This window comes from Elgaria multicarinata, chromosome 11 (genome assembly GCF_023053635.1).
Source record: "Elgaria multicarinata webbii isolate HBS135686 ecotype San Diego chromosome 11, rElgMul1.1.pri, whole genome shotgun sequence".
Classification (NCBI taxonomy): Eukaryota; Metazoa; Chordata; class Lepidosauria; order Squamata; family Anguidae; genus Elgaria; species Elgaria multicarinata.
This window is the reverse complement of record NC_086181.1, coordinates 25138123-25210211: the sequence shown is the minus strand read 5'-3', so window position 1 is coordinate 25210211 and position 72089 is coordinate 25138123. Positions and strand designations below refer to the sequence as shown.

At 41.9% G+C, this 72089-nt stretch overlaps 2 protein-coding genes and 1 pseudogene across 2 annotated transcripts; all 3 read left to right on the top strand.

Moving 5' to 3' along the window:
• Nucleotides 1–24842: 24842 nt before the first annotated feature.
• LOC134405550 (vomeronasal type-2 receptor 26-like) lies at nucleotides 24843–33805 on the top strand. Its single transcript, XM_063136793.1, has 5 exons — nucleotides 24843–24986; nucleotides 25921–26769; nucleotides 28192–28413; nucleotides 30600–30726; nucleotides 32904–33805. Exons 1-5 carry the CDS (start codon nucleotides 24843–24845, stop codon nucleotides 33803–33805), a joined length of 2244 nt encoding a protein of 747 aa, XP_062992863.1.
• Nucleotides 33806–44012: 10207 nt separating this feature from the next.
• On the top strand, nucleotides 44013–52119 carry LOC134405549 (vomeronasal type-2 receptor 26-like; annotated as a pseudogene).
• A 5359-nt stretch (nucleotides 52120–57478) lies between these two features.
• Nucleotides 57479–69214, top strand: LOC134405548 (vomeronasal type-2 receptor 26-like). The gene is made up of 6 exons (XM_063136792.1): nucleotides 57479–57696; nucleotides 58957–59248; nucleotides 59894–60754; nucleotides 63513–63740; nucleotides 64757–64883; nucleotides 68313–69214. Exons 1-6 carry the CDS (start codon nucleotides 57479–57481, stop codon nucleotides 69212–69214), a joined length of 2628 nt encoding a protein of 875 aa, XP_062992862.1.
• The last annotated feature ends 2875 nt before the right edge of the window (nucleotides 69215–72089 follow it).

Genomic DNA, 72089 nt, shown 5'->3' with positions numbered 1-72089 from the left:
GAATAAACTTTAAATAACCTCTTCTCAAGTAAATATCCCTCCACATCCAGCTAAGTGGAATAGAAAATTCAGAAAATGCACAAAAATGCTTTCTTCTGCAATTGCACAGGGAATCTGAATTCAGGAAATTGTCTTCCTTTTAATTAGCGAAAGGACTGTAATTAAAGTCACTGCTTGTCAAAGTCCCTTGTGGAACTGCAGTTCCAATAATAAAAAATAACAGCCTGTTAAGAATGGGACACATATACTAGGGGTGTGATCCGCTCTGATTAGGAGCGTAGAAGCAGTAGCGGATTGGCCTGCTCCGCCTTACCCAGAGGCGGAGTAGGAGCGGACTGCGGACCCCCTAGAAGCAAGGCGAAGAGAAGCACCCATTTTTCGGAGCTCCTAGTTCAGGCGGAGCGCTCCGGTCGCCATCTTGAAAACATTTCGCCATAGGATTGCATTGCAGCAAATAATCGCGCATAACTAGGTTGTTTTTGAAGCTATCGTTCTAGAAATTATTGTGCTCAGAGAGTCGTGGATGGGGGTCATTTTGAGACCACTCTCACCTCTCTGTGTTGTCTGGGTCGCGTGCTATATTTTTGTGAAAATCGGGTCAACCGCGTGGCTCAAACGGCGTTTTCGGCTTTTCGCCCATAGGATTGCATTGAGGGAAAGAATCGGGGATAACTGGGGGGGGGGGTTAAGCTATCATTCTGAAAATTCTTGTGCTCAGAGAGTCGTGGATGGGGGTCATTTTGAGACCACTCTCACCTCTCTGCGTTGCCTGTGTTGCGTGCTATATTTTTGTGAAAATCGGGTCAACCGTGCGGCTCAAAAGGCGTTTTCGGCTTTTCGCCCATAGGATTGCATTGAGGGAAAGAATCGGGGATAACTGGGGGGGGGTTTAAGCTATCATTCTGAAAATTCTTGTGCACAGAGAGTCGTGGATGGGGGTCATTTTGAGACCACTCTCACCTCTCTGCGTTGTCTGGGTCGCGTGCTATATTTTTGTGAAAATCGGGTCAACCGCGTGGCTCAAACGGCGTTTTCGGCTTTTCGCCCATAGGATTGCATTGAGGGAAAGAATCGGGGATAACTGGGGGGGGGGGGTTAAGCTATCATTCTGAAAATTCTTGTGCTCAGAGAGTCGTGGATGGGGGTCATTTTGAGACCACTCTCACCTCTCTGCGTTGCCTGTGTTGCGTGCTATATTTTTGTGAAAATCGGGTCAACCGTGCGGCTCAAAAGGCGTTTTCGGCTTTTCGCCCATAGGATTGCATTGAGGGAAAGAATCGGGGATAACTGGGGGGGGGTTTAAGCTATCATTCTGAAAATTCTTGTGCACAGAGAGTCGTGGATGGGGGTCATTTTGAGACTACTCTCAACTTTCTGCATCGTACGGGTCGCGCGCTAGAAGTTTTTAAAAAATCGGCGGGAAAAATACCTTTTTCAAAGGGCTGAGGGGCAGAGTCAGCTCCCGGTCATGATGATCCCAAAGTTGGAGGAGGGCATAGGCAAAACGGGTAACTTGGGATTCTGGGAAACTTCTCTTTCTTCATCTGAACGGGCTTTTCCCCGTGTTTTTTAACACAGTAGCCCCACCAAATGCACAAACACAACCTGAAATCATATACTAAGCCAAGAATAAGAGATAGAAACACAGCACTGCTCCCCACCCTAACCTTGGTGAACAACTGAATAGATGTGGTGCAAGGTGATGAGCTCCCCTAGGGCATCTCATTGTGGACGTGCCCCCACTCTCTCCTGCACTGGAAGGCCATTAGAGCCTTCCAAAGAGAGTAAAACGGTGGAGCAATGCCTATCATGAGTTGAAGTGAATGGTCACTTTTCAGTGGTGGAGCAATGCCTGTTATGAGTTGAAGTGAGCGTTTTACTTCTTCTCAGAGCTGTTGGTGGCTGTCTTGAACTGGCAGCTACTTCCCCCTCCCCCGGGCACGTCCCCCTATTGCTGGTAAAAGACAGATATAGCCTTTTTAAAAAAATTCTTCTTGCTGTTTATTGAGCAACACTGCTGCTTTTAATTCCACCCCTCCTTTGTTTATTGATTGATTTATTCCATTTTATATGCATTACTGGCTTATCCTTGGCTCACTTCCTTATGCCCCCAGAAATGCCAGCTGCATGCCTGCCTGCCTTCCCTCCCTCCTCCCCTGCCCACCTCGCAGGGATGTTGTGTGTGGGGTGCCCGATTTTCAAAAATTCCCCAAAAATCAGGGGATGATGGGATTGCTTTGAAACTTAGCGTGCGTGTGTATATCCCCATGAGGTGTCATGGTGCCAAACATGAGGTTTCTAACTTGAACAGAAAAAAAGTTGTATAATTTTTTAGCTTTCAATGCAAGCCTATAGGGGGGGAAACGGAGCTCCGGATCCGGATCCGGAGCTCCGAGCGGAGCGGAGCGGAAGTGGGCAGAGCGGGGGCGGGGCGGAGCGGCCCGATCCGGAAAATGGCGGATCTGCAAGTGAAGCGGAGCGGGGGGTCCGTGCACACCCCTAACATATACCCTCTAACAATTGGAGCTAAAGATGGGGACTAGGAAAAAGAAAGAATCTACCAGTCTGATCACTTATACTTTATATTTTGAACACATTCAAGTCAGGCCATTGTAATCATGGACTTGGTGAACTCTCAAACTAGTGTTTTGGATGAAGAAAGTGAAATCTCCATATAAAGTAAAAAAAAATTGTACTCAGTACAATGGTATTAGTGGTCTTTCTGATATTACTGCTTCCTCACATTACATGCAAGGCTCGCATTGTCAAATGCAGCATCAGCGACCCTCACCCTCCACTTCAGAAGTACCATCTATCAGGAAACCTCCTTATTGGTGGCATTGTTTCTCAGAGTTTCATCATCTCCACATCAACACCCTTCACTGCTGGACCATCACAAGTATTGTTTGAAGATCTTACGTATGGTGCTCATTTTAACTTTGTTTGCATTCCCTTTTTTAATTTCTAGGTTTCTCCAGTCTAAGCAGCTGCAGCCCGTAATGATAGATTGGGCTTGTTCAGAAGACAACTTAAACCCTGCTGGTTAAGGCTTTTTTGTTAGTCAGCAGGGTTAAGGTGTCTTGTGTGGTGCATCTTACGAAATCCTGCTCACTTACTAACCACAGTTGGACTGTCTGCAGCAGGATTAGTGGTTCTAACCGTGGCTTAAAGTGTTGTGTGTGACAGCATGGCTTGTGGTTAGTAGAGAACCACAGTTTCACTAACCACAGAGCCTGAAGTGTTGTAGGAAAAGGCCCATTACAATGGGCTGAAGGGGGTGTTGGTGGAAATGAACATAGTTAAGTCTATGCTAGAGAACAAAAAAGAAACCTGCTTGATCCCATATGGTTAAATCATGTATGTGTTCCCCCTGATAAAGAAGAGAATTTCAAATGGCATTCTCCCAATTTGAATTGCCACCCAGGAGCTATTTCCACCTAGCAGAAAATGTACTGATATAATAGAAGCCACTCCCGGTCACTGGAACAAAGTATATTTGAATATACCTCCTCTACTATGGGCCCTATTACTTAAAACAAATGAACAACCAGAGGAGATTCTGATCAAGGATTTTCTGTGCCACATCATCTTTGGGCTTAGAATCATAGAATAGTAGAGTTGGAAGAGGCCTATAAGGCCATCGAGTCCAACCCCCCACTCAATGCAGGAATCCGCCTTAAAGCATACCTGACAGATGGTTGTCCAGCTGCCTTTTGAATACCTCTAGTGTGGGAGAGCCCACGACCTTCCTAGGTAATTGGTTCCATTGTCAAACTGCTCTAACAGTCAGGAAGTTTTTCCTGATGTCCAGCCGGAATCTGGCTTCCTGTAATTTGAGCCTATTATTCTGTGTCCTGCACTCTGGGATGATCGAGAAGAGATCCTGGCCCTCCTCTGTGTGACAACATTTTAAGTATTTGAAGAGTGCTATCATGTCTCCCCTCAATCTTCTCTTCTCCAGGCTAAACATGCCCAGTAGTTTCAGTCTCTCTTCATAGGGTTTTGTTTCCAGACCTCTGATCCTCCCTCATCTTCCATTTACAAATCTCTGCATCATGCTCTATGTTCCTCTGTGGTGAATCTATTTCATTATGTACCTCCTCTCTCAATTAATACTTTAACCATGCTGTCCATTCCTCCTAATATTTCTGTGACTTGGCTCCAGATATAGCAGTCTATTTGTTTCATCTTATTTACTTTGCAGAAACTGTTTAGTAGGGATGTGCTCCGCTCCGATTAGGAGCGTAGAAGCAGTAGCGGATTGGCCTGCTCCGCCTTACCCAGAGGCGGAGTAGTAGCGGACCGCGGACCCCCTAGAAGCAAGGCGAAGAGAAGCGCCCATTTTTCGGAGTTCCGAGTTCAGGCGGAGCGCTCCGGTCGCCATCTTGAAAACATTTCACCATAGGATTGCAATGCGGCAAATAACCGCGCATAACTAAGTTGTTTTTGAAGCTATCATTCTGAAAATTCTTGTGCACAGAGAGTCGTGGATGGGGGTCATTTTGAGACCACTCTCAACTTTCTGCATCGTACGGGTCGCGGGCTATATTTTTGTGAAAATCGGGTCAACCGCGCGGCTCAAACGGCGTTTTCGGCTTTTCGCCCATAGGATTGCATTGAGGGAAAGAATCGGGGATAACTGGGGGGGGGTTTAAGCTATCATTCTGAAAATTCTTGTGCACAGAGAGTCGTGGATGGGGGTCATTTTGAAACCACTCTCAACTTTCTGCATCGTACGGGTCGCGGGCTAGAAGTTTTTAAAAAATCGGCGGGAAAAATACCTTTTTCAAAGGGCTGAGGGGCAGAGTCAGCTCCCGGTCATGATGATCCCAAAGTTGGAGGAGGGCATAGGCAAAACAGGTAACTTGGGATTCTGGGAAACTTCTCTTTCTTCATCTGAACGGGCTTTTCCCCGTGTTTTTTAACACAGTAGCCCCACCAAATGCACAAACACAACCTGAAATCATATACTAAGCCAAGAATAAGAGATAGAAACACAGCACTGCTCCCCACCCTAACCTTGGTGAACAACTGAATAGATGTGGTGCAAGGGGATGAGCTCCCCTAGGGCATCTCATCGTGGACGTGCCCCCACTCTCTCCTGCACTGGAAGGCCATTAGAGCCTTCCAAAGAGAGTAAAACGGTGGAGCAATGCCTATCATGAGTTGAAGTGAATGGTCACTTTTCAGTGGTAGAGCAATGCCTGTTATGAGTTGAAGTGAGCGTTTTACTTCTTCTCAGAGCTGTTGGTGGCTGTCAGTGTCTTGAACTGGCAGCTACTTCCCCCTCCCCCGGGCACGTCCCCCTATTGCTGGTAAAAGACAGATATAGCCTTTTTTAAAAAATTCTTCTTGCTGTTTATTGAGCAACACTGCTGCTTTTAATTCCACCCCTCCTTTGTTTATTTATTGATTTATTCCATTTTATATGCATTACTGGCTTATCCTTGGCTCACTTCCTTATGCCCCCAGAAATGCCAGCTGCATGCCTGCCTGCCTTCCCTCCCTCCTCCCCTGCCCACCTCGCAGGGATGTTGTGTGTGGGGTGCCCGATTTTCAAAAATTCCCCAAAAATCAGGGGATGATGGGATTGCTTTGAAACTTGGCGTGCGTGTGTATATCCCCATGAGGTGTCATGGTGCCAAACATGAGGTTTCTAACTTGAACAGAAAAAAAGTTGTATAATTTTTTAGCTTTCAATGCAAGCCTATGGGGGGCGGAAACGGAGCTCCGGATCCGGATCCGGAGCTCCGGGCGGAGTGGAGCGGAAGTGGGCGGAGCGGGGGCAGGGCGGAGCGGCCCGATCCGGAAAATGGTGGATCTGCAAGTGAAGCGGAGCGGGGGGTCCGTGCACACCCCTACTGTTTAGCTTATAAGAGCTACCACAACAGCTGTCATGTATTCCTGTTGCTTGATAACAAACTGTATCAGTCCTTCCTTGCTCTTATTTTAATTTCTTGAAAAGCTGTGTTACATTCAAGGGGCTTTCATAGGATATCTGTTGGCAAATGACTGTCATTTGCAATATAAATATTTTTGGTATGGATGTCTGCACTACAGGATTAGAACAGCAATAGAAAAAAGTATATTCAATTAATGAAAACCCTTTCGGTTTAACATGGTGTATTAAGGGCTATCCATTTTTACAGCTGTTAAGGGATAATCCCTTAACTAGGGATGCCACAGGAGTTTGGGAAGGGGTTGGAGTACAGCAGACATTCCCCCACTTAGTCTCCTGGACTCTAGTCCACAGACTTCCGCACTTGCCAAACTTGGTATGCGCTAAGTTGGGCAGTGTAGCAGTGATTGTGTGCGAGAGAGAGAAAGATAGAAAGAGAGTTTCTCACATTTTAAGTAATCAAACAGATTTTGTGTAAACCAAATTCTTGCTGGATTTATTGTCTTTAATTGTTTTTGTTTTTTGTTTTTTGTAATTATGTTTTTATTGCTTTTAACATTTTAACTGCTTTTCTGTGTTTTTTGTTGTAAGCTGCCTTATAAGCTGTCCTGAAAAGTGTCCAAGAAATGTTATAAATTAATAAAAAGGCTCACTTATTTATTTATTTACAATATTTATATCCTGCTCCCCATTGAAAATTTCAGAGCGGTGTACAAGATAAAATAAAATAAAAAACAGAATAAAACACATTAAAATAGATTTTAAAAGAAGCAACATGTACAGTGACCCACAGCTGGTCATCAAGAAAAGGCTTCCTGGAATAATACCGTTTTCCGGAGGCGCTTAAAGGAATACTCCTATTAGAGGATGGGTCTATGTGGAACCACCAGAAGCATGCCCTTGAATGACCTCAGTGACTGGGCAGGTTGGTAGGGGAGAAGGCGCTCTCTCAGGTATCCTGGTCCCAAGTTGTTTAGGGCTTCGTACACAAGTACAAGAACTTTAAACCTGGCCCAGTAGTGAATAGGCAGCCAGTGCAGTTCCCTCAGCAGAGGAGTTACATGCCGGAAAAGGGCAACTTGAGGCAACAGCCAAGCTGCAGCATTTTGCACTAGCTCCAGCTTCTGGAGCTTTAACCCAATTGCAGTAACCCAATCTTGAGGTTATCAATGCCTGTACCACCTTGGCCAAGCTATCCCTGTCCAGCAGAGGCCATAGCTCACGAACTAGTCGAAGCTGGTAAAAGGTACTCCAAGCGCCGCCGCCACTTGAGCCTCCAGCAACAGAGATGGATCTAAGAGTTATAATTATTTCTCTTCTATCTCCTCTTCAATCTTTAGCTCATATATGGCTCTGATCCAGTGATGAATGACAAAACCCCAGGACTTTCCTTCTACCAGATGGCCCCTCAGGAAACCCTTCAGTACACAGGGATTCTCTCTTTGCTTCTCCATTTCAGGTGGACATGGATTGGGGTCATTGTTACAGATAATGACAACGGAGAAAGATTTGTGCAAACTGCACTTCCTCAGTTTTCTCAGAGCAGTGTTTGTTTTGCCTTCATAGAAAGAATCCCTAAACTCACTTTTGTCACAGAATTGATGGAATTAATAAAACAGGGGACAAACATACACAATAAAGTGATGGGTGGCAAAGCCAATGTATTAGTGGCCTATGGAGAATATTATTCCATGGCATATTTTAGATGGCTTCCACTTTTAACTGTGAAGAATACGGCAATAGGCAAAGTGTGGATAACTGACAGCCTTGCTTCTTAAAAGATTGGTTGACCAGTCAAATTGGCAGCTGCTGCTTCCCCCTCCCCTGGGCACGTCCCCCTATTGCTGGTAAAAGACAGATATAGCCTTTTTTAAAAAAGTTCTTCTTGTTGTTTATTCAGCAACACTGCTGCTTTTAATTCCACCCCTCCTTTGTTTATTTATTTATTTATTCCATTTTATATGCATTACTGGCTTATCCTTGGCTCACTTCCTTATGCCCCCAGAAATGTCTGCTGCCTGCCTGCCTGCCTTCCCTCTCTCCTCCCCTGCCCGCCTTGCAGGGATGTTGTGTGTGTCTGGCTTTGACTCAGGGGAGAAGTCCTTCCTGCGCTCACTTGGAGTTTTGGAAGTTCCAAATCCATTTTTCAAGTGTGGAAGAAGATTCATACTCCTCAATTCATGGCATGTTGGGATTTCCTTTGAAATGGCCCCATTGAGATGTCTGCAGGTTTAAGCCCCGCCAAAAAACAGGGAATGATGGGACTGCCTTGAGTCGGGGCGTGCGTGTATATCCCTGGATAAGCTATCATGGTGGTGAGTTTGAGGTTTCTAACGTGCAAATTGACGAAGCTATCGAAAGGGGTGTGAATGGGGTGTTGGATTTTCATAAATTCCCCAAAAATCAGGGGATGATTTTAGCTTAATGCAAGCCTATGGGGGGGGGGGGAAACGGAGCTCCGATCCGAATCCGGAGCTCCGCAGCGGAGCGGAGCGTACATGGGCGGAACGGGGGCAGAGCAGGGGCGGAGCGAAGCGGGCCAATCCGAAAATCGCGGATCTGGAAGTGAAGCGGAGCGGGGGGTCCGTGCACACCCCTACCATAAACCACTTTCATAGTGGAATATCCTGCTTGGTGTAGATGAGCCCCAACACTCACTCCCCCAACTTTTTGTTGGTGGTTACACATGTAAATCTATTATTATTATTATTATTATTATTATTATTATTATTATTATTATTATTATTATTATTTACATTTATATACCGCCCCATAGCTGAAGCATTCTGGGCGGTTTACACCTGTTATTTCTGGTCCCCCCTTTCTAACTTCAGATAATTCCAAGCCCTACTTACTCTTCATATCTAAGTGAGAAGAAGAAGAAAAAAATTCTTAAAATGTGGCAAACAAGTTTTCTTTAACAATTCCATTGGGAATCCCCAACTTCAATAATTAGATAGCAATTAATTCTGCTGCTTCTCAAAACCTCAGTGGAATTTCAGTGACCCTTAGAAAAACTAATAGTGGAAACTGTGGAGGAGTGTGTGTGTGTGTTTGTGTGTGTGTGTGTGCGTGTGTAGTTCTATTTACTGCTTGGGAGAGGGAGTAGTAACAGGCATAGATCTCATCTTCTCATCTTGGATATTCCAGGTTTCAGGAGACAATACTACTGAAATCAAGGGGTTTTTAAGAATGGTGACTACAGTGACAGAGAAGTACAGGAAACCAACAAGATCATTGATTAGACTTAATAATTGCCATTTTACTGAGGATGATGGTTTCAGAGATCTTGCTTGTGGTACTGTTTACTCCCCAGTTAAGCATAGCTCACATTGTGAAATGCAGTGTCTACAATCCACACCATCCACTGCACACCTATCATCAACCAGGAGACCTCATCATTGGTGGCATCACTTCTCATGGTGGCTTCATCTCCAGTCCAATCGACTTCACTGAAGACCCCCCTCCAGCATTGCATGAAGACTTTATGTAAGGACTACTTTTTGTTTGTTTTTATTTCCATGCATTTCTGTCATGAGAATGGACAGTCGTACAGCTGCAGCCTTAAAAAAATGTGGCTCATTAGTATAATTAAGGGAATGCTGAAAAATAGAAGAATCTCTTCTCTTCAAGCTAGAGAGAAAAAAGACCATGTGGGATACATTTACTTTTAAGCCTGTTTTGTACTACAAAAGAATTAAAGATTATACTATATACATAATATAGAATTATGAAAATGTCATGGAACATGGTGGCAAAAATTATAACAAGTGTGAAATATACTACTGATACAAGACACATTTGTCTTTCTAGTGTTGTGTCTAAGGCTTACCAGCACATCCTGGCCCTGGAATTTGCAGTGAAGGAAATCAATGAAAACCCTCAGATCTTACCCAATCTCACCTTGGGCTTCCACATCTACGATAGCTATTACAATGCAAGGAAGACCTATCATGCCACAATGCTACTTATATCAGCACTTGAGAGATTGAACCCCAACTACATATGTAACATCCAACATAGCCTCATAGCTGTAATTGGGGGACTAGACTCCCAAGTCTCCCTTCATGTGGCAACTATGTTGGATATCTATAAGATTCCACAGGTAGGACTCCTCTGTGTGTGTGTGTGTGTATGTGTGTGTATGTGTGTGTGTTTGTGTGTGTGCACAGTATGGGGAAAATCCAACGTACTAAATCTCTCAATCTCTGTTCTGGGAGATGAAGTTTGGGACAGGGTTTTTTGGTGGACAGATTGATGAAAATATCAAATATCAATTTGCCCCTTTCACAGTAGCTGCTGTGAAAGGGGCCAATTCCAAGTTAGACACAATTAACAAATGACCCGGAAACAAAACTGCCAGTATCAGACTGCCCTTGTGCGAATCTAATGGGTGACCACACTTGGAATACTGCATACAGTTCTGGTTACCACATCTACAGTAAAAAAAGGGGGGAAAAAGATTTTGTAGGTGTTGACAACATGCAGAAAAGGGCAACTAAAATGAGCAAGGAGCTAGACCAACTCACCTATTAGGAAAGGTTACAATGCTTGGGACAATGATTTAACTTAGAGAAAATACAAATGAGGGGAAACATGATAGAGGTATATAAAATTATGCATGGAGAGCGTGGATAGTGAGACACTTTTCTCCCTCTCTAAAAATACCAGAACCTGGATTCTCCAAAGAAGGTCATTTGTGGGAAATTTATGAGAAATAAAACAAAGCATTTCTTTTAACAGTGCATATTTTAACTATTGGCTTATCTACACCAAGAAGGATATTCCACTATGAAAACGGGAAACAAAAGGCAGGAGCCACACTACTGCTTTATATAACGCTACAGAAGTGCGCTGACAACTGTTGGGGCCCATTGACACATACCATATACTGTTTTCATCCCACTTTCATAGTGTTATATCCTGTTTAGTGTAGAGGTGTCATGGGCCCCAACAGTTGTCAGTGCACTTCATTACCACTATAAAGCAGTGGTGAGGCGCTTGCCTTTTATGAACCACTTTCATCCTGCTTTCATAGAGGAATATCCTGCTTGGTGTAGAAGAGCCCAAAGTGTCTATTACAGCAACAGACAAATCTGGGTCTTTAGTGCACCACTGAGAGCCATCCAGCTTCAAGGCAGTGGTAAAGCTGGAGCTAAGCACTGCATAAGATACCACACCTTATGCAGGTTTCATCCAGCAGGGGCTTGGCTGAACTTGGAAAGTGCCTAACACAACATGTCAAACTGAAAGGTTTTTTTATTTTATTATTTTGGTTATTGAATAAAAAAAATGTTAATAAATAAATGCAAATTCCAATATACAATAAATACAAATGGTACTTTCAACCTCCAATTATATATCAATCAAAGGACGTTCTTTTCAACATATAGTCTTTTTTAAATATGTCAAGTGAAGAAAAATCCATTATAGGATAGCTGTATGAGACTTTGCTTCTTTGTGTGTGAAGGTGGGAGGGAGGGAGAAAACATTAGAGCAATATAATTTGGGAAGACACACTGTTCACACATGGCAAGAGCAGTGTTCAGAAAGACAAGCGAGACAAAGCAGATTACAATTGCAATGTATCTTCCCCCTTCCCTTGAAGTTCTTCCCTAAGAGATCAACCCATTTAGGTGCCCTCTTAGTACCTCCTCTGGAACTGTAGCATGGGAGCAATAACATTCACTTATTTCACATGAATCCTGTAAGAATTGCTATGAATATATGAAACTTCATTATGTCTTTCCTCACCTATCTCTTTTTAGCTCATATATGGCACCTCTCCAATAATGAACCACAAAACTCCAGGACTTCCATTCTACCAAATGGTCCCTCAGGAAGCCCTGCAATACAAGGGGATTCTCTCTTTACTTCTGCATTTCAGGTGGATTTGGATTGGGGTGCTTATTATGAATGATGACAATGGAGAAAGATTTGTGCGAAGTGTGTTTTCAGAGTTTTCCCAGAATGGTGTCTGTTTTGCCTTCATAGAAAGAATCCCCAAATACAGTTTTGATGATAAATTTCAGGAGATGCTACAGCAGGGTATAAAAATATATGATCAAGTCATGGGTAGCAATGCGATTGCACTGGTAGTGTATGGAGGCTCTAATTCCATCGTGTTTCTGAGGTGGTTTCCATATATATCAGGACTAGAGGAAGTGGTAAATAAACCAAAAGGCAAAGTGTTGATAATCACAGCCCAGATGGAGCTTGTTTCATTTTTGTATCAAAGGGATTGGGACACAGAACTATTCCATGGTGCTCTTGCTTTCACACTTCACTCCAATGACCCGCCAGGATTCAAATCTTTTCTTAAGAACACAAACCCTTTCAGCACAAAAGGAGATGGTTTTATCAAGGACTTCTGGAAACAGGCCTTTGGCTGTGTGTTCCCAAATACAGTTCTGGGCAATGTGGAGAACGGGGATATTTGCACTGGAGAGGAGAAGCTGGAAAATCTCCCAGCACCATTTTTTGAAATGAGCATGACAGGACACAGCTACAGCATCTACAATGCCGTCTATGCCTTGGCCTATGCTTTAGATACCCTGTTCGCATCTAGACTCAAAAACACAGCGATGGTACATGGAGGGAGATTGAAGCTTCAGAATCAACCATTGTGGTTGGAGGTAATAGGCTAAATATTTTCATGGGGCAATGAATCACATATTGGGCATTATGAGAAGTTATGATCTGTGTAGGAAATTGACCACCCACCACCTTTTCCTGATATTTTCCATCTTCCTTTCTTTGCATATGTCAAAACCAGGAAGACAGCCTTCTTTCTTTCCTCTTTGTTGTCTTTAAACTATAAATATGATTGACCAACACTATTGAACTTTTCCTGGTTAATCTAATATCCCATCCTTTTATATTTAAGTAAGAGTGAGACCATTTTCTCCCACTCAAAAAAACTATGCCTAACATACTTTTCCTCCTAACAGCAGTATTTTCAAAACCTTTGCCTTTCCCTTTTCAATCTAGCTCCATCACTTTCTGAAAGGTGTGTCATTTAACAACAATGCAGGAGATGAGGTGTCCTTTGACCAGAATGGGGAGTTAGTTGCTGGATTTGATGTAATCAACTGGATTGTTTCCTCAAATAACTCCTTTCATTGCATACAAGTTGGACATGTGTCTCCGCAGAGCATTCCATGCCAAATTTTCACCATCAATGAAGATGCCATAACATGGCACCAATGGTTTAACCAAGTAGGATGTTCTTTCTTTTTTTATACTATTTATACTGTCAGTGCCAAAGCTCTCTTCAGGAATTTACAGCTATTTCTCGAGACTTTTAGTTTTAATTGACCTCTGACTCCCTATGCAACTATGTAAAATCAGTTTCGTTGGAGTATGATGAATAGATAATGTATTTTTAATTTCTCCAAAAGTCACAGTTTAGGTAGTATGGTTAATACAGAGTGGGAAAAATCTTGAGCCAATAATTAACTGCCAACTGTGTTGGCAGCATGGCTACCATTTTGCATCTTCCACAATACCCCATATAACTAGCATCATTCCAGGGCATGGCAGGGGATCAGCTCTAGTTATTCTTCAGGCTTCAGCACCTTCCCTAAGGTCTTTCTGAGGGGTGATTCTGGCTACACCTTTTCAATAATAATAATAATAATAATAATAATAATAATAATAATAATAATAATTCTTACCCGCATCTCCATCTTGATCAAGGTGAGGAAGAACAATAAATATAAAATACATAAAATATCAATTAAAAACATAGTATACAGTGTTAAAATTTCCTTTAAAAACATACTAAAAACATAATGAAAGTGCTGACAACACCACTCCTGTAGCAGATATGGGGTTGGGGGCTGGGCTGGGGGGGGGGGGCAAAGCCTGTCACTGTGTCAAAGCCTGCCCTTCAAATTCCTGAAAAGTTGTGTTTCACATGGAAGAGGCTTCCATTTTCCTGCCTCATTCTCAGGTTCTAAATGTATCTTGGTGGGTTCCCCCCCTTACCAAATCATGATAAGGTGGCTGAGGATACTGTCTGTATTTTTATTTCTGTTACACATCTCTGCATTGCTCTATAGTCTCCCAGGATGCCTGCAATTCCTGAACTGAAAAGGCCCTATGGAAGCTGAAACTAAGTAAGAGACGGGGAGGGAAACCCTCACCAGAAACTCTCAACACAAAACCCTCAACAGAAATCTCAAGACACAACAAAAGACTGCAGAAATTATAATACAGTCGCATACAAGATTAATAGTGCTAGTGTAAATCAAAGTGTAATTATGAAGTTCACAAGAATTGTTCTAACACTTTCTGAGATTTAATAATGATAAATGAGGTCATATAAATAATGAAGAAAGTCAATACAGTTGTCTTTTCAAATCAGATTATCTCAGGTGAATTTTAACAGACATAAAAGCAGTCATACATTGTAAATAAGGTCAATATAATTATAAGCTATTGTTAAAGCTTGAGACAGAGAATGAACAAATAAAGGAATGTATGATAAAATGGGATCAAAACTTTGGGTATAAGGTACCAATGGAAATATGGAAAAATATGTGGGTAAAAGCTTAAAAATATACGTTAAGTACCAGACTTAAGGAGAGTTTTTATAAGATGCTGAATAGATGGTATATGTCTCCTCCAAAACTAGCAAAAATATACAGGGTTTGTCTGGGTGACTGTTGGAAATGTGAATAACAAGAAGGAACCTTTTACCATATGTGGTGGTCATATAAAAAAGCAAAATCTTTCTGGACTCAGATTCACTTACCAATGCAAATTCTTAAAAAGATAAATATACAAATGAAAACAGAAGCATTTTTATTGGGACCTATGGATGATCAACTTAAAGAAAAAAGGAGGACTGTTGTTTCTGTATACGACAACAGCTGCCAGACTACTATACACGCAATACTGGAAAAAGACACAAATACCATTAACGGAGGAATGGCTGCTCAAGGTTTTGGAGTTGGCAGAGATGGCGAAACTTACAGCATTAGTGAGAGAAAAATCAACAACCTCATTTGTACTGTACTGGAAACCTTTGATAGAGAATATACAAGAGTTGCAAAATAATGATCTATTTGTTTGTGGATTCTGTATATAATCTGTGGTTTTTACATAACACTGAGCTGGCTAAAGGGTAGTAATTGAAAACCTATGTCTGACCTGAAGATTGCCTCAAATGGAATATGGCCTTATATGTTTTGTATATGTGTTTTTATTAGAGGTAGTGTATTATATTATTAGTCAAGTATGTGATGTTTTGTAATTTTTCCCCTTCTTCTCCCCCTCTTCCCTGTGCTTTGCTAATAATAAAACTGTTGAAATTCAAATACAATTATCTTTTCAACCCTGATTATCTTAGGTGAGTGACCTCTAATCATTGGACAGCAACTCCAGAACGTGGTGTCTATTGGCTCAAGCCATGAAATCCCTCCTACATCTTTGGCATTGGTATCCTGGAATATAATTTGGCTGGTAAAACACTACGGCAAGAAAATAAGTTTTTGCATTGGAGTAAATGAGCTTTTTTTGAAGCAATCCGGTTTATTATTTCCCTACCTAATCCTCAACGCTATCATTCAATGCAAAGTAAGAGAGGAATGCAGTGTGGCTGTATTTTGAATAATCCAGTCCCACATACAATAGTTTTCTAAAGAAGAATAGAAACAACACCACATTCTGAAGTTGCTGTCGAATTTATCATTGTTAAATCTCAGACAGTGTGAAGTCTAGTTATAACTGTGTTATGTGATTCATCAGTCTAAGTGTTAACATGGGCTCCAATGGCTCTCTATAAGAATGAAAATTAGCAATGGGCTGTTCCATATCAAGTGCCCTCTACTGTGCCTGTTCACACATTATCGGGGGGGGGGGAATGTGGAAAGGCCCTGTAATATTAAGGATTCCAAGATTATTCTTTTGAAGATTATAATTACCCTTTTTCATTTATGGATTAGGTACAACCTTTTTCTGTATGTAGTGAGAGTTGTCATCCTGGTTCTAGCAAAAAAGTGAAAGAGGGAGAGCCATTTTGCTGCTATGATTGCATCCCATGTCCAGACGGGAAGTTTTCAGACCAAGAGGGTAAGAAATATACTGTTCAGATTTAAAACAAACAAACAAATAAACAAACCCAGAATGCTTGTAATCCAGAGCAATATGGATATAGAATATGTAAATAAGGACTGAGAGGCAGTTGCTGGTGTGTGTGTGTGTGTGTGTGTGTGTGTCTGAGAGAGAGAGAGAAGGCGGGATAATTTGTCCCCTGTTATTCTAAACACATTCAGTTATTTATTTATTTATTTATTTATTTATATAGCACCATCAGTGTACATGGTGCTGTACAGAGTAAAACAATTAAATAGCAAACCCCTGCTGCATAGGCTTACATTCTAATAGAATCATAATAAATCAATAAGAAGGGGAAGGGAATGCACCAAACAGGCACAGGGTAGAGTAAAACTAACAGTATAAAATACCAAAATCAAGTTTTAAAAGCTTTAGAAAAAAGAAAAGTTTTTAACTGAGCTTTAAAAACTGTGATTGAACTTGTAGTTTGCAAATGTTCTGGGAGAGCTTTCCAGGCATATGGGGCAGAAGAAGAAAATGGACATACCCGTTGTCGTATGGATGGGGGCTTGCTTTACTCCTTCAATTAAATTTAAAATGCATGTTGAATGGCCACAATGAAGGACAGTTAAGCTAGTATCTAAAAAAAGGAAGACAGCTCTCAAAAATGAGGGTTAACTCCTGTGCAAAGAGATTCTCAAACTTGGGGCTTGTCAATATGGCTTGTTTGACCCGACCTAAATGCACATATTTGCGTTTAAGGACACAAGAAACAGCTGTCCATTCACCATAGCACCGGGTTTAAAATGTGATAATGTGGATATTTGCATTTGCTATTTACCACAATTTTTGGATCACGTGTTATGGTTATGTGTATTTGGGGGAGTTAATTCACATTTTGACGTGTGGGCAGAGCTTTGAGGGTAGGACGTGTGATTGGCCATTTTCCCAATTTCTTACCTATCAGCTGCCTTGTTCCTTCGCACCATTTTTAGTTTGAATTCTCTGATTCTGCAGAGCTACACAGAGAAAGCTTATTAAAACAAAGAGGGGGAAAGGGCATGCACCTCTGCTGCCTCGTTCTCCCCTTCCTCGTAGTTTGTCTGTAATATGAACCTGCGGAGCTCCGCAGGTAAAATTTATAGCTTATATCGTCTCTCCTCCGTAGCATCGTATATACGTACAAGAGCATGTGTGCATTTAAAACTGCACTATAAAAAAATCCAGGAAATAATTTGCTGTAGCTGCTGCAGTGTGACACTCTTTACCTAGATTCGAATCAACGAAAATTCAGGTTTATATTTAATTAGGAGCAATCCTGTTGTCATATGGATGGGGGCTTTCTTTACCCCTTCAAATAGTGATGTTGAGAAATCTCCCAGATGTATTCTCCCTCAAGGATGAATGGTTCTGTTTTCATGCCTCCATTCTCAGGACACTTAAGAATGTCTTTTGGTGGTGTTTTTGAGTTTACCTATTTGAGTTTGCAAGGTGGCCCAGAGTGTTGCGTGTGTTTTCTTTCTGTTAAATGTTGCTCCAGCACTCTAGAGCCTCCCTGGCAGTCCATCCTTCCTGATCTGCAAATATCCCGTGGGAAGTGAAGTCATGATCCCTTCCGCTGTGAGTGATTTCAAGTGTGGGTAGCTAGGGAGATTGTGGTCCACCAGAGGGGTGATTGTACAATGAAAGGGAAGACATTGAAACACACTCCTCAGCCATCTCACAACTAAGGAGAATTTCTTCAAAACTTTATTTCTGAAAGGAACAGTTACAGCATGTTGTGTTTATGCATGTTCAGATATGAAACCACATGCATTCTTTTTCAGATGTGGATGATTGCAAGAAATGCTCAGATGAAGACTATCCAAGCAACACTCGGGATTTCTGTATTCCCAAGGACATAAGCTTCTTGTCATATCAAGAACATTTGGGGATGGGTTTAGCCGGTGTCACTCTTTTCTTTTGTATCACCACTTTATTGGTGTTGGGAACATTTATGAAGCACCACAACACTCCCATTGTTAAAGCCAACAACCGGGATCTTACCTATATTCTCCTCATCTCCCTCCTGCTCTGTTTCCTTTGCACGTTGCTGTTTATTGGCCGTCCTCACAAAGTGACATGTCTACTTCGACAGACTGCTTTTGGCATAATTTTCTCAATGGCTGTTTCTTGTGTGCTGGCAAAAACCATTACAGTGGTTCTGGCTTTCATGGCCACCAAGCCCGGATCCAAGATGAGGAAATGGTTGGGGAAAACACTGGCCAATTCCATTGTTCTTTTCTGCTCCCTTCTCCAAGTAGGCATTTGTACTGTATGGTTGTCAACATCTCCCCCATACCCAGATGTCGACATGCACTCAGTGACTGGAGAAATTGTTTTGGAGTGTAATGAAGGATGTGTGACTATGTTTTACTCTGCCCTGGGCTATATGGGCTTCCTTTCAATTCTGTGTTTCATAGTAGCTTTTCTTGCCAGGAAGCTGCCGGATAGTTTCAATGAAGCCAAATTTATCACATTCAGCATGGTAGTATTTTGTGGTGTTTGGTTTTCCTTTGTTCCAGGTTATCTGAGCTCCAAGGGAAAATACATAGTTGCTGTGGAGATCTTCTCTATCTTAGCCTCCAGCTCTGGACTCCTCAGTTGCATCTTTTCTCCCAAATGTTTCATTCTTGTTTTGAGACCAAAGCTGAACAACAGGAACCAACTAATAAGAAGAATTTAAATGACTGTTCTTTGTTATGCTTTTTATTCTAGAGATATTTTTTCAAGTTTTCTTCTCAACCTATACCTTATATATATCTTCTGACAACGCAAGTAATTCTGCCTATTTTGAAACCTTCAATTGAAAAAGCAAACCAATTTCTTATTGAATCAGGGAAACCACATGTATAAGAACATATGAGACGCCATGATGGATCAGACCAAGGGTCCATCTAGTCCAGCATTCTGTTCACACAGTGGCCATCCAGCCTTTTACCAGCAGCCCACAAGCAGGACACAAATACCCCTCCTTTACTTGTTATACTTAGGGCTCATCTACACCAAGCAGGATATTCCACTATGAAAGCAGTATGAAAGTGGTATATGGTATGTGTCAGTGGGTTCTAATAGTTGTCAGTGCACTTCCTGCTTTCCTGCCTTTTATATACCACTTTCATACCACTTTCATAGTGGAATATCCTGCTTGGTGTAGATGATCCTTTAGTTTCTTTTTCAACTGATCTTCTTAAAACCAATAAATCACTTTAAACTGGTGGCTCTAATCAAGTTCTGTGGACAAGTGGGGAGGGAGAGAGGAAAAGGGAGAGGTACAGAGGATGAGTGGGGAGTCCAATGGACTACCAGCTAGCCTCTTGGTGGGTAGGGGTAGCAGCTCACCACTGTCCCAAATTGGGATAAAGCAGCCTGAAGCTCTTTGAACCTGTTCTGATCTGCTTTGGAGTGCCTCAGCCCAATCTAATACCACTCCAGATTTGGGTTTCAGCCCTGAGGCATTGCACAATGCAATGTTACACCTCTCCCCATTGGGTAAATTCACCCATGTTACACCTCTCCCCATTGGGTAAATTGACTAAGCATCCCTGGTCAAGGATTTAGCTGGAGTGCTCAAGCTGTTTCTTCATTTGGGGGAGGCTTAATTGTTTATGAGCTTTTCCCAGTTAAAATAGTCTGTGTGCAGCAAAGCCAATCCCCACCCCAAATGTTGGCTGTAGAGTGGAGTTCAGTGAGGAAGTGCAATATCAGTGTTGGAGTGGAGTTCATCACTGCCTGGTACTCAGCCAAAGATGGGATGACATCAGTAGCATAGACAAACCCTAATGTTAGGAGTCATGCCCTCCAATATCATCCAGAGCATGGAAGGCTCTCTCTGTGTGTGGGAATTCATTCAGCCTCAACTCACGTTCCTCACCCCTTGTACAAAGGAAGTGTAATTTGTCATAATGTTGAAAGGGAAGAGTAACTTGGATCCCTTGAAAGAATCTTTGGGGGAATCCAATGTTATTTAGTGGAACTACTCTTTATAGGAGTGTTCGTCTGTGTGGCTCCACCTTGTATAACTGTAAATGAAAACAAATATTAGATAAATATGTAAGTCTTTTGTGAACTCTCCTTCCAAAGGAAAGTCAACCTAAGTAAGAGCTGCCCTCACTTTCAAAGGTGAAGAGTTCCAGTGTCAGCTGTTGGTAACAAAGTTTAGAGCAATCCTTGTGAATATATTTATGTAAACATGTCAACCTGTATATGTAAACATGTCAACCAAGTGCTAATGTTGCCTGAACCTTCTCATATTATCTCCTGGGAATAAGAGCTTGGCTTCACATGGCATGAAGCTCCCAAAAATACTTCTTCCCTGCTCCAAAGACACATTTGCATGAACAAGACCTGGTAGGTTTACACCTGGTAGGGTGACAACACACATTGCTTGTGTACACACATGTACACACACAATTGTCAAGAGAACTAATGGCCGCAATTAGAGAAAATTTCATACACAAAGCTCTTTGGTATTATTTATTTATTTATTACATTTCTATACCACCCAATAGCTGAAGCTCTTTGGGCTGTTCACCAAAATTAAAACCATGAAGACAAACAAAAGTATAAAAACACAGTACAACAGTACAATGTAAAAGCACAACCAGGATAAAACTGAGCAGCAATGCAGAGAATACAGATTTAAAATAGTAATTTCTTAAAAAAAAAAACTAAGATGATAAACTGTTAAAATGCTGGGAAAATAAAAAGGTCTTCATCTAGCACCAAAAAGAGTATAACATAGGTGCCAGGAAAACCTCTCTAGGGAGCTCATTCCACTGTAGAGAAGGCCCTCCTCCTGGTAGCCACATGACTCACTTCCTTTGGCAGAGGCTCACAGAGAATAACCACTGAGGATGATCTTAGGGTCTGGGCAGGTACATATGGGAGGAGGTGTTCCTTCAGATAACCTGGCCCCAAGCCATTTAGGGCTTTGAATGATAATTCCAGCACTTTGAATCGGGCCCAGACCTAGACTGGCAACCAATGAAGCTGGAAAAGGACTGGTATGATGTGGTCTCGTTGGCCAGTCCCTGTTAATAAACATGCTGCCCTGTTTTGTACCAGTTGAAGTTTCTGGATGGTTTTCAAAGGCAGCCCCATGTATAATACATTGCAGTAATCCAGACTAGAGGTTATCAGAGAATGGATAACCTTTGTAACTGCAGCTAGGCTAACTCTATCCGGTTAAGGGTGCAGTTGGAATATCAGCCTAAGATAATAAAAGGTGCTCTTTGCCACAGAGTTCACCTGCTCCTGAAGTGACAGTTCTGCATTAAAGAACACCCCACCTCAGGGAGGAATTTACAACCTCCTGGACCCAATCATCAATTCCCTCCTTATTTGATGTCATGAGTTATGAAGGACAGGGATCAAGCATACAGAAGGTCAACTGGACTTGGCCAAGCACCATGTCCACATCCTCAGGCCTCAATAGCTGAAAGTAATCCAATAACACAAGGCCAGATGGCGCTCTGAACGCCTCTACTAGTGGAACTGCATTAAGCATGGTGTTCAATTCATGACAAATCTGAGCGACTTTATGTTCAAAGTGTCATGCAAACTCATCACAGTGTGCTACTGATGGTTTGCTAGTTTGGTTCCCTCAAGGAACCTTATTAAGAATTTCACAGCATAAGGAATAAACTTTAAATAACCTCTTCTCAAGTAAATATCCCTCCACATCCAGCTAAGTGGAATAGAAAATTCAGAAAATGCACAAAAATGCTTTCTTCTGCAATTGCACAGGGAATCTGAATTCAGGAAATTGTCTTCCTTTTAATTAGCGAAAGGACTGTAATTAATGTCACTGCTTGTCAAAGTCCCTTGTGGAACTGCAGTTCCAATTATAAAAAATAACAGCCTGTTAAGAATGGGATACACATATACCCTCTAACAATTGGAGCTAAAGATGGGGACTAGGAAAAAGATAGAATCTACCAGTCTGATCACTTATACTTTATATTTTGAACACATTCAAGTCAGGCCATTGTAATCATGGACTTGGTGAACTCTCAAACTAGTGTTTTGGATGAAGAAAGTGAAATCTCCATATAAAGTAAAAAAAAATTGTACTCAGTACAATGGTATTAGTGGTCTTTCTGATATTACTGCTTCCTCACATTACATGCAAGGCTCGCATTGTCAAATGCAGCATCAGCGACCCTCACCCTCCACTTCAGAAGTACCATCTATCAGGAAACCTCCTTATTGGTGGCATTGTTTCTCAGAGTTTCATCATCTCCACATCAACACCCTTCACTGCTGGACCATCACAAGTATTGTTTGAAGATCTTACGTATGGTGCTCATTTTAACTTTGTTTGCATTCCCTTTTTTAATTTCTAGGTTTCTCCAGTCTAAGCAGCTGCAGCCCGTAATGATAGATTGGGCTTGTTCAGAAGACAACTTAAACCCTGCTGGTTAAGGCTTTTTTGTTAGTCAGCAGGGTTAAGGTGTCTTGTGTGGTGCATCTTACGAAATCCTGCTCACTTACTAACCACAGTTGGACTGTCTGCAGCAGGATTAGTGGTTCTAACCGTGGCTTAAAGTGTTGTGTGTGACAGCATGGCTTGTGGTTAGTAGAGAACCACAGTTTCACTAACCACAGAGCCTGAAGTGTTGTAGGAAAAGGCCCATTACAATGGGCTGAAGGGGGTGTTGGTGGAAATGAACATAGTTAAGTCTATGCTAGAGAACAAAAAAGAAACCTGCTTGATCCCATATGGCTAAATCATGTATGTGTTCCCCCTGATAAAGAAGAGAATTTCAAATGGCATTCTCCCAATTTGAATTGCCACCCAGGAGCTATTTCCACCTAGCAGAAAATGTACTGATATAATAGAAGCCACTCCCGGTCACTGGAACAAAGTATATTTGAATATACCTCCTCTACTATGGGCCCTATTACTTAAAACAAATGAACAACCAGAGGAGATTCTGATCAAGGATTTTCTGTGCCACATCATCTTTGGGCTTAGAATCATAGAATAGTAGAGTTGGAAGAGGCCTATAAGGCCATCGAGTCCAACCCCCCACTCAATGCAGGAATCCGCCTTAAAGCATACCTGACAGATGGTTGTCCAGCTGCCTTTTGAATACCTCTAGTGTGGGAGAGCCCACGACCTTCCTAGGTAATTGGTTCCATTGTCAAACTGCTCTAACAGTCAGGAAGTTTTTCCTGATGTCCAGCCGGAATCTGGCTTCCTGTAATTTGAGCCTATTATTCTGTGTCCTGCACTCTGGGATGATCAAGAAGAGATCCTGGCCCGCCTCTGTGTGACAACATTTTAAGTATTTGAAGAGTGCTCGTATGTCTCCCCTCAATCTTCTCTTCTCCAGGCTAAACATGCCCAGTAGTTTCAGTCTCTCTTCATAGGGTTTTGTTTCCAGACCTCTGATCCTCCCTCATCTTCCATTTACAAATCTCTGCATCATGCTCTATGTTCCTCTGTGGTGAATCTATTTCATTATGTACCTCCTCTCTCAATTAATACTTTAACCATGCTGTCCATTCCTCCTAATATTTCTGTGACTTGGCTCTAGATATAGAAGTCTATTTATTTCATCTTATTTACTTTGCAGAAACTGTTTAGCTTATAAGAGCTACCACAACAGCTGTCATGTATTCCTGTTGCTTGATAACAAACTGTATCAGTCCTTCCTTGCTCTTATTTTAATTTCTTGAAAAGCTGTGTTACATTCCAGGGGCTTTTACAGGATATCTGTTGGCAAATGACTTTCATTTGCAATATAAATATTTTTGGTATGGGTGTCTGCACTACAGGATTAGAACAGCAATAGAAAAAAGTATATTCAATTAATGAAAACCCTTTCGGTTTAACATGGTGTATTAAGGGCTATCCATTTTTACAGCTGTTAAGGGATAATCCCTTAACTAGGGATGCCACAGGAGTTTGGGAAGGGGTTGGAGTCCAGCAGACATTCCCCCACTTAGTCTCCTGGACTCTAGTCCACAGACTTCCGCACTTGCCAAACTTGGTATGCGCTAAGTTGGGCAGTGTAGCGGTGCTTGCTGGTTCACTGAGCTGCCATTTTATGTAAAAATTGTGGCTCTTTTTCCCCTTGTAAATGCCCATCTGCACAAATGGCAGCCAAAAAAAGGGTCATTTCCAAGAATTGTAAGTGGTCCATTTAGTATGTGTCTCTCTCAAGTTTTTTTTTAATCGTTTATAGCCAATGGCCATCAGAATACAAACACAAAGCACACAAATATAAATCAGAAAAACATTTGATATAATAAAACAAGAATACAATAAAATGATCAGGATTTATTTAAAATATTCCTTCTGTTTAACCCCCTTAGGATTTGACAGTAGTATGGTTTAAAAAAGCTGCTCTTATTTTTCTTGCAGCTAGTGCAATATGTGAATGCAGGGCATGTAATATGTGAAAGTATGTTTGAATCGTATTGCATATAGTTAAGCAACTTTCTCCAAATAAATACATTACCAATACAGTAGCAAGCATTTTGAATATACAGTATACAGTATTTTGAGCATAAACACTGATATTGCTTGATCTTTTTGTAGGCAATTTTAGGCTATCAATTGCCTTAAATGGAGGTATATAAAAAGTAATAAATAATATTAGTAAAGGTGATTTAGAATTGAGTGGTAATATAATTGTATTAAGGTTGGAATGTCTGTCTCATATTGGATGCAACTCTTGTCCTAGTTTGGTCCCTAAGCATTACCAGCACATCCTGGCCTTGGCATTTGCAGTAAAGGAGATTAATGAAAACCCTCAGATCTTACCCAATATCACATTGGGCCTCCACATCTGACAGCTATTTTAATGCAAGGTATACCTATCATGCAACAATGCTTCTCATATCCGCCTTGGAAAGATTTGTCCCCAACTACATATGTGGCATCCAAAATAATATGATGGCAGTCATTGGAGGACTGGATTTTGAAATCTCCCTTCATGTGGCAACTGTCTTAGATATCTACAAAGTTCCACAGGTATGTGTGCGAGAGAGAGAAAGATAGAAAGAGAGTTTCTCACATTTTAAGTAATCAAACAGATTTTGTGTAAACCAAATTCTTGCTGGATTTATTGTCTTTAATTGTTTTTGTTTTTTTGTTTTTTGTAATTATGTTTTTATTGCTTTTAACATTTTAACTGCTTTTCTGTGTTTTTTGTTGTAAGCTGCCTTGTAAGCTGTCCTGAAAAGTGTCCAAGAAATGTTATAAATTAATAAAAAGGCTCACTTATTTATTTACAATATTTATATCCTGCTCCCCATTGAAAATTTCAGAGCGGTGTACAAGATAAAATAAAATAAAAAACCAGAATAAAACACATTAAAATAGATTTTAAAAGAAGCAACATGTACAGTGACCCATAGCTGGTCATCAAGAAAAGGCTTCCTGGAATAATAATGTTTTCAGGAGGCACCTAAAGGAATACTCCTATTAGAGGATGGGTCTATGTGGAACCACCAGAAGCATGCCCTTGAATGACCTCAGTGACTGGGCAGGTTGGTAGGGGAGAAGGCGCTCTCTCAGGTATCCTGGTCCCAAGATGTTTAGGGCTTCGTACACAAGTACAAGAACTTTAAACCTGGCCCAGTAGTGAATAGGCAGCCAGTGCAGTTCCCTCAGCAGAGGAGTTACATGCTGGAAAAGGGCAACTTGAGGCAACAGCCAAGCTGCAGCATTTTGCACTATCTCCAGCTTCTGGAGCTTTAACCCAATTGCAGTAACCCAATCTTGAGGTTATCAGTGCCTGTACCACCTTGGCCAAGCTATCCCTGTCCAGGAGAGGCCATAGCTCACGAACTAGTCGAAGCTGGTAAAAGGTACTCCAAGCCACCGCCGCCACTTGAGCCTCCAGCAACAGAGATGGATCTAAGAGTTATAATTATTTCTCTTCTATCTCCTCTTCAATCTTTAGCTCATATATGGCTCTGATCCAGTGATGAATGACAAAACCCCAGGACTTTCCTTCTACCAGATGGCCCCTCAGGAAACCCTTCAGTACACAGGGATTCTCTCTTTGCTTCTCCATTTCAGGTGGACATGGATTGGGGTCATTGTTACAGATAATGACAACGGAGAAAGATTTGTGCAAACTGCACTTCCTCAGTTTTCTCAGAGCAGTATTTGTTTTGCCTTCATAGAAAGAATCCCTAAACTCACTTTTGTCACAGAATTGATGGATTTAATAAAACAGGGGACAAACATACACAATAAAGTGATGGGTGGCAAAGCCAATGTATTAGTGGCCTATGGAGAATCTTATTCCATGGCATATTTTAGATGGCTTCCACTTTTAACTGTGAAGAATACGGCAAAAGGCAAAGTGTGGATAACCACAGCCCAGGTGGAGCTAACTTCATTTGTCTATCAAAAAACATGGCCTTTGGAAATGTTCCATGGTTCTATAGCTTTCACAATTCATTCCAATGAATTAACAGGATTTCGTCAATATGTTGAGAGCAGAAAGCCTTCCAGCACAATAGAAGATGGCTTTTTTCGGAACTTCTGGCAACAGGTCTTTGGCTGTATATTCCCAGATACAGTCGTGGATCAGATGGATGGGAAAATTTGCACAGGGGATGAGAAGCTGGAGAGCCTTTCTGCCCCCTTTTTTGAAATTAGGATGACTGGCCATAGTTACAGCCTTTACAATGCTGTCTATGCACTGGCCCATGCCTTAAATGCCATGTCTTCAACTAGACTCAAATACAGAACAGTGGTGGTCAGAGAGGGACTGAAGTTGCAGAATCAACCAGTTTGGCAGGTAATGGGCCAAACAACCTCATGTGCCAGTGAACCATATTTTGAATATGACATATTTTGAATGTCTCTGCAAAATTCTTCCTGTGCTCACATGAATAATTCATATTTCAACCAGCTTTCTCTTTTTGTTTTAGTATTTAACCATGAGCACAGTATATACTGGGTTGGTTACCGATTTAGTCCTCCTTAGAGTAAATACATCAAAATCAACCAGGACAAGTTAGCCATGAACTTAAGACCCATTGATTTCAATGGCCTATTAAGTTGGTCTAAATATAGATCCAACCGAAATGTATAAAAGTGTTGTCTTAAACCAAAATCAAACCTGAAAACAAAGTAAGTTTAAGGAAACTGATAAAAACAATACATCAAATTGGTATAACTATGCTTATTACAATAAAATCATATTAGTAGGAAATATTTTTTAATCTTAAAGAAAATACATACATTTAAAATTTAAACAAAATAGTCAACATACAATAAGCATCAAACAAAAATCCCCAATCATGTTTCAACCATAAAGGTCTTCATCAGTGGGAAAAGGATAATACATGGATTTTTAAAAAAATATTTACAAATGTTTAAAACAACGTTTTATCCCCCAGATGTAGGGAGTACCTACTGGACCTGAAAAGCAGAAAAAAGAAGAAATAATTATTGCCAAATGCCTATTGGTGCTCTACCGCCTTTCTTTTGAGCCCAAGGTTTTACTCTAATAATAATTATTATTTACCCAAAGTTGGCTCTTGTAAATCTTCACACATGTAACAAAAAAGATGGGGACTAGGTATTCCCTCCTTCTTCAAGAGGCTGGTGGATAAAAATACCTAATTAGTTTTTGCAAAGTTGGCATATTCGAAACAACCCTCCCACAACCTACTCACTCTTAGAGAAAAATATATAGTATTGAGTAATCTTACCTTGACTCCCAAGTAATATCTGGTTGCATAAGTAATATCTTGAAAGAACAGGTATATGCAACCCTAACCCTAAATCTAGATCCAACCCGATTTACACTGTGGTTACAGTTGGATCCAACCCAGTGTTGTTATTATCTGATTCACAGAGTTAACTGCTAGACCTAAGGTTTATCCCGGGATCGTCCTGGGGTTGTGCCTGCCTGCTCCCGGGATCCCCTGTGTGTCATTTACATGAACAGTGATGACCCCAGGACGATCCTGGGATAAACCTTAGGTCTAGCTAAGGCCTAAGTCTAAATCCAACCTATAATGAATTTCTAAGGCCAGAGTGTCCCTTCCTGCTATCTCTAGGTCATAAAGACTGAGCACTTCTTCTTCCATCAATATTTTTTCATCCCCAAACTAGCCATAGCTTTATTCTGTTGCTTCCATTAACATTTTGCTTCTGAGCAATCTAAGCCTTTTCTAAGTTCTTGGCTTGTCTTTTTTGTTTTTAAAACCAGCTCCATCACTTTCTGAGAAGTGTCTCATTTAACAACAGTGCTAGGGATAAGGTTTATTTTGACCAGAATGGAAAATTGACAGCTGGATTTGATATTATCAACTGGATTACTTCCTCAAACGTATCTAGAGTGAAAATTGGGAGTGTGAATCCCCAGGCTCATCCAGATCAAGTGTTTATAATCAATGAGGAAGCCATAACCTGGCACAACTGGTTTAACCAGGTAAGAACCAACCTGGTAAGAATCTACACTACTTCTTTATGGTGGTCTTTAAGGGCACTAACTGTTAGGGTCAGGACACATTCGATATATCACTTTCATGTTGTTATTTCCTGCTTTTAATGACTTGACAGAAGGTGTGAACAGTAAGGCCAAAATTTACACACTGGCCCCATTCAGACAACATGCTAAGCCATGCTGCTTAACCACAAAATAGTTAACGGAATGCATTAAGGTTAATGCATTCTGTTAACCATTTTGTGTTTAAGCAGCATGGTTTAGTGTGTTATCTGAACGGGGCCATTATGTCTTATCAATATGATCCCATCATGGTGACACTATATCCCTCTTGTGCATTTATACTTTGTATAAACACAATGACATCTGTTGCAGTATTTTGGATAATAATAATAATAATAATAATAATAATAATAATAATAATAATAATAATAATGACTGCAGAGGCCACCAGTGAGGGAGGAAGCAGCAGCCAGGCACCTCTCCACCGTGCCTGGGTCCAGCTCCAGCTGAGAGCCCCCTCCCTCCTGCTGTCAACTGTAACTGCTGAACTTTGCAACTAAGATTATAGTGCCTGAATTTGCTTTCCTTTTCCCCCTCCCCCTCCTCCTCCCTCCCAATCCCATTTCCTTTTGTGTCATGTCTTTTAGATTGTAAGCCTGTGGGCAGGGACTGTCAAGAAATACTTTTGTAAGCCGCAGTGAGAGCCTTTTTTGGCTGAATGGTGGCATAAAAATCCTTAAATAAATAAATAAATAAATAATATGGAATAAAAAGAGGGAAATAACAGCAGAAAAGCAGTATATGGAATGCCTCCATTTTCAAACCACATGGCAGTTTTTCAGTAGTTTAGTTTTGTTTAAACTCTAAGAAAAACAATGATGTTCCAGCTAATAGAATCATCATTGTTTCTAATAGGAAGCACTAGTGATATATGACCCCCAACAAAAGTCACAGAAAATATTTCCCCACCTTCACAGTGCACTAAGATCCCACAAAGTTGGGGCAAGTTATCCTACTCAAAAGTAGGGCTGGGCACAAACTTGGATTGAATCCTCAAATCCAAGTTGAGATGGGCAGATTCAGCCCGCCTTGGCCTGAATCCGAGGTGGTGCCGGGTCAGCCTGAGGCATTTGAAGCTGAAGTGGATCAGTGCTGAAGCCCTTGGACTGCCTCAGGCCAATTCAGGGTGGTGGCAGGCTGCTCCTCCTGCCCCCTCATTCAAAAGGGAAAGCCAGCATGAGGCTATCCACGAGTCCATTGGATTCACCTCCCTCTCCACCCTCGTCTCCCTCCCTCGTCACCTTCTGCTGCCACCACTGGGATTTACCTTCCCATGCGACCTCCTTCCTGAGAATTCTCTCTCTTTTTTAATACATCTACGGTTGAAAGCTATGGTGGCCATAATGGCCAGTTCCTCTAGTTTGTAACCATAGATCTATTAAAAAGAGAGCTCTGCAATCTTACATTTAAATTGCAGCTCGGCTCTCAGAGAGGATGACATAGAGGAAGGTAAGTCCTGGTGGTGGTGGCTCTGGGTTGGGGAGGGGAGAGTGAAATGGACTCCCAGTTCACCTTGCACCCAGCCTTCCTTGGTGCCAGCTGCACACCCACCACCCAGTAAGCCACAAGGCTGACCTGCTTTGGGGAGCCGAATCTCGCTTTCGTGCCAAAATGAGACAGCCAAGCTGTTAAGCACTCTGACTCAAATTGTGGCCATTTTGGAGGCTGTGAAATAGTCTCTGAGGTGAGTTGGGGGTAGGCTGTGTGCAGCCCTACTCAGAAGTAGCATTGAGTTTTTCTACTGGTAATTGTATATAAGACTGCATAGTCAGTTATTTCCATGGCTTCATCCCACACATTTATTTATTTATTTTTACAACATTTGGAACCTTTGAAAGGCTGGAACTAGTTGTGGTCATTCATGGCAGGCCATTTCCACCCATGAACTAGTTGGGATCATTCAATGAAGGTCATTTCCAGCCCTCTTTCTCAAGTCAGCTAACAGCTGTTTGATTGTCTCCGCCTATATAACCTCACCATATTCAACATGCTGCAGGATGAAGCCACAAAGCAATGCTCCCCATATTCTCTTAATGACAAGAAAACATCCCCAGACTCACAATTTTCAAAACTCATGATTCTCACTGTACTTTTTATTTATGGATTAGGCTCGCCCCCTTTCTGTATGCAGTGAGAGTTGTTACCCTGGGTCTAGCAAAAAAGTGAAGGAAGGGGAGCCATTTTGCTGCTATGATTGCATTCCATGTCCAGATGGGAAGATTTCAGACCAGAAGGGTAAGCAATATACTGTACAATTTACTTTACTACAGATAGACAGGCATATGAAATCATGCACACAGCTTGAATGTTTTTCTTTTCTTTGTTTGATGTCTTAAAAATGGAAAAAAGTTTCCATGGTTGCAAAGGGACTCAGCTTCCACTGAACACTAGAACTGGTAAACATGGGCTCATCTACACCAAGCAGGATATTCCACTATGAAAGTGGTATATAAAAGGCAGAAGCCACACTACTGCTTTATAGCGGTATTGAAGTGCACTGACAACTGTTGGGGCCAATTGAGACATACTATACATCACTTTCATACTGCTATATGCTGCTTGGTGTGGCTCCTTCCTTTTATATACCTCTTTCATAGTGGAATATCCTGCTTGGTGTAGATGAGCCCATGGCTGCTTTTTCACCACCAGAAGAATTGCTTAATTAAAGAAGTACGGCAGTAAAACGTTGCACACTTTGGGCATGTCCACTGAAAAGGCCATGTCCCATGTTCTGAGCAATCACTCTTTTGACAGATGTGAGGCTGTTGATTACCTCAGCAAGCAGGTATAATCATATGGGAAAGGCAGTACTTTTTCACCTTTGATGGTGACCACTAACATTTTTTTGAATCATATTTGGAAAGAGACTGAATGTCAATGTAGATTTTATGTCATGCGTGGCAGATCCAGGCTTGTGGAATATAATGTATAGTTACAGAGGCTTTTTTTTTATGGACAATTCATTACTTGGCATCTGTTGCAATCACAGAACTACTTTTCCACCACCCTCACATCTCCACAGAGTTCCCTAGCAGAGTCTTTCAAATTATCAGAGTGCTGTTATATCTTTGCCTGTGAGATGGGAATGAACGTTACTTTATGGCTCACTATAAGCCATTATGCTGTAAAAAAAGGTGTGCAGTCTGGGGGTTACTTTTGGATCAGGCTTTGCTCCTAGTAGATGCCCAGGTGTCAACCATGGACAGGAGTGTTTTTACAAGGTTTTCTAGAAGGCCATTGTGAGACATGCTGTACTGGGATTGAGATTGTATTCCTGTAATACACTGTACATGGGGATGCCTTTGCAAATTGTGTAGAAACATCAGTGGTTTAGAATACAGGGACAAGTGATTTGACTTGAGCCAGTTATATGAAGCATATGAATTTACTTTTGCAACAACTTACCTAATTTATAGTAGTTAGTACATTTAATTCCACAAACAGCTTAGGTCCAGTACATTTTAAAGGGCAATGCCCTTCCATATGAATCTGCCTACTCATTATGTTATACACAGGGATGTCTATCACTGTGGAATCCATCTCTTTTGGGATTTGATGGGCTGAGCCCTTGTTCTCTTCCAGGGTGATAAATGTGACTTTTCCTGAAATCTAGAAACTCTTCCTCTTTTAAAAATAAACAGAAATGTCTGCAGATTGTGGGACTGCAATGTGTGTAACTTGCACAAATTTGGGGTACAATTTGTTCTAATTACACAAATTAAAGTTGAAATTTGTATAAAGCACACAATTTGCACACATTTCTATTTGCACACATTTAATTCACACATATATTTTTTTTTAAAAAAACAAACTCAAAAAAATTTGGCAAAATGGCCAGACTTGACGCAGATCAAATTGGGCCAGCTCATGCGGAAATGAGCCAAAGTCCTGGGAGGGGCGAGCCGATGAAAGCTCGGTGACCTCCACCCACTCTACTCTCAACGGGTTCCTCTGACATTCCCAGTTCTACTGCAGAAGCTCTCTCTTTTGCAATCTGGCTGGGGCATTGGAGAGGGACTTCTATAGCCCTTTTCCTCCCTAGGAAGACCTGCCCTGACCATTCTCCAATGGCATTCCAGCATTTTGTGGAGAGGTTTGTAGTTTGACAAATGTTTGGCCTCTCAAATTGTTGAGCAAGCAACTTTTTAGATTGCTTAGGAGGTAAACTTCTTGAATTGTTTTATCTGCTCCCTTTGTTTCTTTTTTAATTACTTATTGTTATATTGTTTATGTTTATTATTTTAATTGTGTAGGCTGAAGACCATCTTGAGCATTTTAAATGAAAATGTGGGGTACAGATGCTATTAATAAATGATAAAGTACTTATCTGTGTGAGTGAAAGATCTTTCTTACAGCATATTGCAAACATCAAGGCATGGTTATGACATTAAGAATATCTCTTTTTTCCCCAGACATGAATGACTGCCATAACTGCATAGACAAAACCTATCCAAACACAAAACATGACTTTTGCCTACCCAAAGTTGTCACCTACATGACTTATGAAGAACCTCTGGGGTTCAGCTTAGGCTTTATTGCGCTTTCATTTTCTTTGATCACAGGACTGGTGCTAGGAATATTTATAAAGCACCACAACACTCCCATGGTCAAAGCCAACAACCGGAACCTCACCTACATTCTTCTCATCTCCCTGCTGCTCTGCTTCCTTTGTGCTTTGCTATTCATCTGCCATCCAGGGAAGGTGACATGCCTCCTTCGACAAACTGCTTTTGGCATCATCTTTTCAATTGCTGTTTCTTGTGTGCTGGCAAAAACCATCACAGTGGTTCTTGCTTTCATGGCCACCAAGCCAGGATCCAGGATGAGGAAGTGGGTGGGGAAAAGGATCTCCATCTACATAGTTCTTTCCTGCTCCCTTATTCAAGCAGGCATTTGTACTGTGTGGCTGGCAACCTCTCCCCCTTTCCCAGATGTTGACATGCACTCAGTGACTGGAGAAATTGTAGTGCAATGCAATGAGGGGTCTGTGACTATGTTTTACTGTGTCTTGGGATATATGGGCTTCCTCGCAATTATCAGTTTTATAGTGGCCTTCTTTGCTAGGAAGCTACCTGGCAGTTTTAATGAAGCTAAATCTATCACTTTCAGTATGTTGGTCTTTTTCAGTGTGTGGTTATCCTTTGTTCCAACCTACCTGAGCACCAAGGGGAGAGAAATGGTGGCTGTGGAGATCTTCTCAATATTAGTCTCCAGTGTTGGGTTGCTTGGTTGCATATTTGCCCCCAAATGTTACTTAATTGTATTGAGGTCTAAGATGAACAACAGAGAACACCTAATGAGAAGAAAGAAATGAAATAATGGTTCTGTGAGATTTGCTCTAGTTTGCAATCCAGAGGTTTTTGTATATTCATCCACCAGAATGCTTGAGTATTTTCCTCCCAGCAGCTTTGTGATATATATTTCTTTCAGATCTTTTAAAAATACTCCCAGGTGAGCTGGGGGAAAAAGAAGCTGATATTGTGAAGGGGAAAGTAGAGTACACCATTGCTCATATCCATTCTATCCATTGTCTGTGTCTAGAATTCTGTCTCGTCCATTTATTTCATATTGTATTTATTTATTACATTTTTATACCACCCAATAGCTGAAGCTCTCTGGGCGGTTCACAAAAAATTAAACCTTGAAAAGCATAATAAAACAACCAACAGTCTAAAAACACAAATACAAAATACAATCTAAAAAGCACAACCAGGATACAACCACACAGAAGAAATTGATATAGATTAAAATACGGAATTAAAACAGCAAAGTTTAAATTTAAGTTAAATTAGGTGTTAAAATACTGAGAAAATAAAAAGGTCTTCAGCTGGCGACAGAAGTAATACAGTATAGGTGCAAAGCAAACCTCTCTGGGGAGCTCATTCCACAGCCTGGGTGCCACAGCAGAGAAATCCCTCCTCCTAGTAGCCACCTGCCTCACTTCCTTTGGCAGGGGCTTATGGAGAAAGACCCCTGTGGATGATCTTAAGGTCCAAGCAGGTATATATTGAAGAAAGCGTTCCTTCAAATAACCTGACCCCAAGCTGTTTAGGGCTTTCAATGTTAGTACCATCACTTTGTTTTCTGTTGCTGAAGCTTGAGTATGTAGACCAGGTGCGTGAAACTCCCCCTCACCAATGGACCCAACGCCTTTCATTCCTACACATTTGTGACAAATGTTATCCAGAAAGAATTTTCTGATAGTCCAGATCAGCTTATTTACAAGAGAATTAACCTTGCAATGGGAAGGTAAACACCCTTACACCATCTCTGCCAACTGGTATGCAGGTAAAGTTCCTTCCCAGCCCCATTAACAAGTGGCTACTTCTGGCACTTCAAACATCTTACTATTCAGAGTGGGTGGATGGGGATGTCAGCACTGCAATCATGGAGCCACTTGGGGGGATTGGATTTTAAGGGCCTCAGGTCAAACTGGAGTGAGTACAAAGGAGATAACTTCTTCCAGTGGGTCTGCCGCTTCCACATATATATTTTAAATGTATCTATAATATTTATATACCACTCCATATCTAAAATAGATTCCAGAGTGGTTCACATAGGGATAAAATAGTAAAAAGAAAGAAGGTTAAAAACAGAGAATTAAAATTGTTCAATTTAAAACAAAGGTCAATAAAAACAGTGACTGATCAGTTGATGAAGGCTTCCTGGAAAAGTGTTGTTTTCAGGAGGTGCCAGAAGCAGTCTAGTGTTGGTGCCTACCTGACCTCCAGGGGCTGGTAGTTCCAAAGAGAGGGGGCCATCACACTAAAGGTCCACCAGAAGCATGCCCTCCAATGACTTCAGTGACCAGGCAGGTGGGTAAGGGAGAAGGCACTCTCTCAGGTATACTGGTCCCATGGTGTTTAGGGGGAGATCCGCACGTCGTACCCAGAGCGCTTCTATGCGACCCCAGTGCACCCCGAAAACTATCGTCTAACTTGCCTGTAAAAGAAACGAGGAAGACGCGTCCCTGCCGGCGCTGCTGGCGCCACCCATCTCCCTTCTTGCCGGCCGGTGAGGAGAGCTCGGCGGAAGAAAGCGGGGTGGAGAATGGAAGAAGCTCTCCACCCCGCCTTCTTTCGCCGAGCTCTCCTCGCCGGCCGGCGAGGAGGGAGGTGGGTGGCGCTAGCGGCGCCGGCAAGGACGCGTCTTCCTCATTTCTTTTACAGGCAAGTTAGACGATCGTTTTCAGGGTGCACTGGGGTTGCATAGAAGCGCTCTGGGAACGACGTGCGGATCCCCCCTAGGACTTTACGCTAGTACCAAAACCTTAAACCTGGCCTGGTAGCCAATAGGCAGACAGTGCAATTCCCTCAGCAAAGGAGTTGTATGCTGAAAAGAGGCAGCTCCTGACATCAGCTGAACTGCTACTACTTTCTTTATTGCGATCTATAGATCCATAAAAAGAAAACAAACAACAAACAACCAAACACAAGAATAAGACATGAAATCATACAATTAGAGCTATTATCAACTTTAGTCTAATACACAAAGAGCTCTAATCTTGGCCGCCACTGTAAGAAATTTAGCTGAACTGCTTAATTCTGCACTAGCTCCAGCTTCCAGAGCAGTTTTGGGAGCAGCCTTAGGATTCACATTCAGAATTATGTTGTGTATTTTTGCTCTATTAAATTGGCTAGCCACCTTTTAATGTTGGTGACAATTATTACATCTTGTGGAAGCAAATCTTCCACCAATTAGCATCATGGCATGACCCTAGGTTCTAGTATTATGTGAGAGGGAGAAAAATGTGTCTCTAACCATGTTCTCCACACCATGCATAATTTTGTACACCTCTATCATGTCTCGCCTTAGCCTTCTATCTCATATGGAAGTGATATAGAGCAGACATATGGAATGAACACAAGTGAAACTTATATGTATTGGAAATAGAGTGATCCTTCTATCCATAGTCCCTAGAGTTTCAGACAGGGGTCTTTTCCCAGGGCCTACCTGATAATCCGTCTGGGAGGCGGGGCGACGGTGTGCTACAGCTAGTGCACGCCTTCGCCCTTTTCCAGACGTCAGCACGCGACGGGGCAAGGGTAAGCCCCGTCGCGCGCTCCGTGTTTTCCCCCTTAAAGGGCCATGTGCGCAGGAGCGCACCGCCGAAAACGTAAGTACTTTTTTTAAAAAAATAAGGGTCCTCGCTCCCCCTGCCCCTGATTCCCCCCCACAATGCCTGATGCCCCCCTGCCCACTCGCTTGCCCTTCCCCCTCCCCAATGCCCTGTCCCCGTCCTTCTTTCCCCCTCCTCGATGCCCACTCGCTCACCCGTCCTTCTTTCCCCCATCCCCCATCTCCGATGCCCGATGCCCTGTCCCCCGTCCTTCTTTCCCCCCTTCCCTGATGCCTGCCCTTCTTTTCCCCCTCTCTCCTGCTGGGTCTGGCCTTCCCCCAGCCCCTATCTCCCCCCCGTGATTCCCCCCCCCGGCCCGATGGGCACAGCGCTTGTATGAGCACTGTGCCCATTCCGTGGCTTGTCCTGGCTACTTGCGAGTAAGCGAGCAGCCGGGAAAAGCCACGGATCCTGCTAGACCTTCCGCAGCCCCGGCCTCAGGCTGGGGCTGCGGAAAAACTGGGCCATAAGCGAATCCGCTTATGCCAGTTCAAGCGAGGTCTTAGCCCAGCCTGACCCTGGAATCCCCTGTGCTTCATCTGGATGCACAGGAGGTAGACCAGGCCTCACACAGTGCTAAGGCCTCATCTACCAACAGCCCCAGTCTTCCTAGAGATGCCAGGGGATTGAATCTGGGACTTTCTGCATATGTTTATAATGTGTTAACTCACAGGTGGAAACTTCTAGCAATACAGTAAGTTTCCCATGCTTCATAAGGCAATACAGGACAATGTGGGGTGTCTTTGCTGGCTCCATCTGTCCATTTTGCCCACATTGACGTGGATCTGAAAAACCAAAGAAAAGTGTTGGTGCATGGAGGGTTATAAACAAGAACAATTTGTGACATTGTACAACACTGTTACTGATTATGAGCCTTAGCTTCCAATTTCCTGGTTCTGTGGAGCTTAAATTAATACGAGTCCTAACTCATGATGGTATGTGAAGGGCTATCTCTGAATATACAGGCAGGTTTCTCAAAAATAAGATAGATCCTACCTATCTATCTATCTGCTATAAAGCATTGGAATAAAAATTCAGATCAAGAAAAGGTAGGGTGAGAGTGTCTTAGGAAAGTCTTCTATTTGGGTGATAGGTTAATTTGGTCACAAATCTTTAGGCAGGTAGGGGTGGGTGTGCTTAGGAGGAAAGGGATGGTGATCATTCTGTGGCACTGCTCTGGGGGCAGGTATTCCAGTTGCTCTTTTCCCATAATAAATAAGTTACCAATGTCAGCCTGAGATAGTGTTGCTTTACTGCTGCTGTGATCAAAGATTTTACATTGAGTTTTTGTTGTGAGGAAGAGAGGCCCACAATCAAACCATCTCCCCCTCTTCACAATACAAGAACAGCAAAATCTGAAAATGTGGCTAAGGGACAAGAGAGTTCACCACAGCTCTCTCTATTTCCCCATCACCAGTATAAAAGTAACTGCTTTGCTTCTATATTTCCAGAGACAGTCTAGGAGAGTAGCTAAAGCAAACCCATCTTGTGCTTATTTCAAGGGTGGGTAATGAAAGCAACTATTTCAGTAATTTTCTTTCCACAGATTACACTTGTCAATATTCTCAATAAACTCATGCTATCACCAAATGCAGTAAATTCATTTCTTTTCTCACTTCATATTTCTCTTTATTTCTTAAGTCATTTTCTTCTTCTTATGTCATTTTCTTCTGGTGGAAGGAAAAACCTCATGTGGCAAACAAAATACATTTTTTACAGCAATTCCACAGCCGATCCCCAATACAGAGCTTGTGATTTCCTTTCCCTTTAATTATCAAAAGGAGTATAATCAGTTCTTCCACTTGTCAAAACCCCTATGGGATTTGAGTGACTGCTAGTCAAACTCATAGTAAAGACTGTGAAAGCTGTTGTATTATATGGAAATAGGAAAAGGAACAAAGGAGATTTATACTTCATGGTTCAACTTCAGACTCAGTCACTCAAATCAACTAGTGATGTCCACAGAGACTCTTAATTGATAAACATGTGGATGGAAATAGAGTCGTCTGTATCTCAAGTCAAGTTTTGTACTTGTACTTCAGTATGATGGTATTAGTAGTGTTCCTGCTGGTCCTGTTCCCTCACATGGTATGCAAGGCTGACATAATTAAATGCATGATAAAGGATCCGCACCCTCCACTTCGCAAGTACCACCAGTCACAAGATGTCCTCATTGGTGGCATCATTTCTCAGACATTCATTGTCTTGAGTCCAGTGCCCTTCACTACAGCACCACCACCAGTAGTATTCGAAGAACTTACGTAAGGACTTTATTTTTCTGTTCCTTTTGTTGTTGTTACTTGAATGGCTTATTTGACAGGGCAGAGGAAGATGTTAATACAATTATAGAAAGCTGAAGAAAAACTCATTTTTTTCAAAAGGGAAAAAAAACACTATGGGAAGCACTTAAGTTTTTAAACATGATTAAACCATTATTTTAATTCTTTTTGCATTGCTTTCTTCCACCATTTTCTATGTCAAACAAAGGCCATGGCTAGATCAGGCCTATATCCCGGGATCATCCCTGTGCATCCAAATGCCACACAGGGGATCCCGGGAGCAGGCAGGGACGAACCTTCCATTTGCCAGGGATAATTCTTAGGTCTAGGTTACGCCTAAGTTTCTCCATAGTTATTCTATTCCATGGTATACCTTCTTCTTTGTATCCAGTCATGTATCTCTTTTTTCTTTATGCAGCAGTGCTTCAGAGTAAATATAAATGCACAGGAAGACATACATACTTAGTCATATATTGAAATATACTAGAAGCATAATCCTTTACGTGTCTATTGGGATGTAAGTCCCATGCATTACTTTGGACTTATTCCCAGGTAAGTGGATATAGGATTGCAGCCTAAATTGCAGTTTTTGCTTCTGAGGGATGACAATTAGCATTAGCACTGAAGGGGGAAAAATCAGTCCACACGTCATCCAAACCTAGAGATTCACACATAAACACACACACCCTTCAGTCCCTCTGATGTTATAAACATTCTTCTGACATTTCTCAAAATGTCTAAAGGAGTTTCTCATAAACAGGACTCTCAAACAAATTTATGAATATGCCCTACACTGAGTCAGACAATTTGTCCCTTTAGACCAGTACGTTTTAGTCCTGCTGACAACAGCTCCTCATGGTCTGAGGTAGAAGTCTTCCCTAGCGCTGCTACTAGCAATCTGTATTTAATGGACAATTTACAAATGAAGTGTGTGTTCCACCTCAAAATATGGGTCCTCCTGTTTAACAGTGGTATTTGTACAATATTTTCCTATAGTAAAATCCTACCACTAGGAATTTCCCTGAGTTCATGTCAATATTATCAATTTCATCATTCCAAGTATCCCAAGTATGTGCCATTATTCTTAAATCTATTATTTTAAAGATATACTTACATTTTTTTTTTTTTTTTTGCCATTTCCAAAAGTTATCCAGACTTCTGTTCTTCCATCCTCACCTATGCGTTGGGGCTTCAAATATAGTGGGTGTTATTATACCAGCTGATAACAAAGTGGGGACTGGATTAATTTATCATTGTTGGCATGCTAAGTCTTCCAGAAGCTCCAAAGAGGGTTTACTTTAATTATTTCCTAATATGACTAAGAATGCTTTATGTAGAATTGTTCAGCTTATGAGAGCCATCACCACCTTCCCTCAATTTTTTATTTTTTGATGTTAAAAAAACTTTATTTCCTACTTGATCAGTTTCATGTTATTGTTATCTACATCCCCAGTCTCATTGAGAGGTTTGTCATAAGGCACTTGTTAACAAAGTCCTTTAATATAGTATAAGAAGTGCATTGAAATGAGTATATATTTGTAAATAGCACTTCCAATGGGTTTATATGATTAAGGATTCATTATGCTCTACGCTAAAAATATACCTTACCATTACCAATAAAGAGTAGGTTGTGTCGTGGTTTGTTACCTACATACAGGCATATTGTTTTCTGAAGATGGTCACTGGTTGTGTCATCTTTGTTTAGACCATGAATGGCATATCCTTCTGATACAGAATGTGTCTCTCATTTTAGCGTAGTGCCTAAGAATTACCAGCACATCCTGGCCTTGGCATTTGCAGTAAAGGAGATAAATGGAAACCCTCAGCTCTTACCCAATGTCACCTTGGGCTTCCGCATCTATGACAGCTATTTCAATGCAAAGTGGACCTATCATACCATAATGCAACTCATATCTGCATTGGAGAAATTTGTCCCTAACTACAAATGCGGCATTCCAAATAACCTCATAGGAGTTATTGGTGGACTGGACTCCCAAACCTCCCATCATATAGCAACTATCTTGGATATCTATAAAATTCCACAGGTTGTATGTTTGCATGTAGTAAGGGGATGTATTTAATTATTTAAATTATTGATTAAGATTTGTAGGCCACCTTTCATCATAAAATATAAGAAGGCAGTTTACACAATAAAACCATGAGAATAAAACAACAAAATGCACAGCAAAACATTCAATAAAGCCAGTACCAGGAATGAGTGTCTGGGAATGCCCACCAGAAGAATACTTGTACTGTGGGTGCATGTTGAATTTTCTTTATCCTTCCTGATCTTATTTTGTGGTTCAGAAACAAAATGTGTGTATTGGAAATAATGAAATGGACCTAATCTTTTGTGTGCATGTCATGTCCTTCAGTTTAGGAGAAATTAGGGGTGTGCACAGACCCCCCGCTCCGCTTCACTTGCAGATCCGCCATTTTCCGGATCGGGCCACTCCGCCCCGCCCCCGCTCTGCCCACTTGCGCTCCGCTCCGCCCGGAGCTCCGGATCCGGATCCGGAGCTCCATTTCCCCCCCCCATAGGCTTGCATTGAAAGCTAAAAAATTATACAACTTTTTTTCTGTTCAAGTTAGAAACCTCATGTTTGGCACCATGACACCTCATGGGGATATACACACGCATGCCAAGTTTCAAAGCAATCCCATCATCCCCTGATTTTTGGCAAATTTTTGAAAATCGGGCACCCCACATACAACATCCCTGCGAGGTGGGCAGGGGAGGAGGGAGGGAAGGCAGGCAGGCATGCAGCTGGCATTTCTGGGGGCATAAGGAAGTGAGCCAAGGATAAGCCAGTAATGCATATAAAATGGAATAAATCAATCAATAAACAAAGGAGGGGTGGAATTAAAAGCAGCAGTGTTGCTCAATAAACAACAAGAAGAACTTTTTTTAAAAGGCTATATCTGTCTTTTACCAGCAATAGGGGGACGTGCCCGGGGGAGGGGGAAGTAGCTGCCAGTTCAAGACACTGACAGCCACAGCTCTGAGAAGAAGTAAAACGCTCACTTCGACTCAGAACAGGCATTGCTCCACCACTGAAAAGTGACCATTCACTTCAACTCATGATAGGCATTGCTCCACCGTTTTACTCTCTTTGGAAGGCTCTAATGGCCTTCCAGTGCAGGAGAGAGTGGGGGCACGTCCACGATGAGATGCCCTAGGGGAGCTCATCCCCTTGCACCACATCGATTCAGTTGTTCCCCAAGGTTAGGGTGGGGAGCAGTGCTGTGTTTCTATCTCTTATTCTTGGCTTAGTATATGATTTCAGGTTGTGTTTGTGCATTTGGTGGGGCTACTGTTTTAAAAAACACGGGGAAAAGCCCGTTCAGATGAAGAAAGAGAAGTTTCCCAGAATCCCAAGTTACCTGTTTTGCCTATGCCCTCCTCCAACTTTGGGATCATCATGACCGGGAGCTGACTCTGCCCCTCAGCCCTTTGAAAAAGGTATTTTTCCCGCCGATTTTTTAAAAACGTCTAGCCCGCGACCCGTACGATGCAGAAAGTTGAGAGTGGTCTCAAAATGACCCCCATCCATGACTCTCTGTGCACAAGAATTTTCAGAACGATAGCTTAAACCCCCCCCAGTTATCCCCGATTCTTTCCCTCAATGCAATCCTATGGGCGAAAAGCCGAAAACGCAGTTTGAGCCGCGCGGTTGACCCGATTTTCACAAAAATATAGCCCGCGACCCGTACGATGCAGAAAGTTGAGAGTGGTCTCAAAATGACCCCCATCCACGACTCTCTGTGCACAAGAATTTCCAGAACGATAGCTTAAACCCCCCCCCCCCAGTTATCCCCGATTCTTTCCCTCAATGCAATCCTATGGGCGAAAAGCCGAAAACGCAGTTTGAGCCGCGCGGTTGACCCGATTTTCACAAAAATATAGCCCGCGACCCAGACAACGCAGAGAGGTGAGAGTGGTCTCAAAATGACCCCCATCCACGACTCTCTGTGCACAAGAATTTCCAGAATGATAGCTTCAAAAACAACGTAGTTATGCGCGATTATTTGCCGCAATGCAATCCTATGGCGAAATGTTTTCAAGATGGCGACCGGAGCGCTCCGCCTGAACTCGGAGCTCCGAAAAATGGGCGCTTCTCTTCGCCTTGCTTCTAGGGGGTCCGCGGTCCGCTCCTACTCCGCCTCTGGGTAAGGCGGAGCAGGCCAATCCGCTACTGCTTCTACGCTCCTAATCGGAGCGGAGCACATCCCTAGGAGAAATAGCCTTAATGGTTCATTCATAAATTTGGATGGGGCAGACCCTAGCTGGGATTCATGATTATATTCATGTGGATAGGTCCCATACAAATCCTGGATCATCTGTAGGAAGGAAATCCACTTTATAAAGTGGATCCTGGTTCTTTGATTAATGTCAGGACAAAGAGCTCAGGAATTCAGTAACCTGAATACAGGTAAGTCTCAGTTTTGCTAAAGATGTGCTATTGATCTGCATGCACAAATCAAAGATACAGGGGAAACCACCAGCTCTTTTGAGCTCTGGGGCAATAACAAAATGTTTGATGTAATAAACAGATATAGGAAATGTTGTAGAATTAAAAGAAGTATTTCACTTCTCTTTATCCTTGTAAGGTAAAGGTTTTCAAACTTGTTTGTGATGGAAGAGCTGAAGAAAAGTATGAAGATAGGCATAGAAAATGCAGTTGAGGTCTCTTGCATAAATTCTAGACAGTTATTAACAAATGCATGGACACATTCACGTTGAGAACCTTTGTCTCTCAAAGCTCATGTACTGTTATGATTGAAGAGTGGGACTTGTAAGATAAATTGTCTCCAGTACACTTATTCCATCAACAATGTCCGCCTAGCCCCTGCTTTCAAGGTAGATGTAGGCCAGCCATCATTCATTCACCATCAGGCCCCTCTCTCCATCATGAAAATAATAATAATAATAATAATAATAATAATAATAATAATAATAATAATAATAATATAATTTAGATACAGGGTTGTTGTAAGTTTTGCTGACACCATGCAGGTGAAGAAGTTTGAATACTTGAAACTGCTAGATAAATGTTAGAATTATTGTCTCTTCCCTCTTCCCTCCACATCTCTTTTAGCTCATATATGGCTCTGCTCCAGTCATGAATGACAAAACCCCAGATCTTTCTTTCTACAACATGGGCCCTCAGGAAGCCCTTCAGTATGAGGGGATTGTCTCTTTGCTTCTGCATTTTGGATGGACATGGATTGGGGTAATTGTTATGGATAACGACAGTGGAGAAAGATTTGTGCAAAGTGTACTTCCAGTGTTTTCCAAAAATGGCATCTGTTTTGCCTTCATAGAGAGAAGTCCTGTGTTAACTTTTGTAACTGAAATTGAAGGCATGTTGCAACAGGGAGCCAAAATACATGATAGAATTATGGGCACCAAAGCCAACGTATTGGTGGCCTATGGAGAATCTTATTCTGTTGTATTTTTGAGATGGTTGCCTTATCTATCAGAAAAAGAACATGTGACAAAGAAACCTAAAGGTAAAGTGTGGGTAATGACAGCTCAGATGGAATTCACGTCAGTGGTCTACCAAAGGACTTGGGATACAGAAATAATCAATGGTGCTCTGTCCTTCACAATTAACTCCAAAGATCTAGCAGGATTCAAGTCATTCGCTGAAAGCAGAAACCCTTCCATCACAAAAGGAGATGGTTTTATCAGAGATTTCTGGGAACAGGCATTTGGCTGTGTATTCCCAAGTACAGTTGAAGGCAAAATAGATGGACATATTTGCTCTGGTGAAGAGAAGCTGGAAAGCCTTCCTGGACCTTTTTTTGAAATGAGCATGACTGGCCACAGCTACAGTATCTACAATGCTGTCTATACTTTGGCCCATGCTTTACATGTCATGTCCTCATCTAGACACAAACCTAGGTTGATGATGGAGACAGGGAGGCTGACACTTCAGGATCAACACTTGTGGCAGGTATTGACCGAAACCTTCTCTTAGTTCATCATATGTTGGATACTAAAATAGACCCCAATATCTTTGAACTCTTCTTGTACAAATTGCCATCTTCCTTCTTCCTCCATCTTCTTCCCTCTTGTAGAAATGACAAAATACTCTCTAATTTAAGCAGCCTCCTCTGCTTTCATTTTTTTGTGGTCTGTGGACTTTATTCATTACAGTCCACACCACCCAATAGATGCAGATCCCTTGGCTGTTTGTGCACTGTTTTAATCTCCCTGATATGTGTAGTAACTTCTTCTGAAACCCCTGGGTTATAAAGAGTCGGCATGATTCTTCTCCCACCTGAAAACCATCAATGCCATTCTTGACCTGTTGACGTTGACCTTAGTCTGAAAGATCCAACTTCAACCTTTTCTAAACTTTTGCCTTTTCTTTTAATTCTAGCTCCATTACTTTTTGAGAGGTGTCTCATTTAATAACAGTGCAGGGGACAAGATTTCCTTTAACCAGAAGCAGGAGTTAGACACTGGATTTGATATTATCAACTGGATTGTTTCCTCCAACCAATCGTCTCATAAAGTGAAAGTTGGGAGAGTGGATCCACAGGCTAGTTCAGACCAAGTATTTAGAATCAACGAAGGTGCTATAACATGGCACAGTTGGTTTAACCAGGTAGGTTCCAGGTAGGATTGTGAGCAGTTTGGGGGAGACTTCCAATTTTGAATTTGCAATGAGTCACAGTTCTGAGGTGTAACTTGAGTTTCAGTGGCCAGTGATGAGCTGCTGTTATGCAGGTTCCTGGCCTCTTGAATGTATTGATTAATTGGGCAAAATTTAAAATATAGTTGATGTATGTTTTGAATATATGCAAAATCAAAATAAAATATCCCTGCTATTCATCAAATCCCACCCAAAGTGCCATTTATATATGTCTACCTTATGCTTCTTTTGGTAATGTCTAATTGAAGTGGACTTGTGATCTGATGCAATTGGCAGTTTGGTGGTTCAGTGGTAGGGGAATACATAATGAGATGATGCCAAATCATGCATTTGCTTCATCTAGATGTTGTAAGCAAGAGATGTGGCTTGGCAGTAGCCATGTGCCAGATAAAGAAGCAATTAAATATTGTAGAAGAGCTATATAATAAAGAACTAAGTAAAACACACACACACACTTTAGAAACAAAAGCACTATTACTGACAAATATAGTGTTTATATATTAGATGTGAATATGAAAATGCCCCAGAAGTATAATGATTCTAAGCATTTATTCTCACCATTCCCCTGTTTCATTTATCAACTAGGTTCAGCCTCTTTCTATATGTAGTGAGAGTTGCCATCCTGGTTCTAGAAAGAATGTGAAAGAAGGGGAGCCATTTTGCTGCTATGATTGCATCCCATGTCCAGAAGGGAAGATTTCAAACGAGAAGGGTAAGATATACACTACATAGAGTTACCAAACAGGTTGACTGTAATCCAGTGGAACATGCATATACAATGGTGCACACATCAGGGATATCCATCTTTAATTTTTGAAATATGATGGAAATTTTGTAGTTATTAGTTGCATGGGAAGATTCTGAAGAAGAAAGTATCTGGTGTGCCATTTGCTTTTGCTAATTCTAAACAAATCCAAGCAATCAAAATTGGAACATATACTGAATAGCCAGATGTTGGATGGTTCTGCTCACATCTAAAAAGAGAAGACACTTGCTACCAATAGGGTTGAGATTTTCCTTCCACCTTCCTGGACAGGGTTGCTCCTTGATTCTATTTATGTGTTTATTTTCACTTGCACAAAACCAGGGGGGAAAAAAACTTTAATAAAAATATTGATCAAACCATCAGATACAGTTTGTTTATACTAGTGGTATTTGTTTATACTAGTGCTCCCATGGCAGAGACACCTCAGAAGGATGCCATCATTGATGGTATTGACAATCACTGAGTGGTCCAACAGAATCAATAGCAACAAATTCCCTTTGTCCAATTCCTGGTATAAATCATCCAGCAAGGGGATCAAAGCAGTCTCTGTCCAATAATCAGGATTAAAGCCAGATTGAAATTAATCTAAGGCCATAGCTAGATGGGGCGAAATCTCAGGGTGATCCACGGGATCATCCCTGTGCATTCAGATGACACACAGGGGATCCCGGAATCAGGGAAGGATGATCCCACCTTTGCTGCAGGATCTTGCCCTCCCTTTTAGGCCCAGTTTTTCCATGGTCTCGGGCTGAGCCTGAGACCACGGAACATGTGACTGGGCGCCACGGTTTGTCACGGCTCCTCATGATTCCTCACGAGGAGCCAGGACACACGCAAGGGCGCAGCGCTCCTCAGGAGCATTTGCCCATTGGAGCTGGGGTGAGGGGAGCAGGGGAAGTATTTTTTTTTTAAAAAAAATAACTTAGCTTTTGCGCACAAGCGTTCATGCACTGCTGGCCCTTTAACTGAAAAAAATGGCAGTTGTGATGCCTCTCCATCTGAGGTTATTGCACACCGCATGTAAACAGAGGGGAATCTCATGATAAAACCATTGCGAGAACTTCACCCCTCCATCGTGGACTAAGAGGTAGGTCTAGCTAAGGCCTAAATCATCTCCATCATCCAGAAATCCTTGGAGAAATCCCTGGAAATCCTCATCTTCTCATTGTCATTCCTCTGCCAGCGTATCAGCATCCTGCCAGTTCACACTTAAGAGATTAGCATTGCAACTGCATTTCTAAGAAACAATAACTGCAATTCAGGTCTGGAAACACACACGAGAGAGAGAGAGAGAGAGAGAGAGAGAGTGAGACGGCATCTTTGGACAACTCGCTAAACCATGGTTAGGCTGCTAACTCATTTGCAGCAATTGGTTAATGAATGTGTTTGAACAGTGGTTACATAGCTACCATAGTTAGGAATGTTTCACATGACATGCTAAGCCATAATGTTTAGCTCAAAATGGTTAACTACTATGGCTTAGTGTGTCATCTGAACAGGGTCAGAGAGAGAGACAGACAGACAGACAGACAGACAGACAGACACACACACACACACACAGAGAGAGAGAGAGAGAGAGAGAGAACTACTCAAAAACACTAGGATGAAGCTGTTTGACATAAACATTAACCAAATTATCTGTAAAATGTGAGTGAATTGAAGTTTGCAGTTCAAGGGAAGTGCGGAAGAAAACAATGTTCTGGGAACAAGAAAAGTCCCATGCTGTTTGGGAATTATCCTTATTTCCGATGGTATTACCTTCAGTTTTGAAAGGGCCAAAATATTATTAAAACTGTATATTTAAATTGCTTTGTAAATTTGTTTTAAAATTACACTGCTTTGGGGCCGCAAGTTTCAAGGTGGAGTACAAGTTTAAGAAAGAATAGATGAAAGAAAGATTCTGCAATTTCAGCTGAGAAAACATGGCCTTGTAGGTATATGCAAAGTGGCTACTACAAACCCCTATATTTTTTAAAAAGCTCCATATCTACCAGTGAGTAATCCTTAATATTATCCCATACAGCAAATGGGATAGGAATTCACATCAGGGTGCCCAACCATTCTTGAACTTTTCAGAGCAGAATGAAGGTGGACAAAGCCCCATGGAGCATGTTCACTAGCTCAATCCTTCATATACTCCTGTCCTGATTCATGCTGCTATTTGCTATCCTCATCCAGAAGGGAAAAGAACCATGTTGGAGAAAAGTGTCGAAATAGTAGGTGGTGGAGGCCCGGCTTCTCCTGTTTCCAAAACTTGAATAAGGATGTTGCCAGGATAGGAATGCAAATAACTATCCCCCCCATAGGAGAATCATGGGATATCATTTACAGCCAATAATGAGTAGCATCTTTAACAGACATTGAAAGACAGTATGGGCAACCTTCTTTGGGTTCATCTACACCAAGCAGGATATTCCACTATGAAAGTGGTATATAAAAGCCAAGAGCCACACCAAGCAGCATATAGAAGTATGAAAATGGTATATAGTATATCTCAATGGGCTCCAAAAGTTGTCATTGTACCACTATAAAGCAGTAGTGTGGCTCCTGCCTTTTATATACCGCTTTCATACCACTTTCATAGTGGAATATCCTGCTTGGTGTAGATGAGCCCCTTGTCTCCTTGTACGTTCACCCCTTCCTAAGCTGTTGGTTTTTGTTTATTTCTTTGTTTTGAGGAAGGGATCAATATAGCATTCTAACACGGCTTTTCTTGTTGAACATTCTGTTGAGATTTTCAGAATATTCAAAGAAATGACTCAAAAGGATCAATTCATCTGCAGAGTGAGATCATGAGTCTGCTCATTCCTCTCTAGTCTGCCACCACTTTTTCACAGGATTACAAATGCATTGATACTCCAATCTGAGTAGGAAAGGCAGGAATGAATGAAAATTAGTTGAACTTAGTAAACATTAAATGCAATAGGGCAGGTTTATCATGTTTTACCCTGTCCAAATTATTCCAATAAGAACATTGTATGAATCCAAGCTGTTATCTGTTTGGCATAGCAATTTTGTGTGATTAAAGCGGTGTCTTTACATTTCAGACATGAATGACTGCTATAAATGCACAGAGGAAAAATATCCCAACAAAAACCATGATTTTTGTATTCCAAAGGTTGTAACCTTCCTGTCTTATGAAGAACCATTTGGTATAAGTTTAGTGTGTTGTGCTCTATCCTTTACTGTAGCCACAATTCTGGTGATAGGAACATTTATGAAAAATCATGATACTCCCATTGTCAAAGCCAACAACCGGAACCTCACTTACACTCTCCTCATCTCCCTCCTGCTCTGCTTCCTTTGTGCCTTGCTATTCATTGGCCGACCTCAGAAAGTGATGTGCCTCCTCCGACAAACTGCCTTTGCCATCATCTTCTCAGTGGCTGTTTCTTGTGTTCTGGCGAAAACCATCACAGTGGTTCTGGCTTTCATGGCCACCAAACCAGGATCCAGGATAAGGAAATGGGTGGGGAAAAGGCTGGCCTACTCCATTGTTCTTTCCTGCTCTCTTATACAAGCAGGCATCTGCTCTATGTGGTTGTCAACTAGTCCTCCATTCCCAGATGCTGATATGCAATCAACTGAAGAACTTTTTTTGGAATGTGATGAGGGATCTGTGGTCATGTTTTACTGTGTCTTGGGCTATATGGGATTCCTGGCTATTACAAGCTTCACTGTGGCTTTCTTTGCCCGGAAGCTGCCTGACAGTTTCAATGAAGCCAAGTTCATCACTTTCAGCATGCTGGTGTTTTGTAGTGTTTGGTTGTCCTTTGTTCCGACCTACCTGAGCACCAAAGGAAAATACTAGGGATGTGCTCCGCTCCGATTAGGAGCGTAGAAGCAGTAGCGGATTGGCCTGCTCCGCCTTACCCAGAGGCGGAGTAGGAGCGGACCGCGGACCCCCTAGAAGCAAGGCGAAGAGAAGCGACCATTTTTCGGAGCTCCGAGTTCAGTCGGAGCGCTCCGGTCGCCATCTTGAAAACATTTCGCCATAGGATTGCATTGCGGCAAATAATCGCGCATAACTACATTGTTTTTGAAGCTATCGTTCTGGAAATTCTTGTGCACAGAGAGTCGTGGATGGGGGTCATTTTGAGACCACTCTCACCTCTCTGCGTGCTGTGGTTCACGTGCAATAATTTTTTAAAAATCGGGTCAACCGCGGGGCTCAAACGGCGTTTCGGCTTTTCGCCCATAGGATTGCATTGAGGGAAAGAATCGGGGATAACTGGGGGGGGGGGTTTAAGCTATCGTTCTGAAAATTCTTGTGCACAGAGAGTCGTGGATGGGGGTCATTTTGAGACCACTCTCAACTTTCTGCGTGCTGTGGTTCACGTGCAATATTTTTTAAAAAATCGGGTCAACCGCGGGGCTCAAACGGCGTTTCGGCTTTTCGCCCATAGGATTGCATTGAGGGAAAGAATCGGGGATAACTGGGGGGGGGTTTAAGCTATCGTTCTGAAAATTCTTGTGCACAGAGAGTCGTGGATGGGGGTCATTTTGAGACCACTCTCAACTTTCTGCATCGTACGGGTCGCGGGCTAGAAGTTTTTAAAAAATCGGCGGGAAAAATACCTTTTTCAAAGGGCTGAGGGGCAGAGTCAGCTCCCGGTCATGATGATCCCAAAGTTGGAGGAGGGCATAGGCAAAACAGGTAACTTGGGATTCTGGGAAACTTCTCTTTCTTCATCTGAACGGGCTTTTCCCCGTGTTTTTTAACACAGTAGCCCCACCAAATGCACAAACACAACCTGAAATCATATACTAAGCCAAGAATAAGAGATAGAAAACACAGCACTGCTCCCCACCCTAACCTTGGTGAACAACTGAATCGATGTGGTGCAAGGGGATGAGCTCCCCTAGGGCATCTCATCGTGGACGTGCCCCCACTCTCTCCTGCACTGGAAGGCCATAGAGCCTTCCAAAGAGAGTAAAACGGTGGAGCAATGCCTATCATGAGTTGAAGTGAATGGTCACTTTTCAGTGGTGGAGCAATGCCTGTTATGAGTTGAAGTGAGCGTTTTACTTCTTCTCAGAGCTGTTGGTGGCTGTCTTGAACTGGCAGCTACTTCCCCCTCCCCCGGGCACGTCCCCCTATTGCTGGTAAAAGACAGATATAGCCTTTTTTTTTTAATTCTTCTTGCTGTTTATTGAGCAACACTGCTGCTTTTAATTCCACCCCTCCTTTGTTTATTGATTGATTTATTCCATTTTATATGCATTACTGGCTTATCCTTGGCTCCCTTCCTTATGCCCCCAGAAATGCCAGCTGCATGCCTGCCTGCCTTCCCTCCCTCCTCCCCTGCCCACCTCGCAGGGATGTTGTGTGTGGGGTGCCCGATTTTCAAAAATTCGCCAAAAATCAGGGGATGATGGGATTGCCTTGAAACTTGGCGTGTGTGTGTATACGCCCATGAGGTGTCATGGTGCCAAACGTGAGGTTTCTAACTTCAACGGAAAAAAAGTTGTTTACTTTTTTAGCTTTCAATGCAACCCTATGGGGGGGCAAAAACGGAGCTCCGGATCCGGATCCGGAGCTCCGAGCGGAGCGGAGCGGAAGTGGGCGGAGCGGGGGCGGGGCGGAGCGACCCGCTCCGAAAAATGGCGGATCTGCAAGTGAAGCGGAGCGGGGGGTCCGTGCACACCCCTAGAAAATACATGGTAGCTGTGGAGATCTTCTCTATCTTAGCCTCCGGTGCTGGTCTGCTATGTTGCATCTTTCCTCCCAAATGTTACATTATGGTGTTCAGGCCTGATCTAAACAACAGGGACCAGCTTATACGGAAAAAACATTGACAAATGTAAAGGTCTTTGAACTTTGCTAGAGTTTGCAAACATCAAAGTCAATGCATTTAGGATTCCCAATGTTGTAAAACAAATTTTGTGTGTGTATTCATTTTTACCAAATTGGGTATTAATGTAAACTTTATTAAATGTAATTTACAGAATTGGATAAGAGTTTAAGAAGAGGCATTCACTCTAGGAGATTGGAGGGGAATACACACCATCCCCAAATACACTATTAGAAGTCATGGTTACTATTAGGTGGTCATATCAGGTGATCATATTCCAAGTAGAATTTATATCAGCAGCATCCAACCTGGTGTCCACCAGTCATGTTGGACAACAAATAATGTCATCTTCAGCCAATATGACCAATGGCTTGTTATGTGCAGATGATATAGCATGAGCTGGAATAGGTCAATCATGGCAATCTGTGACTTTTAAATCCATTTGCTATGTCCAGCAAAAGCACCCTTGGTTCTGGCAAGTGTTCCTGTAGAGAACAACTGTAAGGAAAGTAGGGCTGTGCATGGATCCTGCAACACACTTTGGAGGCTGATTTGGGGCTTCTGAAGTATTAGTAAATATTAAAGGGGATTTTAATTTTTGTGAACCGCCCAGAGAGCTTCGGCTATTGGGCGGTATAGAAATGTAATAATAAATAAATAAATAAATAAATAAATAAATAAATAAATGGGTTTCAAATACAAAGTTTATCCATATGACAACTTCCTTCCAAAAGGAGCAACTATTGGCCATTTCCAAAAACATAACACAATTAAAAGAAATGTTAGCTGTATTAAACCTCCAACAATTACCCAAGTTAGACAAACCTTTTTAAAAGAAATGTTGTGGCATCCAATAGAACCAAAATGAGATTTTCTGCTGAATAAGATGCATATCAGATACAGACACCAAAGTGGCAATCCATTGATTAGGGAAACTAGGACAATCCAATTCCATACTTGCTTAAAACTCTGTGTATCATATCTATTCACAGATAGTAAGTATTATGGGTTGATGTAACTGATTATTTGCAATAACAAAGGCTGTGAAAGCAGCAGAATCAAATCTATATTTTAATGAATCTTGGAGTTGCAAGTATTGCCATTCAGCTATAGCAGGCAAATAAGGGAATTTCAGCAGGTGTCAATTGAAGAGGGTGGGATTCCCTCTTCATCACAACAGTTAAAGCTGCAGAAGCCCTGCCCTCTTTTGTATCTGGCCACTCTACTATAGCTAGTGTAGCTTTAACTGTTGTGATGAAGAGGGAATTTCACCCTCTTCAATTGATACCTGCTGAAATTCCCTTTTCTACATTACTGTTAAAGATACAGGAGCCCTGTCCTCCTTTTTATATGGTCACTCTAAATAAATAAACAAGATAATCACCATAGAGGATAATTTTGAATTCTAAACCAGCATGCAATGAACCATGAATATCACTGTTCTGTCTAATAGCACAGGCCAGGGGTTCCAAACACAAATTGAACGTAAAAGGAGAAAGAAGGCATCCTTATCTGGTGCCCTGTCTAAGGGCTCATCTACACCAAGCAGGATATTCCACTATGAAAGAGGTATATAAAACGAAGGAGCCACACCAAGCAGGGAATACCAGTATGAAAGTGGTGTATAGTATGTCTCAATGGGCCCCAACAGTTGTCAGTGCACTTCAGTACTTCTATAAAGCAGTAGTATGGCTTCTGCCTTTTATATACCACTTTCATAGTGGAATATCCTGCTTGGTGTAGACGAGCCCCATGTAGATAAAAAGCTGAAATTGAACTCTTGGTAATAACTTCAGGACTTGGGATGAGTATAGAATTTTAACCCATTTCAAAAATTCTATAGGAAAGCCAAACTTAGTCAATGTAATAGAAATTGTTTTCCTATGAATTTTGTCAACAGCCTTTTCTGCATTCAAAGAAACAATGGCTACCTGGCAAGTTCTTTCAGAATATAGCTTGACCAGTTCAGTAACTTATCTAAGTTTATCAGACCCCTGTCTGTTTTTAATAAATCCCACCTGGTCAGGTCCAACCAGCGTTGCAATAACTTGCTGCAATGTATTGACCAAAATTGCTGTTATTAATTTAGGATCTACATTAATTATCTATTGTAGCTCCAATAGATAAGACAATCAGTAAAATAAAGGTTCTGTGATGTTAAATGGAAATCAGGGGTGGTGGTGTTCTGACCTTAATAAAATCAGCAGGTTTTCTACCAATCTTCCTGAAAATGCCATGTCAGAAAGAAATGCCTATTTTGCTGTATATAAATTTCAGGAAAATTGATTAAAAATTGGGGGAGAAAGGACAGTTAACAGAAAAACAACCACCACCTCAGTCATACAAAAGTGTTCCAGAAAATATGTGTTGGGAACTTTTTGTGCCCATAATTTGTGAAAGGAATGTAGGTCCCATATTTTAAAGATTGATGGTTTTTTATTCCCTTTCTATTTTAGTTGGTGGAATGGAATTTCTTTTCTTTCTTTATTTTTTTAAAAATAATTCACTTATTATATGTGTTATGGTATTATATGGGAGTTTATAACACAATGCTTGGAATTTTGAGGGTGGGGGGGAGTGAAGTAACTGCCATGTGGAGTAAAAGCCGCAGCAGCAGCTGGGAACAGTGTGTGTGTTTGTGTGTGTGTGCGTGTGCCTACAAGCAATTCCCACAGTGTGACTGGACCCTACCACTTCTGTTTATTAGTGTGTATTCCCTCCCATTCCCCTTCTTCCTCTGCTCCCCCCTTTCGCCTTAACTGTTTGTGTTACTAAGGTCCTTTTTAGGTTCAAGAGCTGGGAAAAGAGGGCTTGGAAAAAAGCTATGGAAGTTCTTAGTGCATTGCTAATACATACTGTATGTCAAGGTCAGCACATCACCATCTGGATCACAACAATGGCACTTTCTCTCAGAGGTTTCAGGACAATGAGAGCAGTGCACCTAACCTAAGAATAAGTCTTAGGCCATAGCTAGATCTAAGGTTTATCCCAAGATTGTCCTGGGGTCAAACCTGTTCATCTAAGTGCCACACAGGGCATCCAGCGCTCAGGCAGGGATGAATCCAGGATGATCCTGGGATAAACCTTAGGTCTAGCTACGGCCCAAGTCTTTATATTCAGTGCACAAAATATGTGATGGGCAAAATTTTCATTCATGTTTATTATAGGGCTGAAAGCTATGTGGATGGTGTTGGTTGTTAGTTTGCTACTACAGCTTCATTTGCATGATAGCTTCAGTAGAATAGACTCCATGTGAAAATTCCAGTGAACAGGGAAATATGAGACTTAGGTCCACTATTCTGTCACTAACAGCCTTCCAGCTCCAAGATGGCGGTGAAGCAGCAACTAACCACATCATAGGATACCATTACATGTTCATGTGCCTTAAAAGCTGAAGAATTCCCAGGAGTTTTGGAGTTTGAATGAACATTGGAAGCCAACAAAACACATTAAACAGAAAGGTGTTTTTGTTGTTGTTTGCTCATTTAATTCATTGTTATATGTTGCTAATGACCCAATTCCCCAACTCCGCATTCCCTACATAAGATGTTACATGTTGAATTCAGATGAAATTAGTCATGATGTAGTTCCACTGATATCAATAGAATTTAAGTTGGTCATTACACTGAATGCTGATGAGCATAGGTGGTCTGAGGAAGTCATGGACTGCTTGATCCACCTTCATGGTGGGCACATGATGAAAAACATGGATCAGGGAATGGTTAATCCAGCATTATAAATGAGGGTTGTATCACCAGATGGGGAAAAAATGGGATACTATCAGAAGTGACCTGAAGTTAGGTGGTGGAGGAATAAAACTGATGTCAAATTATGTATCAGTTTAAATGTATAGTTTGGAGGTTAAATGAGTAAAATTATGACAGCCTTAACTCTACTGTTCATCCAAATTATTGAGAAGTAACATGGTGGTTGTATAGGCATCCAACATTATTAAGTAGTACTTATGCCATCAGCAATTCAGCCCTGTAGTGTAAATACTGCTTCATGCAGCACTTGAACTTTTTAGAAAAGAGAATGGGACTGGATGAAATGTTTGCTATGTAGTTGCCAATCTCATGTTTACTTTTCATTTAGGGAACAGAAGCCTTAAGAGGAGCACAATCTAGATACTGTGCCACCATGCCATTAGACCATTCTCCCCATTAGGAGCAAGTATGAGTTGGTGGTGAATGATCTTCAGCAGGAAAACAGGAAGGGCAACAGTCAAACAGTTTAAACCCTGGCCTGCTGTTTGCAATATGAAAAGTACTGGATTGAACTAGGATGATTGTATGGAAAGGAGGACAGGGCTCCTGTATCTTTAACAGTTGTGTAAAAATGGGAATTTCAGCAGACGTCCTTTGTATGCATGCAGCACCTGGTGAAATTCCCTCTTCATCACAACAGTTAAACCTGCAGGAGCCCTGCCCTCTTTTGTGTCTGGTCATTCTAGTATAGCTCCAGGAGCTTTAACTGTTATGATGAAGAGGGAATTTCACCAGGTGCTTCATGCATAAAAAGCACACCTGTTGAAATTCCCTTTTCTATATAACTGTTAAAGATACAGGAGCCCAGTCCTCCTTTCCAGATAGAACAGAATGAGCAGATAATTGAAATGAGTGTACACAAAAAGGTATTACAGGGACGGAGGAGCAAGGAAGTAAAAAAAAAAAAGGCATTGCTGTATCGTTTGGAAGAGTTTGAGGCATATATGAGGCTGTACAGGGTTAATTATGTTCCCACAGACAACAACTATGCTGGTCATATTTTCATGCTGGCCATTTCCATAAGCAAAAATGTTCATTATTATTTCTATTTAGGTCAGGGCAAAGGACTTGCATTTCTGGAATCATTTTCAGCACCTCATTCCAAACACAAGGACACCTTGTGTTATGCTATCCTCGAAATGTATACTCAGAAGTATGTCTAATTGAGCTCAAGGGGGCTTACTCGCAAGTAAGCAAGGATGGATTTGCAGCATAAGTGGAAGGGAGTGCAGTTTTCAAAAGTGATAAACATGTTTCCTTAAGGTACTACTAGAGAACCTACAATTTTGAATTAATTATTGCTATGCCCAGTAATTACCAAGACAGCCACATGAGTACTAAAAACACACACCAAATACTACAGTCAATGATATATATATTTATAAAAAATACCCTGTATCATTCAGAGCTTGGGCTAGGAACTTGGAATAAAGAAGTTGCACAGGTCTGATCTCTAATTTTCTCGTTTCATTCCATAAGATTAGTGTCTATTTGTAGGCTGAGCAACAATAATGGATCATCTAATCAAAGTATTATAGTTGTAAAAAGGAGGCCATGTGTATAGAGGAAAGGTTTGAATTCATGTGTTCATGGAAAATGGTGGACTTCATGAAGATGCTGCTAGTGGTGCTTTCTTGCATAATGTGCAAGGCTCACGTTGTTCAACGCAAGATCAGCTACCCTCACCCTCCACCTCAGAAGTATTACCGGTCAGGCAATTTCTTGCTTGGTGTCATTGTTTCTCAGACTTTATTTGTTTCTGCTGAAATAACCTTTACTGAAGAACCCACACAATCATTATTTGAAGACCTTATGTAAGAAGTTAATTGTTATTTTTCTTATTTCTCCTTTGTGTCTCCCCAATGGCCAGTCCGAAGAGCTGCAGCCTCAGAATGGTACTGTGTTGTCTGTGACAAAAGAAAGAATACAATTAATTGTAATGTTCAAAGGTGAAATTCATTTCTTATATTTAAACCTTATTTTACATCACTATATGTATATATTGATCCTATTTGGGAAAGTACTAGCATAATATGATCATGTTGGCCAGTCCCTGTAAACAATTTCACTGCCCTATTTTGGAACAGATGAAGTTTCCGGACTGTTTTCAAAGTCAACCTCACTTTTAATGCATTGCAGTAATCCAGATGAGAGGTTATAAGCATATGGATAACTGTAGCTAGGCTATCTCTGCCTAATCTGATAAATAGTGCCCTGCGCTATTTGGTCTATCTGTGCCTCATCACAATCCAAGAGCACCCCCAAACGATGAACCTGATCCTTTATGGAAAGTGCAACCCTTTCCAGAACAGGTTGAACATCAATCAGTTGTTAAAGGCATAGAGAAATTAATTTCAAACAAGAATAGCTCTGGCTCAAAGCCATCACACAGCCACCACAGTGTAAATAGGGCATTTAGACAAGCCCTTGGAAGGTTAATCATGTATTCAGAAGGAAAATTGTTGGCAGGGGAAGGAATGTATTAAATCTGCATTTGTTGGGATGACTTAGTGACAGTTAAGGTTATTATTATTATTATTATTATTATTATTTATTTATTTATATAGCACCATCAATGTACATGGTGCTGTACAGAGTAAAGCAGTAAATAGCAAGACCCTGCCGCATAGGCTTACAATCTAATAAAATCATAGTAAAACAATAAGGAGGGGAAGAGAATGCAAACAGGCACAGGGTAGGGTAAGCAGGCACAGGGTAGGGTAAAACTAACAGTATAAAGTCAGCACAACATCAAGTTTTAAAAGCTGGTTATGGGACACAGAACTCAGTACAAGCTCAGAAGCAATCCTTATTCTTTAAAATTATTTCAAATTATGTTCCATAAGTGGTTCCCTCCATTCATAACACCATTATCATGCTATATTTTGTTTTAATAATTACTATGTAAAATATAAACTCCTCTACCAAGATATAAACATTTCTAATGCTAAAATTCATTGTGGTTATTGTTGCATTTTCTATAAAAGAAAACAGTTTCCTTAATGATAATCTCTGCTTTTTTGACAAAGTATTTTCAATATCAGTTTACTTTCTTTATGCATCTTTTCTTCCAGTGTAGTGACTAAGAATTACCAGCATATCCTGGCCTTGGAATTTGCCATAAAAGTTATGAATGAAAACCCACAGATCTTACCCAATATCACCTTAGGATTCTACATCTATGACAGCTATTTTACTGCAAAGTGGACCTTCTTTGCTGCAATGCAACTTACATCACAATCAGAGAGATTTGTCCCCAATTACAAATGTGGCATGCAGAATACCCTGGCAGCAGTCATCGGGGGACTGGACTCTCAAACTTCCTTTCATGTGGCAATTACCTTGGACATCTACAAGATTCCACAGGTAGGATGTGTGTTTGTAACATGAAAATTTTACACTTTTAATAAATTTATCACCTTCCTTTTTCAGACCCAAAATATGGTTCATCTGTGTAGCCATGAACCTAATAAAGAACATTTGTTGTATCACAGGTAATATGCACATGAACCATGATTCTCAGGTTTGCCACTCACATTTTCAAATGGTTGGAAGGGCTTAATTATCCTAAATTGGAATATGGTTCACATGGAGAAGCAATTGATAGATTACTGGGTAGTTTGGAAACCATTTTGACATGTCCAGCTCTTGAAGCAGCCACATGGGTGGCAGTGGTGAATGCTCTGAGGTGGCAGAAGAGGAGGAAAAGAAGCAGCCCCAGGAATCACAAGGTTTTAAGAAGTGAGGAAGAGGAAAGGAAGTGGGCCTGAGGCCTGAGGGGAAGAAGCTAATGTTCAGCAGTGATGGATGTGAGGAAGTGAGGGCCAAAAGTCCTCAGTTGTGTTGAAGGGAAGTAATAATAGTAGTAATAATTAATTAATTATTTCTTACTTGCCTCTCACTTTGGATCGGGGTGGGGAACAACATTAGTACAATACAGTTGAAACTCTAATATAAATATTGCCATTACTCTTCTCTTTCCATACGTTATTCCTTCATATCTCTCTTTAGCTCATCTATGGCTGTGCTCCAGTGATGAACGATAACATTTCAGGGCTATCCTTCTACCGGATGGCCCCTAATGAAGTTCGTCAATATGCGGGAATTCTCTCTTTGCTTCTGCATTTCAGGTGGATATGGATTGGGGTCCTAACCATGGATGATGATAATGGAGAAAGATTTATACGAATGGTGCTGCCAGGATTTTATGAGCGTGGCATCTGTTTTGCCTTCATAGAAAGAATCCGTGACATGAATTTTGTTACTGACACTAATGACATACTGATATCAGGGAAAAGAATACATGATAAAATTATGGATAGCAAAGCCAATGTATTGGTGGCTTATGGAGAATCTCATACCATGTGGTATTTGAGATGGTTGGTATATTTATCAGCAGTGGTGCCTGAGACAGCTACACCAAAATATAAGGTGTGGATAATGACTGCCCAGATAGAGCTCAATTCAGTGGCCTACCAAAGGTTCTGGGATACAGAAATGTTCCACGGTACTATTGCGTTTGCAATTCACTCCAATTATCTACCAGAATTTCAACAATTTGTTGAGACCAGAAGCCCTTCTAGCAACCAAGAAGATGGTTTCATTGGTGACTTCTGGCAACAGGCATTTGGCTGTGTATTCCCAAGTGCACTTGTTGGTGAAGTAGATGGAGATATTTGCACAGGGGAGGAGAAGCTGGACAATCTTCCTGGATCTTTTTTTGAAATGAGCATGACTAGCCACAGCTACAGCATCTTCAATGCTGTCTCTGCTGTGGCACACGCTTTACATGCCATGTACTCTTCCAGGCCCAATAACAGAGGAAGTGAAAATGGAAGGGGACTGAAGTTTCAGAAGCATCAGCACTGGCAGGTAATAGACAGAACATCCTCATGGGTGAAGGGCTCAGATTTAAAAATTGGCTAAAACATTTCAAATAATTTCCCAGCATACTGAAGTGCTTCCTTGGGAAACATCTGGAAGATAGGAAAAGACACATTTCCCAATCTATTCAGTCAACATTCTCAGATTTCCCCCCTCCTGTGTTAGCCTTGTCCTTGGTTTTTTGTCTGAGTGCATTAGGGATTAAACTGGGTAAAGGGGCAGAGCCGTGCATGTGGATAGTTGGGAGGGGAGAGGAAGACCAGATACAAAAGAGGACAGGGCTCCTGCAGCTTTAACTGTTGTGATGAAGAGGGGAATTTTACCAGGTGCTGCATGCATACAAATGGAGCTGCTGCAATTCCCTTTTCTATACAACTGTTAAAGATACAGGAGCCCTGTTCATATGGTCACCCTAATTAACATTGCACCTGTTCAAACCACACTAAGCCATGGTTGGGTAGCAAATGGCTAGTTAGTATGTTTAAACTGTGTTTATGTAGGAATGGTTATGATTAGGAATGATTAGGAATGGTTCATCTGACATGCTGAGCCGTAATGATTAGCTCAAGGTGCTTAACCACCATGGCTTAGTGTGTCATCTGAACAGGGTCACTGAATATAGACTTAGGCCTTGGCTAGACCTACCTGAAAGTCCGTGGGAGAGGAGGGGAGACCTCGTGTTGCGATTAATGCGAGATCTCACCCTCATTTATATGCATGGTGCGACAACTTCAGGAAGAGAGGTGTCGTGCCTGCCTTTTCTTTTTCTTAAAGGGAGAGGAGAACGCGAACGGTCGTGTGCAAAGGGAAGTGGTTTTTAAAATTTAATTTCATTCCCCTGCTCCTCACACCCTAACCTCGATGGGCACAGTGCTCCTGAGGAGCACTGCGCCCCATGTGTGGCTCCCGGCTCCGTATGAGTAAACCCACAGAAACAGGCCACATGCTCTGCTGAGCCCGAGACCTTGGAAAAAATGGGGGCAAAGTGTAGGGCTGTATCCCAGGGGAAGGGAGGTTTGATTCTTCCCTGATCCCGGGATCCCCTGTGCATCATGTGGACGCACAGGGACGATCCCAGGGTTCGCCCCGGGATATAGCCTGGTCTAGCTAAGGCCTTAGTTTTATTTAGAGTCATCTCAATGAAGTCAATGGATGTTAATAGGAAAATAGGAAAGATTGGGGGGATGACAAGGACAAGAGAAACATAGCAAATGGATGCTAAAGACAAAACAATTCATGAGGAGAAAAATGCATATGGCTCAGGTCCAGGTTATGTGAAGGACCTTATTCTCCCTTATGACCCTGCCCATGCTTTGAGATCTTCTGGGGAAGCCCTTCTTTCAGTCCCACCGTCTTCACAGGTGCGCTTGGTGGGAACATGGGAGAGGGCCTTCTCAGTGGCTGCTCCGGTGTTCTGGAACTCTCTTCCTGAGGAAGCTGGACTGGCTCCCACCTTGATGTACTTTTGGAAGCAGGCAAAAACTTCTTTGTTCTGGCAGGCCTTAGGAGAATAATCTGGTCCTCCATCTATGTTAAGGACTTGTAAAATTGTCATGTATTTAAACCATTTAATTTTTTTTTATATATATATATATTTCTTTTCCTAGGTTTTAATATGTATATGTTTTAAATTTTGTAAGGATGCCTTGAGGCCTAGTATTGGGCAAAAGGCGGGATACAAATATCATCATCATCATCATCTCATAACTAAGTTAAATTCCATTCATTCCAATGGGTCTACTGTTATTGTGTGAGTGTGTTTGCCGTGCACTGCTTGCTAAGTGCAAAAAGCAAATTAAGTTTGAGCATTTCAAATCCAGTTTGGGCAAAGCATACACAATTGTCCCATTTCCCCAAATATATTATTACTAATATTATAATTATTATTAATCATCATAAGAAAAGGGAGCAGGCGCACGTCTGTGGCATGCCTGCCTTCCCGCCTCCACCTGGGTGCCGTTGTGGTGGGGTATCTGCTGGGACTGACTTCCTCAGAGATCTATGGCATAGTTGTACATCTCTACCTGCCTCTCTGCCTGCCTGATGCCTGGGAGCTGTACTACATGATGGGCTTTGTGTTTCAACCCCACAAGCCTCCAGCATGCTTGCTCCCAGTGCTGCCTGTCCTCCTCTGTGCCCGCCTCACAGGGATGGTTTGCATTACTGGCTTTGAAACAATCCTTGGCTAACTTCCTTGTGCCCCCAGAAATGCCTGCTGCATGCCTGCCTTCCCGCCTCTGCCTGGGTGCTGTTGTGGTGGGGTATCTGCTGGGACTGACTTCCCCATAGATCTATGGCATAGTCGTACATCTCTGCCTGCCTCTCTGCCCACCTGCTGCCTGGGAGCTGTACTACATGATGGGCTTTGTGGTTCAAACCCACAAGTCTCCGGCATGCTTGCTCCAAGTGCTGCCTGTCCTCCTCCTCTGTGCCCGCCTCGCAGGGATGGTTTGTGCGTGTCTTGCTTTGACTCGGGATAAGTTCTTCCTGCGCTCACTTAGACTTTTTGAAGTTCCAAATAATTTTTTCAAGTTAAAAGGGAAAAAATCACCAAAAATAAGGGGATGTTTGGATTTGCTTGAGGCTTGGCATGAATGTGGATGTAGACGGCATTCCTGAACTCTGAGCAATGAACATTGAATCCACCCAGAGCATATATTTCTATAAAGTCATCTAAAATATCCAGCACACTGCTGCTGAGCTGGGGACATTTACTAAATTCTTTCCTTTTTCCATTTCAACGCAGCTCCATCAATTTCTGAGAGGTGTTTCATTTAATAACAGTGCTGGGGACTATATTTCTTTTGACCAGAATGGGGAGTTAGTAGCTGGATTTGATGTGATCAACTGGATCATTTCTCCGAACCAGTCTTTTCAGAGAGTGAAAGTTGGGAGGATGGATTCTGAGGCTCCTCTAGACCAAGCATTCACCATAAATGAAGATGTAATAATCTGGCACAGCTGGTTTAACCAGGTAGGACACAACTGTTGGAAGTTTAGAAAAGCTTCCAATCTTGAGTGAATATTAACTCTCGGCCCTGATTTCTGCTCTCCTTTTAACAGCCTTCCCCAACCTGGTGCCCTCCAGATGTGTTGAACTACAACTCCCAGAACATCTGGGAGGCACCAGGTTGGGGAAAGCTGCTCTATAATTTCTTCAATACAATTTAGTGAAACCATATGGATGCTTCTTTTGTGTGAATTCATGGCACAGATCAATGTGAAGCCTACGCCACTTTTCACCCAGTTACCACTCTCTTTTAACACTCAGGTGACAAAAGATTTTGAAGCATTGTCTTACCATTTCAAACAAAGGGTGACCATAGTGAAAGGAGGACAGGGGTCCTGTAGCTTTAACAGTTGAATAGAAAAGGGAATTTTAACAGCTGCCCTTTGTATTCATGCAGCACCTGGTGAAATTCCCTCTTCATCACAACAGCTAAAGCTGCAGGAACCCTGTCCTACCAGATTCAAAAGAGGGCAGGGCTCCTGCAGCTTTAACTGTCATGATGAAGAGCAAATTTCATCAGGTGCTGCATGCACACAAGTGACACCTGCTGAAATTCCCTTTTCAATACAACTGTTAAAGCTACAGGAACCCTGTCTTCCTTTCCATTTGGTCACCCTATTCAAACAATACCTTGCTGGCAAAGGGTGAATCTTTTGGCTAGATCTACACAAGTGCTTTTTATTGGTATCAAAGTGCATTATAACAATTGGAGACATTGTATTCCATATCCTGCTTTTCTAGTGATATTTCCTGCCTTTTGTTCCAAAATACCACAACAGATGTCATTGTGTGCCAAGCATATAAATGCGCAGAGGAATATAGTGTTACCATAATGGCATTGTATTGGTATGACATGAGGTATAGATTTAGCCTGTATTTCCTTTGCCTGTTTTGTTAGATATCCAAAGACTACAGCAGCTTAAGGATTGTAAACAGAGCAGTGTCAAAGTTTTCATTCTCCTCTTTCCTTGATGTATTAGGCACAGCCTCTTTCACTGTGTAATGACAATTGCTATCCAGGTTATAGCAAGAAAATCAGGGAGGGACAGCCATTTTGCTGCTACGATTGCATCCCATGTCCAGAAGGGAAGATTTCAAGCAAAAAGGGTAAGATATACACTGTTCAGATTTATCACAGTCTTGGCCTGTAGTACAGTGTAACTCTTTTGTGAGGAAGGCCAGGTTGCAAGCCCCTCTCTCCTCTATAGCCCTCAGATAAAGATCTGAGATGTAAGAAGGCAGTCCTACAGCTTCTATATATGGAGAAGGTTAGCACCCTTTACAGATATTCCTTTAATGGCTTTAGCAACCAAGTCAGTTGCTTTCAAACTAAAATGAAACATCAAATGAAGGGTGCAATCCTATCGGGATCTCTGTCAGCCTTGGAACTCGCCTCTATGGTCCTCCTGCTCTGCTTTTTTTTTTTTTTTGCTAGATGGGATTTTTGCCTGTCTAGCCAAGGCTGTCTGGAGCAAGATGGAATGTGGCTGGGGAGGCTGGAAAATTCTTCATAAGCCAGCCACTCCAGTCTCTCATTTATTTATTTATTTATTTATTTATTTATTGCATGTTTATACCACCCAATAGCCAAAGCCCTCTAAGCGGTTCACAAAATTTCCATGACAACCCTCCCCACCCACAGAACTACCTCCTTTCCCTCCTTTCTGGCATCACCTTTGCAAGCTTGGAGAGGCGGCTGGCACAGATCTCTCCATGATAACAGTAAGGGGGAAGGGGAGGGTTGGGGAGCTTGGTCTCCTGGGTCTGAAGTCAGAGCATTGTCAACTACCTTTGAATAGTATTAGGGTGTCCATCTGGAAAGGAGGACCTTTACCTTTAACAGTTCTTTACCTTTAAAGGTCCTGTACCTTTAACAGTTGTATTGAAAAGGGAATTTCAGCAGGTGTCATTTGTATGCATGCAACACCTGGTGAGATCCTTCTTCATCACAACACTTAAAGCTGCAGGCGCTATACTAGAATGACCAGGTACAAAAGAGGGCAGGGCTCCTGCAGCTTTAACTGTTGTGATGGAGAGGGAATTCCACCAGGTGCTGCATGCATACAAATGACACCTGCTGGAATTCCCTTTTCTATACAATTGTTAAAGTTACAGGGGTTCTGTCCTCCTTTTCACATGGTAACTCTAAATTATCTCTCTTATATATGCCTCATGCATACATTTATTTATTAAAACATTTATATCCCTCCTATATCACAGAGATCTCTGTGCAGCTGAATCCAGTTAAATCCACTTGCCATTGTTGTTGTTTTTAGCCTTCCTACATAACGCCTGAACGATTGTGAGGGTTTTTCTTTCTTTCTTCTGCTTGAGACTTTTATTCAAATATTTCAAATGCATTGGCCTTCCTTATATCATAACTCTACCCTTACAATCAGTAAGTAAGATACACTATTAGGTTTCCAATCACTGGTTTGTCTTTTTGAATTCTTGCAACTCTCTTTCTGTTCATTCCTCCCCATTCCCCTTTCCACAATTTGTGAACGTGATGCTATTTTTATCATAGGTGTCAGTGAATCTAGTGTGGTATCTAGCTGGCATTACCAGGCCATTTGGCTGGGAAACCGAGTCTCAGGTGTGGAGGCCTGAGTAGGTGGTGGCAGTGAGTAAATTGTGGCTAGTAGAGTCACATTGTCCCTGCCTTCCATTACAGCTATCATGAATCATGTTATGCTATATAAGAAACTCTGCTTGTTAATAAGCAACAAACAGACATGGAGCAGCACAAAGAAGGATTTCTTTACCAATACAATAAGGCTCAAATAAGGTAATACCTGACTAAGGCCTCATCTACACCAAGCAGGACATTGCACTATGAAAGCAGTATATAAAAGGCAGGAGCCACACGACTGCTTTGTAGTGGTATTGAAGTGCACTGACAACTGTTGAGCCCCATTGACAAAAATCATATACCACTTTCATACCACTATATCTTGCTTGGTGTAGCTCCTGCCTTTTATATACCACTTTCATGCAGCTTTCATAGTGGAATATCCTTCTTGGTGTAGATGAGGCCTAGGAAAACATGGGGGATCTTTGCTGGATCCAGCTACTCCATGTTCCCCATCTGGATTTAGGACTGAAAGATTAAGAAATTTTGTGCACGCATGGGAGTTTAAATTCTTAGCATGCACAATTTGTATGGTTTAGCCAGAGGTAGAGTACATTCAGGGGCAATTATGTTAATTGTGTGGGCCATTTCGCCATTACAGATGTGGAAAAGAGCTTTGGCAGGGCCACCAGACATGGCAATAGAAAAATTCCTTAGGGTCAATGAACCAGATCCATTAGTTTCCAAGGATTGACCATTTTAAGAGGTCCACTACCCTTGCTTTCTCTATAACAATGGGACTACATCAACTTCCTCCATCCCCAGATCACCACCATCCCATCTGGAACAAAACATGAGATCCAGAGTGTGTCATGCACCATGATTGGGGACAGATATCAACTGAGGGACTCCTATTGCTGTCATGGAAATAATACAATCCATCATCTCTCCTGACAGAGAGTTGAAATGGCTTTCAGAACTCCATATGCTCCTTAGATTTGGGGTTTCCTAGCAAGCCCCTTAACCCCCTAGAAGAAAATGATAACCCATGCATCATTTAAAACTAAGGGCAAGTGTTTCAGGGCATGAAGGGAGTCATCACAGCACCTCTTACACTCCATGTTTCCCATCTTTCATTTGCAGAAGGAAGAGGTAAGGAAAGGGGTACAGTTGAAACATTTGAATTTTTCTCCTTGAATTTGCCCATGGAGAAAAAGAAAAAAGAAAAAAGAGAAACCTCATGGTTATTCAGGGATTCTGCATATAGGCTTAAAAAAAAGGTGACTATATAAAAAAGCTAATTATTCAAGGCAGTACTCAATATCTAATATCTTATTATGAATAAATGTGGCACCATCATCTGAAGCCACATTTAATAGGATGTAATTTCACTATGTGAAAGGAACACTAGACAGGGTTAGCTAGACAGGGCAAAATCCCGGGGCGATCCCTGGGATCATCCCTGTGCATCCACATGACACACAGGGGATCCTGGGATCAGGGAGGGATGATACCTCCCTTGCCCCAGGATCTCACCCTACTCTCAAGGCCTGCTTTTTTCACAGTCTTGGGCTGAGCCCAAGACCACAGAATATGTGTGCAGGCATTGGAGTTTGTCGCAGTTCCTCGCAAGGAGCCAGGACCCACATCAGGGGTAGGGTGGGGGGAGCAGGGAAATTATTATTTTTTATATATAAAAAAATCACTTATCTTTTGCGCATGAGCGCTTGTGCGCATCTTCTGTTTCTTAAAAATAATAATGGCAGGCGCGATGTCCTCGCCTTCCGAGGCCATCGCATGCCGAGTTTAAACATAGGGGGAATCTCACAATAAAAACATCACAAGATCTTCACCCCTCCATCACACAATAACAGGTAGGTCTAGCTAAGGCCTTATACTATGTTGGTGAGATTTATGGCATGTGTGTGAGTTATTAAGACCACATATTTCTTTTTCTTTTTCAGACATGCCTGACTGTTACAAATGCAGAGATGAATACTATCCAAATAAAAAACAGGATTTTTGTATTCCCAGGCACATCAGCTTCTTGTCTTATGAAGAACCTTTGGGGATCAGTTTAGCCTTCATTGCTTTTTTCTTCACTTTCATTACAGGTTTTGTGCTAGGAACATTTATTAGGCACCACAACACTCCCATAGTCATAGCCAATAATCGTAACCTCACTTACACTCTCCTTATCTCCCTCCTCTTCTGCTTCCTTTGCACTTTGCTATTCATTGGCCGACCTCAGAATGTGACATGTCTCCTCCGACAAATAGCTTTTGGAATCATCTTCTCAGTGGCTGTCTCTTGTGTACTAGCAAAAACTATCATGGTGTTTCTGGCTTTCATGGCCATTAAACCAGGATCCAGTATGAGGAAATGGGTGGGGAAAAGTCTTGGGAACTCCATTGTTCTTTCCTGTTCTCTTATCCAAGCAGGCATCTGTACTGCGTGGATTGCAAGTTCTCCCCCATTCCCAGATGTGGACATGCACTCAGTAATGGGAGAAATTGTACTTGAATGCAATGAAGGGTCTGTGACTATGTTTTACAGTATCCTGGCCTACATGGGCTTCCTGGCAATTGTCAGCTTCACTGTGGCCTTCTTTGCCAGGAAGTTGCCTGACAGTTTCAATGAAGCCAAGTTTATCACTTTCAGTATGCTGATCTTTTGCAGTGTTTGGTTGTCTTTTGTTCCAACCTACCTGAGCACCAAGGGAAAAAACATAGTAGCTGTGGAGATCTTCTCTATCTTAGCCTCCAGCACTGGGTTATTGATTTGCATCTTTTCCCCAAAGTGTTACATTATTTTGTTGAGGTCTGAGCTGAACAACAAGGACCAGCTAATAAGGAGAACATGTTGAAGAATGTTAGAGTCTGTGACTTTTGGTATAGTTGGTAGGGTGACCATATGAAAAGGAGGACAGGGCTCCTGTATCTTTAACAGTTGCATAGAAAAGGGAATTTCAGCAGATGTCATTTGTATATATGGAGAACCTGGTGAAATTCCCTCTTCATCACCACAGTTAAAGCTGCAGGAGCTATACTAGAGTGACCAGATTTAAAAGAGGGCAGGGCACCTGCAGCTTTAACTGTTGTAATGAGGAGGAAATTTCACCAGGTTCCCCATATAAACAAATGACACCTGCTGAAATTTCCTTTTCAATACAACTACTAATTATTACTATTACTATTATTATTATTATTATTATTATTATTATTTTAATAGCACCTACACAGACATCACATATAATACATACAAACAAAGGTATACATGGAACAACTACAATTACACTAAAAACATTTAAGGGTAAGGTTAAAGTACATTTTTTAGCCCTCTTCATGCCAAAAATGCCCACTAATTTATTACCATTTATATATCAATCACATTCAGTTCTTTCTTAAAGTTTATCTAAGGGCCTTGCTAGACCAGAGGTTAGCGCAGTGCTTGGCCAGTGCTCAGCCCTGTGCATCCAAATGATGCACAGGGGATCCTGGCCTCAGCCAGGGCTCACGCCGCCCTGGCACCGCGCTAAACAAAACCTCTACTAGCACAGTTCTTCCCATGGCCTCACGTCAGGCTGAGGCTGAGACCACAGACCGTCCCGCCTCTTTTCCCGGCTACCACACTTACGCATGAGTAGACAGGAAAAGCAGAGGATGGGCTGCAGTGCCCCCATCCCCTTCCGCTGATCTCCCCCCCACGACCTCCACTGGCCTCTGATCCCCCTCCCCTCATGTCCCCACTTGCCATTTCCTGCTGTCACCACCACCGATGTCCCCATCCACTGTTTCCTGCTGACGATGACGACGACGATGTCCACAGCTGATGTTTCCTGCTGTAGTCATCTCCCCCGGCCTGTGGCCAGGGGACATGATGACAGCAGGAAATGCCAGCTGGGGACATCGGTGGTGGCAGTGGGAAACAGCGGCTGGGGACATTAGCGGCAGCAGCAGGAAACGGCAAGTAGGGACATGGGGGGGGAGAGGGGGGATCAGACACCAGTGGAGGTCATGGGGGGGGGAGATCGGTGGAAGGGGATGGGGGTGCTGCAGCCCGTCCTCTGCTTTTCCTGGCTACTCATGCATAAGTGCGGTAGCCGGAAAAAGAGGCGGGACGGTCTGCGGTCTCAGCCTCAGCCCGACCTGAGGCTAAGACCATGGGAAGAACTGTGGCCAGGGGACATGACAACAGCAGGAAATGCCAGCTGGGGACATCGGCAGTGGCAGCAGCAGGAAACAGCAAATGGGGACATGGGGGGAGGGGGGATCGGAGGCCAGGGGAAGTCATTGGGCGGGGAGATTGGCAGAAGGGGACGGTGTTTTTTTTTAACTTACCTGTCCTGGTGGTGCGCTCCTGCGCATGAGGCCCCTTTAACTTTAAACAAAACGGCAGACGTGATGGGGCTTTCCTAGGCCCTGTCACATCTTGCGATTAGACGGGGCTGACAGGCCATGCTACTTCTAGTGCGGCCTGGCCCCTCCTCACAGCCGGATTGCAAGGTAGGTCTAGCAAGGCCCTCAGTCTCATACATTGGATTCACAGTTGTACTTCATTTCTCTCTAATTCCTCCTCCTCCTTTCCTCTCTTTCCCCATCTTAATACTAAAATCCACAAACAAATACATCATCTTTTTCTATCTCTTTCAGATGTTCTATCAAAGGTTTCAGTTCTAGCATATACATAGTTGTTGACTTTTCTCTAATTATCGCTGTAAGTTTTGCCATTTCCGCAAGTTCCAACATCCATTTGCTCATTGTTGGTATTGTTTCATTCTTCCAGTCCTGTGCATATAGTTGTTCAATATTAAAGATACAGGATCCCTGTCCTCCTTTTCATATGGTCACCCTAATAGTTGGCAATTGTGTGTATGCAACACTTTTTTCTGAGACTTTCCCTTCAGAGACTTTCCCATAGTGATTTGTGTATAGTTTTTCTTCAGTATTTCCAAACACTCCCAAATTTAGAGATTTATCCAGAATTGTGAATAATAGTTTCTGAAATGGGAACTATTGTGTTCCATCAATCCACTATCACTTCCACCGATTCCTTTTCATGAGGGTTTGTGGAAACCCATAACATTGTTTGTAAACTGAGAAGACTTTAGAATTCTTCTCTAATGGTACCTCCTGGAACTCTTTGAGCAACTATGGTGCTTATGTTATTGTAAGACATAAAACCCATTATCAAGTAATCTATTATTATTTTAGAATAAATATTATCTATTACATACAATATGTGAAATATTTAGTAAGCCTATTTCCTACTGGCATTTAAAGTTCTGAGTCAGATACAGTGTCACAGAGTCATGAGTGTGACAGCCTAGGTATGATGACTCCCTCTCTCCCACAGTGTTTATCTCTTTAGGAAAATTCAGGGAGAAATCCAAGGGTCACAGAGGGTAATGATTCTGAAGCACTAATTTTGACAGCAAAAAACTAAAGCCACAATCAAAGCATTAATTCTCAGGTGTACACCTCTCAGTTTATCATGAATGGGTTACATCTAGATGAAGCTAATTGTACTTAGCTCCCATTGAAATTAGGGCTAAAATGTCATAACTTCAATTTAGTTCCCATTTAACCCAATAGAACTTAATACAACTAATGTAGTCAACTCCAACCTAAAGGACTTAGAATTAATACTGAGGGGTGTTGTTTGGATTTTACAGATGTTTGTTGTTATATTCTCAAATAGTCTTGCCATGAGTGAGTAAACCTGTAGTGCAAATGCTACTC

Excerpts from the sequence above, each read along its gene's own strand:
- LOC134405550 (XM_063136793.1), top strand. The coding sequence starts at position 24,843 with ATGCTTCTCATATCCGCCTTGGAAAGATTTGTCCCCAACTACATATGT. Across the intron at positions 24,987-25,920 it reads ATATCTACAAAGTTCCACAG|CTCATATATGGCTCTGATCC; the intron begins GTATGTGTGCGA and ends TTCAATCTTTAG. Across the intron at positions 30,727-32,903 it reads GAAGATTTCAGACCAGAAGG|ACATGAATGACTGCCATAAC; the intron begins GTAAGCAATATA and ends TTTTTTCCCCAG.
- LOC134405548 (XM_063136792.1), top strand. The coding sequence starts at position 57,479 with ATGGTGGACTTCATGAAGATGCTGCTAGTGGTGCTTTCTTGCATAATG. Across the intron at positions 59,249-59,893 it reads ACATCTACAAGATTCCACAG|CTCATCTATGGCTGTGCTCC; the intron begins GTAGGATGTGTG and ends ATCTCTCTTTAG. Across the intron at positions 63,741-64,756 it reads GGCACAGCTGGTTTAACCAG|GCACAGCCTCTTTCACTGTG; the intron begins GTAGGACACAAC and ends TTGATGTATTAG.